A 72,089-nucleotide genomic window follows, 5' to 3' on the forward strand; every position below is an offset into this window, starting at 1 on the left:
GGACCCTTTCGCTGAAATAATGGGTCTAAATGGTGGATTGACCATGTTACTCTGAACCTTGGGGATACCAAAAAATATCGCCATTTTTGGATGATTGACTTGCAAATAATTGTAACATTCATCTATCTCTCCCTGACAATACAAATCAAAAAATAATGTGTCCAGTCTTACAAAAATGTTTTTTTTTTATCTCCCCAAAGTCCACTTTTTTGTAAGTAACTTCTTGTAGAAGGTCATGGATGGAATTAATATAATCTTTGGTGTTCATAGCTATTATCTTATTACACTTATCTGCCTTCATAATTCTTAATTCTCTGTTTTTACTTAGAGAGGTCAAGGCTTCATATTCCCCTTGATTCAAATTGTACATATCAGGTTTCAGTTTTAACTTTCTAAATTCATTTCACACATATCCTGAAAAACCTGTAATGTAGCTTGTAATGGGGGGGTTAAACGTGCTTGCTTTTTTAGGTTTATAATGACAAACATTATTAATACCACCCCTCTCTTGCAAAACATCATGCATAATATATTTCAAATTCAACTTTCTTAAATACAATCTAAAATCAATGATAACATCACCAATATTCATTTTGCAATTGGGTACAAAAGAAAAACCCTTCTTTAGCAGTGAGATAACTTCATCAGACAACATAATGTTAGAGAAGTTTAAAATCTCAAGTCTAAAATATTGGTTTGTATTTTGTACTATCATTTCTTTTTGCCTTTCTCCCTCCCCTTCCCCTTTGTTTGGGTCACATTCGACCATTGTGGTGTCCTTTTGTTCCTCATTTTGTCCATTATAAAAGGACCGTTGTTATTCCCAGAAAAAGAAGTGTCATTAGAAGAAGCTGCTTGTGGATAGCTATTTGCCCCACACTTGTTGGTATTGTTAATATTATTGTTGTCTCTTCCCAGTTCATTGCTCGTTGAACTGGTATTATTACACGCAACACCATTATTATCTTCTCCCATATTTGTTGCACCTTCATTGTTCGAATTACCAATCGTGTCCTTTCCAGTGTTGTGTTGTACTAAACTGGTAACATACTCATTGTTGGAACCATTGCTTGTTATAGGCATTGCCCCGTCTCTCGTGCTATAAGCACTTTGCTTGTTGTATGCTGCTAAGTCCCTCCTGAGTTTTGATTGCTTTCTCAATATAATGGAGGCTCTTAGTCTATCAGCTTTGGCTGCTATGCCATTGTAAAGTTGGTGGAAATTACTGAAACAAGCATGATTCTTTAAACGCTTGCCTAAATCCCCCATAGTTTCCCTTAAATGTCTCAGTTCTTCACTGTAGTGTGTCACCAGAATACGCATCATGTTCAGTCCAGTATCATTATACAATTCCACCAACTTACAATACAAAGTATCCCCCGGTGAAACACAATTAGGAAATTTTGCTGTCCTAAGATCCTGGGGAACGCATTTGCATACTATGCATTCCTCAAGGTACTTTATTTCTATGTCCAACGTAATAAATCTAGTTGTTTGTTTTTCTAAATCAAAAATCCATCTTCTACAGTCTGTCAAATCTGAATTATTGTCTCTGTTTTGATTACTTACTGTCCCGTTGTAAAAGGATCATTGTTCTGTTGAAAAATGTATTCCAAAACATTGTCGTTAATTGCGCTACCATTCTCGATACGCTTCACTCCTTTGGCACCTCCCGTCTGTCTGCTAGACTCTAATCCACTGTCGTGGTGATGTAATCCCCTGTTTGTTTGGTGCAAACCATTCGAATCGCCATCAATGGTGTTACTTGAATTGGAAAACTTGGACAAACTGTCCTTAATGGCTGCTGTGATGATACGGACTAATCTTTCAGAATTGTCCGACTCACTTGCAGGCACTGAATGTGTAGATAAGTTCAGTAGAGTGTCTTGTAAGATGTCTTCTGTAGCCATCCGAAACAAACTACCTCCAACACAAAGATGAAAATCACCAAACCACTTGAAACTGGAAAAACGGAACTACAAACACTGTGTAGGTAGCAAATCCCAGAAAACATAGGTCACAGACACTGAAGTTAGCGCTTTCATCCACTTTTCATATGTGAACTTCCTCAGAAAAATGAACCTAACTACCCACAACTCATTTATATACTAATTAAACAAATCACGACATACTTTTAAAATGACGTCATCATATTTGTCCTACTTAAAAACCAATTAAAATCATAAGTTATAAATAACACATTTCAATAAATAAAAGAAAAGATTTCAAACAATATACAGACACTTATATGTTCCAATCATTCTTTTTTACTTCTGGGATGACAAAAAACATTTTTAATACTGTCCAGTTCTTGGGCAAGACATGCAGAGATTTGTACTAATTACAAAAAATTCCAGTTTTTTGTCATAGACAATGTAAAAAAGTTGGAATTTAATGGTGATAACAACAATTTATTAGAATGCAAGGAAGCCTTTTCGCAATTTTATTTGGGAGCTGACAGAGCACCTGGTCTCAATGAGACTATTAATTTAAAATGTTTTTTGTCATCATTCGTGGCTCATCAGGTTATGATGATGGTATGTAAACCTTAATGAATGGCACTGACATTAGAAATGGTATGTGCTCATGCATGGGAATTGTGATCTGTCAATACCAGGCAACACTTAATGTTCCAACGAGGGAAGAATAAATAATGATGAAGTATGTGTGCCAAGGCTGTATGTAGTTGTATATCATTTATAAGTGTCAGTGTTGCAGTGCAGACCCAACTGTCCAGAAATTCATCTCATTTTGCAATAACACTTGAAATGCCATTTAGCATCACATACTATACTTCCTCGTTACCAAATCTTCCTTATGGTGATGGATGTCTTGCAAATGCTTTTTGCAACATTATTCAAAATCTGTTAATTAAAGGTCTTAACTGGATAAAAATTAAGATATGTGTCATAAAACTTTCATAGAAGTAGAACATCACAGTAAAATAATGTGACATACATCTGGAATCGGAGCATTGATGCTATGGTGAAAAATTAATCTTTAGAGAACTGATGTATGGCAATTCTCCACAAATAAAGTTATACTTGGCTGCATCTAATAGTCAAGGAACAGTTAGAGTAACTTCTGCCAATTATTTCCTTTATTCTGCCTTTACTCTGCATTCCGATGGCACAGCATGTTTAATCACCTTTGCATGAGCATAACTGAACTACTTTGGGAGATGGCAACAACTGACCCAGTTTTAACATAGGTTATAAAGAGCCTTTCAGTGTCTCTCGACATTGGTGCATGATGCCAAAACCATGCAAATGCAAAGTGAAAAAAGAAGATTTTCTTAGGGCCATTTCTAGATACTGTATATGTGTTCTATGTGATTCTGTTTTTTGACCAGATTAAATGTGTGAAAAAGAGTTGACATTAAAGTTGTAAGATGGGGGAGCAAGCAGAGGGTAGAACACAGGGGAGAGACTAGAGGAATGTGTAGGAAGGTAGTAGGAGACAACCATAACTATCCACGTCTTCACAACATAAATATAGAACTGTAGATAGACTTGGACGAATTTGGGCTGTCACCACACCAAGGGTAGGTGACAACAACAGAATAATGTTGTACAGCCAATTGTATCAAATCAAGTGTGTCAAGAAGACCCTCAGGTGATGTGGAGAGCTATGTATGGGTCATTATTTTTTTCTGAGAATGGGCACCCGTTTTTTATTTTTATTTTTTTTTGCTTTCAAAGAGGGAGGAATGTTGGGTAAGGGCCTTAGGAATGTGAGGGTTAGATAGGAAGGTTAGGTGAGGAAGTAGGCACAGACATACAGAACAAACAAAGACAAGGATGGTGATGGACACAAAAGGTTGGGGAACACCACGACTGGGGAAAGGTAGGGGGACATCAGAGGGGCACCCATGTCATGCCTGAGAACATTGCAAATCTAGTCCTTACCCTCAGAACTGTCATCATTGTCTCCTGTCACAGTTTCTTTTGTCAGTGCTCAACATGGCATTGTCTTGGCAATATGATGAAGCATCTTCTCTACATGGCCAATTCAGGCACTGAGGTCCCTTTCCATTATACCCTCCACCAGCCCTGTCAGCTCTTAGCAGGTGACCAAATCACCACCTCCACTTCTACTTCTCCTGGAGTGTAGCATGCACCAGCAGCCAGGGCAGAGTCACCTGGTGCAGATGGAACAAGTAGGTCAGGGGTTGTGAAGGCAGTGCTGACAGCTTGGGTCTCTGAAGAGCTGAATGTCAGTGCTGCAACCTGTGGAGGAATGGTGGGATGATCTGCAGTGGTTAGTCTACCTCTCTGTGCTGCATGCCATTTTTTGTAAGTAGAAATGTATGAAGAAAGAACTTTTTAAACCATAAACATACCCCCCAAAAAAGAAATGAGAGAGAAGGTTGGGGTGAGACAAAAAGTGAGAAATAGATCCATGCCATATCACATGACTATATAATTTCAGAAAAGAAACAATTATGAGTATCCAGACTATACACCTTTGCCACATCTAGGTATGATGGGAAGGTTCCTGTTGTACCATTAATCAATTGCACTGTTATGATATCATAAATACAACTATTTATTTCAGTATTGTCATATTACATATGATTACAATAGTTATTAGGCTTACACAAAAGCCTGATGCATATGCACCCTATGCCACTCTGAGGTGAGTTAACATCTCTTGGCACACCTACCTGCTCACTGCAATTACTTCAGCAGCTGTACAATAGAGAAGAAGAGGAAAGGAGACATGAAAGCATTTTGAAAAGCAGTCTTGGCTGTGTTCTACATTATATAGCATTTTATTCAAATGGGTCAATGTACTTACACACCTGAGGTGTCTCAGCAGTTCTTAACTCATCCTCCCATCAGCTAAGAGGTCCTTTTTGTCCTGTTTCAGGTCACTATAGTGGTGATGACAATTGTCTCCAGTGTGTGGGATGTCAGTTGCACTGGAGATAATCTTGGCTACTCTGTTACAAGCCTCAGTATTATATTGAGACACAGTATAGTCCCCCTGCAGCAGCCTATGGCTGTAGTGTTTCACAAAGAGTGCCAGAGATATCCTGGACTCCACAACACCCCATTTTGTGCTCTAAATTTAGCACCATCATCTTCAGCATCTGGCATGCTTCCAGATGCTAAGCAGCAACTCTATGTCTGATTTGGAGCCAAATTCCAGTCTTGTGTTTAACAGCTGGTGCACAAACATACACAACTATGCCAACTGCATTTGTGCAATGGAAAACACAGAGAGACTTTTGCAAACAAAGAGGAAGGTATTTTACCAAACTGTAATGAAGGTGTAAAACATAGCAGTAGGATTTGCATTGTGTGATGCTCAACCTATTCACACTTTTTCAGATGGTCAACACTGACATGTTGAATGGCTTGGCTTGTTATCCTTGGTGTTTTGGAGGTTAAATAGCATGACTTGGTACATAACTTCTGGAATTGCACACTAATAGAAGTTATTAACCAATGTGGGAATAAAACCTAAGCAAGGAATGATGCATATATTTTATGCAAGGTGATTATTTTTCAGTGCTACAGGAGCGTTTCCTTTCAACTCTCTTCATTACAGATAAACTGCATTCAGTAGAGATGGAGTTATACATCAGATAGGCCTGTATGTGCATGTGACTTTAGGAAGTCCTATGAAATACATTCCCATGAAAGAAGCAGTATTACTATTTGTAAATGTATGTCAGATGGATAAACTTTCATGCGCTAAGTAATTCAAGTTGGGGAATGATATGTCAATACTTTACTAAACATACTATCCTAAACACAGAGTTGGGTTATATGAGGAGTGAAGATTATTTTAACTGAAGTATTCTAGCCATCATAGACATGAAAGTGCATATTTCATTTATTATCATAATTGTCATGTTTAAACAATTACACACTTTCAACTGTTTCATAAGTAAATCACTAATGAGATATGCTAGCTAGAAAAATTATTTAACAAAGCATTAATGAGACATTTCTTGCAATCAATCTAATTATAATTGTAGTCTGCCTTCCTAATCAAAGTGTTATTAGAAATTTGTTAGAAAAATATATATATTCACGTATGTGCTGCCCAAAAAATATATTTACATACATGCTGCTTAGAAATATATATATTTATATATATGCTGCTTAAGAGAATGTGTATTTAAACATTCAAACATATATAAGTTGTGTGGTCAAATATATAGAGAAATGTGTGCTTTAGATAGAAATAAATGTACTTAAATCTATAATAGGGAACAAAGACTGAAAAGTAGTATGATATGTAATGCATTTAATTCTGTTTTACTAAGAATAATAGTAGAAATAAACTTGCATATTATTGCTTGAAGCATAAGCTGCAGTGTAATCAGAAATTTGGCCTTGGCAGCGTTCAAGCACAGCCTGGCTCATGTCTTTCAAGTAAAGATTATTTTGCAAAGTTAGAAAATAATAAATCTGTTCGCATGTGTATCTTCTTCCTGCTTCCACCAGAAGAGTAGCCTTGTGCGCACCATCAGAGATAGTGTCCAGCTGGCAGAGCATGGAACAAAGGAAGGCATTTTAAGAAGAACTGCACCCATTGTATTCGAACTAATCTAAGAGCCTTGAATTGGCTACATCCTCAGGAGGTCATTGTGACTGACCAGGTGCTTGCAAGGCTGTAACATTCTCATGGGAAAAAGACTTTTTAAAAAACACCATCTCAGCACTTTTTCATAAGTTACTATGATGTAAAGACCCTGTCACTGACCACGTCAGTGAGGTGGGCAAAACTGATAGTGACATGTATAAAAGATGGAGTCTTCTGTCAATAAAGCAGACAAAATTCTGTACAAGTTTGTGTATGGTTTTTTGCCTCCTAATGTACATTAGAGTATAAGATACTTGAGTTCTCCTGCATTATTGTTTGTTATTGATTGACTTTGTTTTTGAATAACTCAATGATTTTTACAGTCTGACTCTAACAAATTTATTTAACATTTTGGTCCTAATCGTGCCGGAATTCCCTTGGTAAGCTGCAGGTCAGAATATATAGGTGGCACCGAAATCTGCGCAGAAGAAGGAAAGACCTCCGACTGAATTGTCGTGTCTAAAGAGGCTGTCCACTTGTCTGATCTGTGGCCAAAAAGCGGAAAACTGGATCCTAAAAAGCATATCAAACATAAGCGGGAGGCTCGGGTAAGCAGAATTCCTCTCTTTGTTTTTGTTTTAGATCAGGGACCAGGTTACACTGTGCTATTGCTAAGGTTTGTGATAGCAGGGAGAGAGGTAGTCGAAGTATTGTATCTTAAGTCATAGATCAGGAAGTAAACAAAGCAAAGTAAACAGTCATTCTAGACACTACTGTGAATACGGGGAATAAGATACCACGTGGTACAAAAGAAAGGGTTACGTAACAGTTCTTTTTCTTCTCTCTCTTCTTTTCTTCTCTTTCAGAGACATGGGAAATGAATGCACTAAAGGGTCACGTGACCCACCCCTGACAGAAGATGCAAAGTATATGCAATTGCAAAAAGCAGATAATGTGAGATATTTTTCAAAATGGGTTAATAAGTATGACTTTGATGGTAAATTAGATAAAATATCATTAGTGAAACTTTTGAAACAGTTAAAATCTGACGCAGAGGGTCAGGCAAAAAAACAACAACAGTTGGGCGTTCCTCAAGCACATAGGTGGATTGAGGAAGTGAACCGAAGGGAACAGAAAAACAAAAATGCAAAAGCATTATTTTTAGATAAAGAGGATAATAATATAATAGTAGCATCGGTCCCTCCCCTACCACCTCCTCCGATGCCTTACTTAGAATATGAAGCGGGAGGGCGGGCTGGACCCCCCCCACGTTATCCAGAGACAACAGGGATATTAAGACAACCATTTGTGAGAGAACCTATCGGGACTAGATCCCGAACACGCCAAACGCTTATAAATGTTCAACCAAGCGGAAATTTATTAAATGAGAGTAAGAAAATCTGTCCATTAATAGAAGTACCAAACCCGCAGGCAGGACAGGAGGGCCAGGCCTCAACTCTCTTAGTGTATAGACCATGGACACCGGAAGACATCCGAAAAGCTACAAAAGGAATTCCCCATCCAAAAATTAACTTTGAGAAATTTCTACAGGATTTACAGGGCATGAGATTGAGTTACCACCTAAATGGGGAAGAGGTAGAAAGAGTAGTTAGACAAATTTTAGGTCCGGACTGGCACATGATCTGTGGCGCCTGGAATGCCCGTGACGCGCAACACAGGCCACTCCCACATAGTGACGCAGAACTAGATGCTAGATTGAAGGGTCTTACAGACCGCATTACTGAAAAATGGAAACCTAGGGCAGACTGGACTTGCATTAACCAATGCGTACAACAAGATAATGAAACAGTGAATGCATACTATGGTAGATTATTAGAATGTTTTAATAACCATAGTGGCATGCCTATTCCTGAAAATCAAAAAAATAATAGCTCATATAAACAACAGTTAAAAAATGCATTTTTGAAAGGTTGTATTGCCCCTATCAATAGCTTCATCACGAAGCACATGATAGATCACCGAACAAGTAGGCTTCAAGCCTTGTTAGAGTATGCTAAACATGCCGAAAAACATTTTAACAGTAAAAAGAAAAAAAAAACGCAGGTCTTCACAGCTGAAGACGGTGCGGAAGTCTTTGTAGTACAAACAGCCAAAAAGGGTAAGCGAAATACTCAGGGTAACAAACGCTCTGACAGAAACTCAGAAATTTATGAGGACAGGAAGAAAAGAGGTAAGTGCTTCAATTGCGGTAAGAAGGGACATTTGGCAAGGGACTGCAGGAGCAAGGCACCTGTGAAAAAAAAGGATAAGGATGATGAAGATTGACTAAATGGCAGTTATACTGTTCAGCAGTCACTAGGAGAGACTAATGAGCAGGGAAATAATGTAAATACCTTAGAAAAAACAAATGACATGCAACCGGATGTAAAAGTTGGGAAGAGTAAAGTTTTAAATTTGGCATTACTGAGCTTAAAGCTCTATTTAGCAGACACGAAACCGGAAGTTACACTTCTGGTGGAAGGGAGAGAAGTCAAATTTTTGTGTGATTCAGGAGCATCACGAACTTTGATACATCCTTCAAAGTTACCGGAACATTCTGAGTCACCTGATTACATATTAGTGAAAGCAGCAAACGGACAGCTGTACAGGGAACCACTTTCCCATAATATAGCAATAACTGACCCCGTCTCGGGTATGACCCAGAAAAGTAAAATAGTACTTTCTGCAAAATGCCCCATGAACTTATTAGGAAGAGATCTTATGCAACTTTTTGGCATAGCAGTAGTCCCTACCATGAACGGTATGGAGGCACAAAGACAAACTGATACTTTTGTAGTACAAGCGGAGGGTGAGGCCTATTATTGGTACAGCCAGGATCTGGTTACAACCGGTCCAGGGGCAGTGACCAAGGAACTAATGAATGTAGCCACCAGCAAGGTGCTTCCCCTCGATGTTGATCGGCAACATTTGTTACATTGTACCCTATATTATTGTAGCACATCAGAACCTGATAAGGAATATGAACAAAAATTGTTCAGGAATCCCGCAAATAAACTAATACTACGGACTCTATACTGGAACACTGAGGGCAATAGTGTAGCAAGTTGTTCATTGCCTCAGGAGTTTTTGGAATTGTACAAATCCAATAAACTACCACATGTTAGCCTAACCAAAAACAAGAATGTTAGGTGGGTAGACTTGGGTGACAAAGTGACAAAATGGGAGAGACTAACTGATTTAGAGTTATCGGACTTAAGAGTGCAGAAACAAAAACTAAATTGGTTAACGCAAGCACGCCCAGCTGTACACTTACAACAGAGTGAAGGCAGCTGACTGGCGTTCTTGATAAAAGAAGAAAAAAAAGCTTTGAGCAAAATACCAAATGTTCTTTGGTCAACAGAAAAATCAGATGTAGGACTTATTCGAACAGCAGGGCCAGTAGTTATTACACCAAAATCGGCCTTTAGACCAAGGAAAAGACAATATCCTTTGAGCAAGAATGCGGAACAGGGAATCAAACCTATCATAATGGCATTACTTAAAAAAGGGATACTGGTAGAATCCCTAAATTCACCATGTAATACTCCTCTATTTCCTGTAAAAAAAGCAAACGGGGAATGGCGGATGGTACAAGATTTACAGGCTGTAAATGATGCGGTAATACCAAGGGCACCTACGGTGCCAAATCCACATACCTTGTTAAATGATTTAAAGCCGCAACAAAAATATTTCACCGTGGTAGATATTAGCAATGCGTTTTTTTCAATACCTATCCACCCTGACAGCCAGCATTGGTTTGCATTTACATTTCAGGGCAAAAGGTATACGTACACCCGACTACCACAGGGATATAGTGAAAGTCCAACAATATTCGCACAAAAAATGGCTAGCAACCTGGCGGGGTTTTCTCCACCAGGGGGCAGCCAAGTACTACTTTATGTAGACGACATCCTGCTTGCAGCCCCTACCCAGCAGCAGTGTAGGGAAGATACAATAGCATTGTTGAAATTCTTAGCTGAGCAAGGGCATAAAGTAAATAAACATAAATTGCAACTTTGGAAAGAACAGGTTAAATACCTGGGATATGTGATATCCAAAGAAGGCAGAACATTGGATGAAGATAGAAAAACAGCAATCTTACAAGCACCTAGACCAACTACCAAAAAAAAAATGATGTCCTTCTTGGGAACGACTAATTTTTGTCGAAGTTGGATACCGAATTATGCTTTAGAAACGGCTCCATTGGCTGATTTAATATTTAAAGCACCAATGGCAGCACAAGAGACACTACACTGGACTCCGGAAGCAGAAGCAGCCTTTTGCAAACTAAAGCAACTAATAGTTTCATCATTAGTTCTAGGGCTTCCGAATTACCATAAGAGACTTTTTCAAACCGTAGATTGTAGGCAGGAATATATGACGTCAGTACTGACGCAACAACATGGCGGCAAGCAACGCCCCATAGCTTACTATTCATCACAGTTAGATCCGGTGGCGCAATCATTACCACTCTGCGTACAAGCAGTAGTCGCAGCAGCTATGGCAGTGCAAGCTTCAGCCTCAGTGGTATTGTTTCATCCTCTCACGTTGAGAGTACCTCATGCAGTTGCGATAATTTTACTGCAAGAAAAAATAGCATTTTTATCCCCTGCCAGACATCTTTCTTGCATGACCATACTATTGAGTCAACCCCATATAACAATTGAACGTTGCACAACATTAAATCCATCGACATTACTTCCGATTCCTGTGGATGGCACACCACACAGCTGCCTACAGGAAATGAAACAAATAACCACACCCAGACAAGATCTTACTGATGTACCTTTAGCCGACGCAGAGGTGACATTTTTTGTGGATGGGTCCTGTAGACAAGGTCCTACAGGAAAAAACCTAGTGGGTTATGCAGTAGTGACTGATGACGAAATCATAGAAACACAACCCCTGCAACATAACCTGTCAGCTCAAGCAGCAGAATTAATAGCTTTGACACGTGCTTGCACTCTAGCAAAAGACAAATGTGTTAACATATATACTGACAGTCAGTATGCTTTCTCTACAGTGCATGTCTTTGCACAACAATGGAAAAACAGGGGAATAATAACATCTACTGGCAAGCCGATTAATCATGCACAATTGATTTTGAACCTGTTAGATTCTATTCAGTTACCCACTAGAATAGCTATCTGTAAATGTGCAGCCCATACCAAACAACAAAATAGAATTTCAAAAGGAAATGCTCGGGCTGATGCAGCTGCAAAGCAAGCTGCCTCAGACCCAGAAACTGTGCTCTTAAATGAAAAACTACAACCTTCTGAGACTCTAGATTTAGAAATGTTAAGAACAATGCAGACATTAGCTACAAAAGCAAAAAAGCAAAAGTGAATAAAACGAGGAGCAATCCTTGAAGAGGGACTGTACATCTCCAAAGAGAAAAAGCCCATATTGCCATCTAATTTATTTAGATATGCAGCTTTGTTGAGTCATGGGCAGAGCCATGTCTCAACAGGGGGGATGGTACAGTTAGTTAACAAAACATTCCAAACATATGGATTTACAATTATACACAAATTTTGTGCAACATGTCATATTTGTAGCAAACATCATGCACAGGGAGCATTTAAACCGAAGCGAGGGAGCTTTCCAACACCACCCTATCCGTTCCATACTATTTGTATGGATTTCATAGAACTGAATAAATGTGAAGGGAAAAAATACTGTTTAGTGATCATAGATATGTTTTCAAAATGGGTAGAAGCTTTTCCAACCAGGAATCCGGATGCAGCAACAGTAGCAAAAGCCCTAGTGAAAGAAATCATTCCTAGATTTGGCATACCGGAAAGAATTTATAGTGACAATGGAACACATTTCGTAAACCAGACAATACACCAGCTTGGGAGAATTTTTGGGATTTCTTTAAAAAACCATTGTGCTTATCACCCTCAGTCAGCAGGACTGGTGGAGAGGTACAATGGAATTTTGAAAAACAAGTTGAGAAAATTAATGAGTAAGACTCAAAAGACTTGGATTTGCTGTCTACCTTTAGCACTGCTGAGCATGAGAACTGTTCCAAATGTAAAGGGCTTGACCCCTTTTGAGATAGTGTTTGGAAGGGCATATTGTGTGCCACAATGGAAGACCCTCATGCCTGCAGAGCTAGAGGCCGATGGCTCATTAGCTAGTTATATGAAGAAATTGTTAACAAATAAGACTGTTTTGCAGTTGAACTCTTTTTCAGATAAACAAGAAGCAAAACCGAGGCCGTGCTGACCCGGGGTCCTGGATTTGGCTGAAAGTCATAAAAAGAAAGAACTGGGCGAGTCCAAAGTGGGAAGGTCCGTACCAGGTACTATTGGCAACACCTACTGCAGTAAAATTGCTGAGAGATCATCTTGGGTTCATTTGACACACTGTAAACCTGTCAAGGAATTTAGCTTGGATAAACGCTTTTAACTGACATACCACAGGAACAGGATGGCCAGAGGCAGAGTGAATAAAAATGCGAAACAACCCCAAAGACATTGGTTCACTGGCCTACTGATCATACACTTATTAACTATGTTTGTAGTAACCTTTTTGTTGTTATGGTTTTTCTTGCATATAACTACAGAAGTGAAATTAATAAAACGTGATAAAGGACTGGCTATAGACTGGCACCCAAACTTTAACACATACCTGGCTATGAAACGAGTCTATGTAGAGACTATGAACGTTTCAAATTGCTGGGTTTGTACTGCAATACCCACAGCATATGGAGGACTTTTGATGTCTGCTGTCCCCTTGGGGATAAATGAAACTTGGGAAAACCTATTATTTGATACAGGCACTGTGAGATCACAAGACAAAGTGGCATTATATTTGCCTGTTACTCAAAAAGGAATTGTTTGTTTTGTTAAAAATGATACACTCCAGGTTGGTTGGAGTAATTGTAACATAACTGTGTCTTACAAATGTTATATAAAACCTGTAGACCAAGGTACTAGTTGTAGCACGAACTATGGTTCGTATTTAAGCTTGATGAAAACAACATTGAGAGATGTGCAAAAAACTCCTGAAATATATAGACAATTATCTGTTATAGATAAGAAAATGTTTCATTCAGGGTTAACCCGCATCAGTACAAAAGTAGAAAACTGTTATTTTGTTTGTGGGAAAAAGGCCTATAAATGGTTACCTGAGAATTGGTCCGGCAGTTGTTTTTTGGGTTATCTGGTTCCAGCCATAAGACATACTGCAAAATTGCCCCTGGGTAAAATACGTAATGTGAGAAACGTAGCTCAGCAAGCCAAAAATACAGTCAGAAAACCTGCTAATCCAGTGGGTAAGATTGAGGCAAGCTGGAAGGATCATTCAGCAGTAAAGGACAAAGAAAAGTTGACCCATATGGACTTGGGTGACAGTGTTATATCCTGGGCTGGGATATTCCCAACCTACGGAGCAGTCAAATCGATTTGGGAACTGAGGAAATTGTCAAAACTCCTCAAAGTAATGAGCAATGCGACTTTTTCCGCTCTTGAACTTGTGACTAATAAAATGAATGCAATGAGAACAGTTGTATTACAGAACCAAATGGCTCTCGACTTCACCCTAGCGGCGAGAGGTGGTACATGCGCGCTTATCAAAAAAGAATGCTGTGCGTACATTCCAGACAACCAGCATAAAATCAATGATCACCTGAAGGTAATACAGCAGGTGTCAGCAATGGCAGAACCAGGCCCAAACCCACTGACGAACTTTTTCCAGAATCTGTTTGGGGGGTGGGGGTCGGTCCTTATGAACATTCTGATTGCAATTTGTGTAGTACTGCTCATAATTGGAGCATGTGTCTGCTGCGGGATACCCTGTGTGAAAAAATTAGTTAAAGACTTAGTTGATGTATCAGTGACTGAAACTATGTACCAAGATATGGAATTAAATTTGTTGATACCAAGTGAAAGCCTATCTGAAATATAAAACAAATGACTTACTTAGCTGAAAGTCCTTGAAAGGAAAAGGCTAAGAAACAAAATAATACTGTTTATGTTTCAAATAGAATAAAATGCATTAACAGGAGGGAGAATGTTAGAAAAATATATATATTCACGTATGTGCTGCCCAAAAAATATATTTACATACATGCTGCTTAGAAATATATATATTTATATATATGCTGCTTAAGAGAATGTGTATTGAAACATTCAAACATATATAAGTTGTGTGGTCAAATATATAGAGAAATGTGTGCTTTAGATAGAAATAAATGTACTTAAATCTATAATAGGGAACAAAGACTGAAAAGTAGTATGATATGTAATGCATTTAATTCTGTTTTACTAAGAATAATAGTAGAAATAAACTTGCATATTATTGATTGAAGCATAAGCTGCAGTGTAATCAGAAATTTGGCCTTGGCAGCGTTCAAGCACAGCCTGGCTCATGTCTTTCAAGTAAAGATTATTTTGCAAAGTTAGAAAATAATAAATCTGTTCGCATGTGTATCTTCTTCCTGCTTCCACCAGAAGAGTAGCCTTGTGCGCACCATCAGAGATAGTGTCCAGCTGGCAGAGCATGGAACAAAGGAAGGCATTTTAAGAAGAACTGCACCCATTGTATTGAACTAATCTAAGAGCCTTGAATTGGCTACATCCTCAGGAGGTCATTGTGACTGACCAGGTGCTTGCAAGGCTGTAACATTCTCATGGGAAAAAGACTTTTTAAAAAACACCATCTCAGCACTTTTTCATAAGTTACTATGATGTAAAGACCCTGTCACTGACCACGTCAGTGAGGTGGGCAAAACTGATAGTGACATGTATAAAAGATGGAGTCTTCTGTCAATAAAGCAGACAAAATTCTGTACAAGTTTGTGTATGTTTTTTTGCCTCCTAATGTACATTAGAGTATAAGATACTTGAGTTCTCCTGCATTATTGTTTGTTATTGATTGACTTTGTTTTTGAATAACTCAATGATTTTTACAGTCTGACTCTAACAAATTTATTTAACAAAATTGCATTCCGACACCCTTTGTAAAAATAACTGATACTTGGATTTGTGCCCTGGTTCATCTGTGTTTTGTCTTCAGAGTCAGTGCCCTTACACCTTGTGCCACAGAGGCGGTTACATATGAGGTGGATTTTTCCCACTCAGTACAGTCTAGAATGCTGACATCTGCTCATTGCAGCTAAACCTGTTTTCACTACAGGAGGATGCCCGCATAAAATTTTTTCCTTTTTTCCTTAAGCAGTTAAGCTTGATTGCATGCTGCTCAGCAGTGACCAAGTCCACTAGGCAAAGAATACAAAAAAGCATATAAAGTTTTAATGAAAGTAAGTCATAAATCTGGAGTAATAGTTTCCACATTGCCTTCACACAGTATGAATCTGAACACATGGCAACTGCATTATGGGTCCAAAGTGACGAAGTTTGCAGCTTGTGCCACAGAAAGAGGTATACATCATGTATATATTACTCAGTAGTATTACAGTGCAGCGGTGACAAAACTGTTTGCACTAATATAGATTACAGAAATGAAATTATTCACTCTTTCTGTCACCTGTGAGCCCCGTTTTCACTCTGCAAGCAGTGTGGAAATTCCACTGGAAAAAAAATTTAAATAAATAAATATGCATGTATGTATGTATGTATGTATATATATATATATATATATATATATATATATATATATATATATATATATATATATATTTATTTATTTTACATTTGTTAACTGGGAAAGTCCGACTTGGAATGAGCCAATTTTTAGCAGAGGACTGGGAAGAAATGCTCCAAATGCATGCCTTTGTAACGTTGGAGGAAACTGGAGCACCCGGAGGAAACCCACATGGTTTTATATATATATATATATATATATATATATATATATATATATATATATATATATACAATTTATATTCCACACAACAAAACACAAGGTGCATTTTTATATCTGCTGCCTACATAACAAGCTGCACGATGCTAAAAAGCTTTATTCAAACCCCGCATCCTCTTTCCAATTTCGATAAACTGTGCTACATTGATAATTAAGTGAGATGAGGAATTTCTTCTCTTACTGCTATTCAGAGTGCTGTAGCAAATCACACATGTACCAGTCTAAAATGCGCTACAGATGGCATGCCAAATTACATTTCTCAGTTTGTACTTTGGGCAATGGACTCTCTTGTTCACTGCTTCAAAACACTGCCAAAAATAATGTGCTTTGCTAAAACGTGTACAAATTAGGAACACACAAAAAATGGCAGTAGTAACAAATATCAGGGAATAATAATGAAAAGGCAGGCTTGTGAAGTTTCCTAGGTATATATATGTTACAACTTGATCATATGCTCAAGAAATATACATTAATTGTGTCAGGCAACACTATATCTGGATTTGAACTCTAGATTCAGTGCAATAAAGACACCTAGTTATGTTTCTTATCCCTCTTTGCTACCAGCACAGGATCAGCAAATGATCCTTACTCATTTGGTTGAACATGTCCGCTCAATGTGATATTCACAAATTCTTTAGGCTAATAATAGCCCACATCATATTAATGTAAGGCTGTCAACACTGCCACCTATTTCTTCTCTTTATTTTCTGAGCATCTTGTCCTACTCTTAACGTAACTGAAGAAATGCAATGTCATCGGCATTTATTTGCATTTTTGTTTCAATGTGCAATTTATCTAACATTTCAGGCAGATTTATGTTGTTTTCATAGCTCTTGAGGGAACAAGAATATCAGTGTTGCTTATGTTGTTTTCATAGCTCTTGAAGTGCTTACACATTTTATTTTAAGTGTACTCTGCATGATACACACATTCCAGAGACAAGAGTCTCTTCAGTATTGCTTGCTGTACTATCAAAGCAATCAGTAACACTTGCAAGCCATTAGCAGCTAATAAGTGTCATTGCTCCTCCATGCAAATCTAGGGCATGTGCATGTAATCGTGTAGATACTTACACTATGTTTACATCCCCTACACCAAGTGATTTTTTTTTTTTGCTATTCAGGAATGCTAATGATTTCAGACCTTGTTTGCATATTCACTGTGGTCAGAGGGCTGAATCTATACTTTATAAAGGTAATGGTGTAGCTATGGAAGTGGAAGGAAGGGAGATTGTTTTAACAGAGACAGACCATTACCGCTAGTTACGTTGGAGGGGATTGTTCTACAAATCACTGCATATTTCATAAGGTATGTCTGTCCTCATTATAAACTGCTTACATGTTTATATTTTAATGTATTTCAATATGCAACAGAAAAAAGAATTTTGATATGCATGCAATTTTTTCATTCACTGCTGGTATACTGCACATATGTCAGTTAGTATGGTAACGTCACAATATGTTATTATCATTTGACCTTGAAATTTCACCAGTTACTGCAGACAACTGTAATGTATTTATTATCAACTCCAAGAGGATGTACATGTGTAGTTAATGGAGGTGTTAGGTTTCTCAGATGTCCCATGGTGACTTCCATAACAGTGGAGAGACCAAAGGAAATTGTCTGGGCAGTTGGACTTTGAATTTTATAGGTTCATACATTCATAGGTTGATACTAGGCTATTGGCCCTAGGGCCTATACAAGCCTAGCTATAACAATTCCATGGCTATTTCTTCCTACAATATTTACTTCCCCTGGATCCGTGTCTAGCAGGGTGACTGACATGATCCCCGGTGTGAATTTACTATCTCTCATCCAATCATCAGGGTTCCTTTTGAAGAGGGCCAAAGAGGTGCTCTGCTTGACATGTATGGGCAGCCTTTTCCAGAGTCTGGGGAGTCTCTGGGTCTGGAACCTATCCCTCCAACATGTTTTGTTCATTGTGATGAGAAGGTTTAGATCCCTGGAGCATGTGGCTCTGAGGGATTGGGATTTCTTTAAGTATAGCATGTCCAACAGTTTTGGGTTTGACATGGCCTTGTATGTTAAGCAGAGATCGCCTCTGAGTAGACGATATGCAACAGAGTATAGCTGCAGGTTTTTTTAGATGGTCAGCATATGGCATCTGCTTTTGGCCTGTGGTTCTTTTAGTGAGGTATTTCTGTGGCCTTTCCAGTTGTTGCAGATGTCTTGAGAGGTTCATACCAAACAGGGCATTATATTCTATAATGGGTCTAATGAGGGATGAATGCAGTGAGACAATGACCTCCTTTTTTCTGGATGAAAAGCCCTTAGTGATGAGGTGCACCACATAGAAGGATTTCCTGACTGTTGTGGCGATGTGGTTATTGAAGGTGAGACCACTGTCCACCTGTGTCCCTAAATCACTTATCACACTTTCGGTGTTTAGTGTACTGCCACCTATGTGGTAATTCACGGGTACATTTTTTTTCCCAAAGGGGATAACTATACATTTCTTGGCACTGAGCTTGAGCCCATGGATCTGGTACCAAGCATCTGTTTCTGTAAGGCCCTTTTGTAGAATATCCACATCATTTGGGGATTCAGTAATGGCTCCCAGTTTGCAGTCATCTATGAACTTTTGTTAGCCAGTGTCCCTTAGTATTGGCCTGGTACTTTGGAGAAGTAGATGCCAAACAAGAGCGGTCCCAGGACTGAACCCTGAGGTACTCCACTTGTCACTTGTCTGAAGCTGGATTTGGAGTCGGCTACTTTTACAGTGTGGGTTCTGTCAATAAGCCAGTTGGCAACCCATCGAGTGACATAGGGATTAATGCCCGGCTTAGTAAGTTTATCTATGATTCCAGAGTGGGGGATGGTGTTGAAGGCCTTGGCAATGTCCAGATATGCTTTGTGGAACGCCTTACCCTTGTCCACAGCTCTGGAGGCTGATTTGAAGAAGTCAATCAGGTTTAGGAGACAGGATTGGCACTTCATGAACACAAACTGGGTGGGGTCCAGTGTTTTAAGGTTGCCAATGTCTTTGTTTATAAGTTCCATGATAATATGTTCCATGGCCTTGCAGATCAGGGTCGTCAGACTGATGGGGCGGTAGTACCCAGGATATAAGTTGGATCTCCCCTTGTGGAGTGGGATAACTGTAGCTGTGTGCCAGTCAGTGGGCATGAAGCCTGTGGTGAGGCTATGATTAAACATGACACTTAGGTGAGGTGCCAGTTCATTTTGTAGTTCATGTAGTACACAGGATGTTGTCTGGTCCCATGGATGCTGTATTCTTAGCTTTAAAGAGTGCAGTTTTAACCTGTGTGGCCATTATTACTGAAATTTGGCAATCTTTTGGTATTGAGATGGGTCCTTTAGGGGTTGAGAGGGGGGTGAAGTTGGCACTGAATTGATCTGCCAGGATATTGGCAATATCCTTGGGATCAGTATATTTAATGCCATTCTGTTGTAGCTCAGAGCAGATCTGAGCATTGCCATTTAGATTCTTGACATATCTATACAATGCCTTGTGGTTGTCTTTGGAATCTTTAGCAATTTTATTTTAGTAATTAGCTTTGCAGGATTTTATGAGGGATCTCTGCTTCTTACTGAAGCTGGTAAGGGAATTTTTTTCATCCTGGGATTTTCTTCTTTTCTGCAACAGCTTCTTTCTTTTGTTGTAAAGTTCATTTATGGCAGGGGTCCACCAGATTGGCTTCCTTTTTTTGGAGGAGAACATCTTGGTTCTATTTGGGATGGCATGATTCATGCAAAGTGGATGTGCTCGTACAGTGCCATAGTGATGAATTCAGCAGTCGAACTTTCAGTTCCCATGTTTGCATGGGTGTCATGAAGTTTGTCACTTCTAACTTGAGTAGCATGAAGTCATTAATAATCCTGCCATCCAGGAGTCATTTACACAACTACTGTTCTCATTACAGAAATGTTAATAGAATGGATGCAATGCTAATATATTAATGTTTCTTTTTTTTTTGATGGTGGTGTGGTGGGGTCTCTTAGCTTGTCTATAGTCCAAAATGAGCATTATGTATTCGATTGTTTTGTGTTAAGAATTAGTGTACTGATTTTGTTTGAGGAAAATACTTTCTGCATGTGTTACAAATGAGCTTTTTTTTCTGTTTCATGTCATACAGGATTATGACACCCAGACCATTTGTTTCACAAAAGCAACCATCCAGTGATGTTGAGAACAAGGTCATCATTTGAAGTCTTACACTAGCATTGATCCTTCCTGCTTGACAGATGCAGAAGTCATTTGTCTAACAGAAACAGCGTATGGCTGCACATGCTCACTGACATAAACACAATGGTTGTCCAGGCCAGAAAATACAATCAAGTCCTGCACCACACTACTGATATGATTACAATGGCACACATGAAGGCAGCTGCCATAGCACAAGAACAGATTGCTACTGGGGAGAGGGTCCTGCTATGCTATCACCTCTGACTAAATTTCTTCTCCAATGTCAGAGATGCAGACAGCTCAGCAGAGGAGTCAGAGTCTTCTTGATTTTGGTGCTGATTTTGACTAAAGGTGAAGTGCGTCCCAAAAAGGAATTCCATGAATGAGATATACACACACATATATAAATATATATATATATATATATATATATATATATATATATATATATATATATATATATATATATATATATATATATATAAACACATTTAATGCCATTCTAGACATCTTTTATGTGTTACTAATTCTCCATCTATAACCACTGAGATGTGTGCCATAGAAGAGAGAAGACTCCAACAGACATTGTGTTGTGGGGGGAATGGTCAGTCTGATTATGAGATATTTCTTTTGGGGATGATAAGCAGAGCATTATTCTCTTGTCCTTGTGTCATTTGCATTGTGGTGCTTGTTAGCCTTCTTTCCACTACCTTCCCCTTTTTCCGGGGACATCAGAATTACGATATGAAAGACCACCTGCATATGGTGAGCACAAACTTTGTTTGATTTGTAATAACCACTACTTAGATGTAAGTCTGAAGGGAGAGTAAAATGTATTGCATTCCTTTAAGATATGAAATGTTCAACACGAGTGTGTAGAACCTAGTTTAGATCATTTCTGCCCACTATTTCTCTCCTGCTTGTGTTTATTGATTATTATCACAGGTGATCGTGACAGTGACAGTGTAGAACTCGTACCACTTGATGTCAGAGTATCGGTAGTCTCTGATGATGATGGTGGTGATATAGATGCACAGACTCAGTAATAAAATGGCTTCAGAATTTATATTATTTCTTTTTTCTGCGTTTATTCAATTTATATTTCACCACAGAATTAGGAATATGAGGTGCATTGCTTTACAAATCTGGCAACAAGAGTTTAACTTTTTTCTGCTATAATGAACTAGTGCAACTAAAATATTTTAATTTATTTAAATGCTTGTCTTAAAAACACTCAGCTTCCATTCTTTTGCAACAGACAGAAATAGAAAAGAGAAAAAAATCACAACTGAGCCTGTCTTGTTTATCTTTTATATTGATGCTTCTCTTTAGAAACTAGCACTGTTATCTTTCTGGATCTAGATACAAAGTTGACCCCTCTTTGCTAAGCACAACCTTTTACTCTTTGTTTATTTGAATTTTTAGGGGTAGAGCACTGCTCACAAAAAAAAAAAAAAAAAAAAAAGCAACTGCAGATTCAGCCTGGGTTATGATTAACAGGAGTCAGAGATTTACACAATGTCCTGAAGGAGTGTCTGCTATAATTTAGGGACTAGGACTGAGGAGCTGTAGCTGGAAGAATACAATTTGATAGGTGTTTGTAGAGATGGTCCACCTTTGGCTTGGCTTCTGTGGTTGTAAGCTGACGTTATAGAAAGGAGATACATTGTAGGAGAGAAGGCAGTATTCCAATGGTGTAACTTGTAAATTATGGAGCCAAGGAAGAGATTTGTTATGTCTTGAACTGGGAATAATGTAGCCTTGGTTTGAGATAGGCAACGACGTTCATTCCATCAAGAATTAGAGATGAATCAGCAAATTTAAATAGAGAGGGTACAGAGCTGAGTGACAGAAGAGAAGACACACAAGAAGGGACTGTATTCAAGGTGGGTGAAAAGTATACCCTTGCCTGCAGCAGCTCTGGTGGGAGGAGGGCAGAAGTGAGAAATTTGGTTGACACAGAAAACTAAGAAGTTTAATTTGGCTCATTGATTCATAATGGTTATATGGAAATGAAGTGACTGGTCTAGCCATATTCCTCATGTTCTGAAAGGACTTGTTGATTTCAGAGGAGTCATTGTTCTGATCTGTTGTGACTGGGTACTGGGAAGATTTGGTAAGTCAGTTTCTTTTTTTTTTTAATATTTTTATTAATTTCCAAAAATAAGAAAACATGAATGCAGGTTATTTATGACAATTAAGTATTTACAAATTATTTAAAAAGGTAGGCTAAAACCTCTAAACAGATATTAAACATTAAAACCAAAATAAAGTATTTACAAGGGTGTCTATTGTTGACATATAATTGACTTTCTATACAATTGTTTCCTGATTATAATCTGCTGCAGTCATTATTCTCCAGTATTTCAGTTACTTTTTGCATGCTACGTATAATGATGTAGTTCTTTCAGTTCTTCCTTTAATAGTGTTCATTTCCAATTGCGATACTGCTGACACCATATTCATGAATTGCTTAAAAGTTGGAGAAGCTTTGGATTTCCAGTTTGATGTAATGTTCTTCCTTGCAATAGCTAGGAGAGTCCATAAGATTACATATTTTGTTCTTGGCACACAGTCGGGTACAGGTGCATTAAAAAAATAATAGATTTGGAAATATGGAATTTATCAATGAATACCATTTGCAGAAAATAATTTATTTTATCCCAATATGGTTTAATCAAATGGCATTAAGAGAACACATGTTGCCAGTCTGCTTTTATTGATAAATCACATCGCCAGCAGCCAATATTTATCTTAAACATAAGTTCCATTTTATGAGGGGTTACATAAGATCTGTGTATGAATTGCCATGTAAAAAGTCTCCAATGTAATGAAAGTGATGTCTGCTTTGGAGAGAGAAGAATTAGTTTTTATCTCTGTCATTTGGCACATGTCCATTAACTGATCTATAATAATTCCATATTTTGTCATTATTATGCATTTTTATTTTTTTTTGTTTTATAAATAGATGATAAGTATCCCTTTCCAGTAATGGGTTGATTCTTTAGTAATATTATATGTTCTATAAGGTTAGGAACATTTTGTCTTATTGATGGTTGCATTGTTTCTTGTTTGCTTAATATATACTGTCTTAATTCTTGTACATGTAACCACAAACTATCTTCCATGTTTAATTTCTGTTTAATCTGGTCTATTGTCAGAGGTTTTCCAGAGTTTACCAATTGATGCCAATATATTAATCCCTTTTCTTTAAGCATGTTGACTACTTCCATATTAAATGTTATTATATTACCTTGTGTACGCTACTGGATATAAAAGAAATGACCATGCTTTAATATCAGGATTGCTATTAATAAGATTTTGGAAAATTTTTAATGTATAAGTAATGTATTTGGAACTTATATTTTTATTCTTATGTATCATCATATATTCCTTCATCAGCCATAGAAAATTGTTTGGTATGAAATCTGTATACTTATTTGCTACTACAAATCCTGATTTTAACCAGATTCTCTCATGAACTAGCTTCCATTTTGATGTATATTTTGTATTTAGCCATAATGATATTGTTTTAATAATGGATGAATGCAAATATATTTCTATGTCTGGTAAACCTATGCCACCTATATCCCAATCATCTAGATGATACTTCATAGCTATCCTGGTAAGTCAGTTTCAATGCCAAATAGCACTGATTTTTTCTTTTCTAATTTAGAAGCAGTTTCTGGGATGGATTTTTTCTCTGCATTCTTATTATTACATTTTACTTTTTACTCCTTTGTTTATGTGACCACTTTTTGATATAATGACTCTTACACCTTATTTTATGTAGTATTAATATCTCAGTCAATACATTTGTCCTCTATACCCTCTTGCAGCTTCACTAGAACTTTATACATTCTGTGAATATTAAATATACTAGCTTAACCTCTGCAGTACATTCTAATAATGCAACGTCAGGCTTCAAACTAAGGAAAATGTGTTCTAATACTGAAAATTGGCTTGTACTTGAGCTGAACTACAGCAATGATGCTTCAAGATATTTATTCAGAAGTATAAAAATCATGAAGAAATTAAGGCAGTGTTCCTTCCATACACTCAAAATGTTATGTTACACGAGGTATATTAGTGGAAGTAATATATTTTCCTGTCTTGGTGAAATGTTCATACTCCTGTATATAAGATAGATAGATAGATAGATAGATAGATAGATAGATAGATAGATAGATAGATAGATAGATAGTTGGTATTAACTCTTTAACATCTATCTAGTGTGGAATGTCACACCTCTAGCAGCTACACACAGATTGCATTATATAGCATTTTTTAGAAATAAAATTAAAAAGCATAAGGTAGATAAACAGAAATACTATGTGAACAGGAAAAGCTATTAAAATTGCAAAAATAACAATGTTATCAGTAAGGCGTCCTCTTTATATGATAATAGTGCAACCATACTCTTTCTATAAATACTCTAGTATAATGTTCACAAACTAAAAAATATATTTTATGCTAAACTTTCACAGACAAATTCTCATATCTTGGAAACTGTACAGCCTGGATGCATATTGTTAGAACATTTTTGTTAACCATCATAAGATTTCCCATGACAGTAAGCAATGTACCTATGAATGTATGACTATTGAGATATTTACAGAAATATGAAAATATATGTTTAATTGAATAATTAACAATATAAATAGCATTGGATATCTCTCAAGATGTGTAACTTAACAGTGCAAATATCAAAGATAATTTTTTTTTACTGATATCCAAAGTTTCACCTGATATCATGTAACAGTTTACGAGTCCCTTGGTTTTTGAAGTATTAAGTACAGAGGAAATATTCTTTATTTTTATAACAACTAAAAAACTAGCAATATTTCATGTATAGTGTGATACAAATTGAGAAATGTATCTGTCTCCCACCATGGCATATTACATCATATGCCTCAATAATATGTAAGAGTCCGAGTTAAAAAAATATGAACATAAATATGAAACTATAGATAATAATTGACAAATATAAATTATTCTCTCTACTGCAACACACCCGATATTAACAATCTTAGTGCCATTTTATTTATAATTCATTGTACTTTCTAATCCTGACTATTATTAGCTGATAAGTTGCTTAGTTAAAGAAGTCAGACCCAAAAAAGTCTGGATGCCATAAGGAGCTATGAGTGTGAACTGAAAATGTACAAAAAGGTGCTATAAGCTTAGATTCATAATCCATGGGTGTATACTATGCTAACAAAAAGTGGGGTCTTTTTTATGCCAGCCATGCATCCCGAATCTCTGACAAGTTCCGGTACCCTTGACAAATGTAAGAAGGGGCTTGGGAGATAAACATTTACAAGCAGGGGCCTGAGAGATAAATCATTTATAGGCAGCCTGTGTCCATTAGAGACATGGGTGCCAAACCAGAGATACATTTCCTGTTCAGTTCAAGAAAAACAAATGTATCAGGAGCAGTAAAGCCCCAGCAACCAAAAAGCCAGTAAGTATAAAACAAAAATCACTGGACAAACACAGCAAAAAATCCACAAACGTTTAATAATAACAGACGTTTAGCGCTTTCATGCCCAACAACTAGGCACTTCTTCAGACAAATATATTAGAAACAGCACAAGTATATATAATACAATCAATCATTCAATGAAACAATTTACGTTCCTTAAGTAAAGGTTTTAAATGGACATATCCATTTAAACCAGGGATCTTATGCGCTTGTAGCAGTACTATCCATTTAGTTTCAGCTTTCTCAATAAAACTATCCAAATCACCACCTCTGTCATTTAATTTAAAACACTGTAATACTAAAAACAAAAAGTGTGACCCACATTATCCTGAACATGTTTAAATAGTGCACTAGTGGGATCCCTATGTCTAATGTACCCCAAATGTTCTAATAAATGTTCTCTTAGGGTTCTACTCATTTTTCCCACATAAAAAATACCACACTGATTACACAGGGCAAGATACACTAATCTTCATGTGGAGCAGTCAGCATAAAACCTGGGTTTGAACATATATCCTGTAACCGGGTACTGAAAATCTTTTAATACTGAAATATAATGACATGCTGCACAATTCCTACAAGCAAAAGTGCCTCTCCTATTAGATAAGGATATATCAACTCTCCTATCAACATAACAAAGTTGTCTTGTTAATGACATCCCATTTTTAAAACAAAAGTGGGACGACCCACCAACGATCTCTAATACAGTATCATCCGAAGTCAATATTGGCCAGTTCTTACATATTACATCACAAACCTTTAGTAAATGTAAGGACTGGTCTAACAAAACTCGAGTCCTTCTTCTTTTTCACCTTAGTGTTAGCACCCCTGTGTGAAAAATATGGTTTATCTAAAGAGCATATATTACTGATTACTAATTCCTTGGCCTCTAAAAAAAATCACTAGATGAATAACCATGTTGAAACAAATCATTCTCTAGAGTGCCAAGCTCCTACTGAAACCCATCATCAGTGTGGCAGTTTTTATATGGGAAAGATGAGTAGAACCCTAAGAAAACATTTATTAGAACATTTGGGGTAGATTAGACATAGGGATCCCACTAGTGCACTATTTAAACATGTTCAGGATAATGTGGGTCACACTTTTTGTTTTTAGTATTACAGTGTTTTAAATTAAATGACAGAGGTGGTGATTTGGATAATTTTATTGAGAAAGCAGAAACTAAATTAAATGGGTATGTTCCTTTAAAACCTTTACTTAAGGAATGCAAATTGCTTCATTGAATGAATGCAGAAGGTTCATCAGGGTGGGGCCTGACAATGCCTTTTTGCCAAGCATAGATCCCCTAAAACAGTCTGTAGGAAACAGAATATAGGGATAGGTCCTTGTGGTAGTATGTTTAGGATGTGTTACTTAACCCCTTTAATCTTTTAGTGAGGAAAGTCTGTGGATGTTCCAGTTATTGGATGTGCCTGGTTAAGGTACATACCAAAGGAGTGCATACAATGATAGGTCTGATGAATGCTGAATACAGTAGAACAATGACCTCCTTGGACCTAGATGTCATACCTTTGTTGATAAGTTGCACAGCATAGAATGATTTCCTTACTACTGTAGACACATGATGGTCAAAGGCTAGTTTGCTGTCTATGTCTGACCCCAAGTTCTGACTACTGGGTCATCTCTTCTGGGCTTGAATATTAAGTATCTATTATGTTTAATTGAGCATAAACATGTTCAAAATATACAAATGACAATTAACAAAAGAAACTAAATGAATTTAATTAAGATAAAACATGTCTTATGCAGGGAGGCAAGCCCCTGTACACCCCCAACCCCACTCCTTGCTACACACACACACACACACACACACACACACACACACACACACACACACACACACACACACACATATATATATATATATGTATAGATAGATATAGATATATATACAGTTATATATACAACTCAGAGATTGCACAACACTGGGATGATGGCAAATCTCTATCCCTGCTGTACTTCAATCTCCTGCATACAAATGCTGGCATTATTCTTTCACCAGCATTTGTTTGATATTCTGAACATTCAAACAAAATGTTTAATTTAATAAATTACTTCCAATGCAAACTATGCTAAATATATAACTAAAGTTAATATTGAACAATGCATCACGTTCATCTCCGCACATCGTTAAATACTACTGTCACAGCTTAGTGACAGAGCAAGCCAATATCTGGCTGAAAATCAGGTACCTGTTATCCTTTCTTCTCCTAAACGTATGAGCATGATATTAATTTATGTTTATTTTTATTTTGTTTAACATTGTGTGCCAGTGAGAATGACAGGATGATCAGGCTCCTGGTTATACCACAGGGGAGATTTAGGCATTGATTGTGAAAATATGTGCTGCCAATTCTCTTTTAGGTATCTGTCATCTCTGCAGGTGTACAGGTATTTTAGTAACACTGAATTCTTAGAGTTGAAGACTAGTTAGCTCAAGGGACCTTGGAGGAGTTATCAAGAATTTCTTTGTAAATTCTAGAGCATGTTATCGTCACCAATATCTGGGCATGCAAAGAGTCCTGCCTGCAACATTATTATATATTTACATCTCTACCATATATTATCAATCGGATTTCTGTTGTCAGTCAACATGAGATGGTTCTATGAGGCTGGATAATGAAAGTTCATATAAAGCCTACATCCCTGTTAATGATTAAGTTAACATTAATTATATTAATGAACATGTCTATTGGCAGTGGGAAATCTACTAGATGGACTTATTATTTGGAGTCTGACTTACACCTGTAAGACTTTCCAGCAGGGATCTGTTCAGCTCTATCCCAGCTCCATTCCATTCTAGTGTCACTAGCTCATTCTACCTAATACAGAAAGAACATTTGTGAAGGGCAAGCCACTTAGGGCCTTCATTTTGAATTATCTTCTGTTTTTCCTTTTTCCCTTCCCACTTTCCAAAATATAAATTTTTCTAACCTTGTTTCCTGCCTTTCCTGTAACTAGTTTAGTCCAGATACAGATTTGCTGTAACCAGGACTGTCTGTAAGCTTCAGAGCCCACAAAGCCTTTCTGTGTTGGAGGGAAGCCTTCTAGCTTATCAGTGGGAGTGGTAAGCTCTAGGTAGCCTATCTACCACAAGAGTGGTTTCTGGCCCAGAAATTGTAGTTTATTGGCCATTTGGGCAGTTTTTCCATCTCTTTCAACTTACTGGTTTAAAAGCCTGTGTTTGAGCTTGTATGCCAGCTTTCCTGTAACTAGTCTAGTCAAGATACAGATTTGCTGTATCCAGGACTGTTTGTAGGCTTCTGAGCCCCCCCAAGCCTTTCTGTTTTGGAGGGAAGGCTTCTAGCTAATCAGTGGGAGTGATAAACACTAGGTATCCTATCTACCACAAGAGTAGTTTCTGGCCCAGAAACTGTCGTTTATTGTCCGTTTGGCAGTTTTTCCATCTCTTTCAACTTACCGGTTTAAAAACCCACATTTGCACTTGTTTCCCCTCTTTCCTGTAACTAGTCTAGTCCAGATACAGATTTGCTGTATCCAGGACTGTTTTAAGCTTCTGAGACCCCAAGTCTTTTTGTAATGGAGGAAAGCATTCTAGCTTATCAGTGGGAGTGGTAAGTACTAGGTAGCCTGTCTTCCACAAGATCCGGGTACAGATTCTTAGTTTTAGCACTTGAATGTGCATATTCATGCTCAGCACTTGTTCAGAACTTGTTGTTAGCACTAAATAAGCTACAAATTACTACAGCACTCAACCTTCCTCTTTACCTAGAGGAAAACAGTTTTTCTACTTACTTTCCTCACTTGCCTAGAGAAAAATAGCTCTTATACTCACTTTCCTCACTTGTCTAGAGGAAAGTAGTTTTTTTATTCAGGCATGTCCAAGGGTCAGCTCCCAGTGTTCTCTCCTGTCTATCTGATGAATCTGGGCATCTTGGGGCAATGTAGCAATTGCCTCATTTACACAGACAACCATCTCCTCCTACCACCTAACACCACAACCTGTGAGAGATGCACTTATCTAGCCAAACTGGAGGTAAAGCTCTCTCCAACCAAGACTGAACTTGACAGTCAAGAGAAGAAGGTAAACACTTGCACCACACCACACTCATCACATAGTCCCACTAAACCTACACCACCAAAATCCAAACATAGAAACACAAAAAAATTCCCAGAGGCTCTCAATAATAATCTGCTGAAGCAACAGAGACCTCCAAAGCAGAAACGAATGCAACCTCCACCCCCCAACTCAACCCAAATGACACATAGCCCACAGACCCAGTGTGCCAATAAACCACAGCCCATAAGGCAAAACAATGTACCCAACACACTAGTCATAGGTGACTCTATAGTCAGGCACACTGATGTCCCACTCACCAGGCTAAGCAAGGAGAAGGTTACCATCTGCTGACTGTGTGGTACCAGGATCTGCCACATAACCTACACACTCAGGTCACTCCACAGCAAGTACAAATATGACTCTGTCATTGTTCATGTTAGTGTGAATGACGTACCTCCCTGGACTACATGAAAACAGACATGGAAGAGCTCTCTGATCTTGTAGCCCAGGCAGGTATGACCCTAGCCCTGAGTAGCATCCTGCCATTGCCCAGAATGATACCGCAGTACAAGGACAAAATGATTGACTTCAACAATTGGCTGAGCTTCTGGTGTCATTCTAATGGGATCCAGTATCTGTCTGCCTGGGATGCCATGGTCGACAGACCACGATGCTTTGCCAGAGATGGCCTGCACCTGTCGCCCTGGAATTCTGGATACTGGATAAGGGTCTTGCCACCCTTATAGTGCCTTTTTTAGGCAAGGTTCAAATGACAAATTCACCACTGTAACAGGAACAGGCATGCAAAAACTGAGGGTAATGCTACTCAGTGCTAGAATTCTAAATTTCAAAATGCACTCACTCGAGGCACTCCTTAAAATGGAGAACATTGATATCTGTGCAGTGTATGAGACCTGGTTCAAAGCTCTAGAGAGAACTCCTGCATTACCAGGCTATAACTCATACCACACTTTTTGGCCATCTAACCTGGACCAGAACACCAAAGGTGGAGGTGTGTTCATATTCATTAAAGATATTCACACCTCCAGGCTAGTTGTGCAGCATAATGCAAACAAGATTATCCAAGTGCAACTAACTCTGGGCAAAACTGCAATCCAAATTGTAGTTTGCTAAAGACCCCCCACCATGCCCCGGGATGCCCACTCCTCTTTTCTTGATATACTGGAAAATATTAGGGTTCAACCATCACACTAATAATGGGTGATTTCAACTACCCCACCATTAACTGGGAAAACTACTCATGTACCAACTCCTTCGCTCAAAGTTTTCTGGAATTCATTAGTTCCAATGTCCTGAATCAGCTTATCCACACCCCCACCTGCAGCAACAATATCCTAGACCAAGTCATTACCAACATGAGTGACTGGTGTTCCGCAGCAGAAGTCAACTCCTCGTTGGTCAGATCCGACCATAAGCTAATCACCCTAGCTATCCGCATCCTGCCCCACCCACCATTAAGGAAACCACTGTAAAAAATTTCTCCAAAGCCAACTTCATGCTTCTTAAGACAGAAGTAGTAAACTTCATGACACCCATGCAGATGGACAATACAGTTATGACTGCTGAATCCTACATGAATGCACTGTATAAGCACTTACATGAGTGCATGGATTGTGCTATCCCAAACAGAACCAAGATGCTATCCTCCAAAAAAAGGAAGCCAATCTGATGGTACCCTGCCATAAACAAACTCTACAACAGAAGGAAGAAACTGTTGCAAAAAAGAGTAAAATCCCATGAGTGGAGGAGCTCCCTGGTCAGCCTCAGTAAGAAGCTGAGATTTCCTAAAAGATCCTCCAAAGCTAGCTACGAAAACAAAATTGACACTGATTCTAAGGACAACCAAAAAGTATTCTATGGCTATGTCAGGAATCTCAATGGCAACACCCATATCTGCTCTGAGTTACAGCACAATGGCAAGAAAATTACAAAACCAACTGATATTGCCAACATCCTGGCAGATAGGTTCAGTGCTAACTTTACCCCCCTCTCTCTCCCTAAAGGGCCCATATCTATACAGGAAGAATGCAGAGTTTCTGTAATCACATCTATGCAAGTAAAAGCTGCACTCTCTAAAACCAAAAGCACAGCATCCATATGACTGGACAACATCCCAGGCTGTGTTTTACACGAACTTCAGAACTAACTGGCTCCCCACCTAAGCACCATGCTCAATCATAGTCTCACATCAGGCTTTGTGCCCACTGATTGATGCACAGCAACAGTTATTCCACTCCACAAAGGGGGAGCCACCACTGATCCTGGGAACTATCACCCTATTAGCCCGATGAGCCTGGCCTGCAAGGCCATGGAACATATCATCATGGAACTCATAAACAAAGAAATTAGTAGCCTCCAAACTCTGGACCCCACCTAGTTCGGGTTTGTGAAAGGCAGATCATTCCTTCTGAACCTGATCGACTTCTTTGAGGCAGTCACCAAAGCTGTAGACATGGGTAAGGTGGTTCACACAGCCTATCTTGACCTCAACAAGGCTTTCAACACCATCCCCCATTCTGTAATTATAGCTAAACTCACTAAACTAGGTATAAATTCCTAGGTCACAAGATGAGTTGCCAGCTGGCTCACTGAAAGAACCCACACTGTAAAACTTGCAGACTCCAAATCTGACTTCAAACCAGTGATAAGTGGAGTACCACAGGGTTTAGTCTTGGGACCTCTCCTGTTTGGTATCTACTTCTCTGAAATACAGGCTAACACAGAAGGCCTGTGGCTGGCAAAGTTCACAGATGACTGCAAACTAGGAGCCATAGTCGAGTACCCAAAAGATGTGGACATCCTACAGAAGGGCCTCACTGAGACAGATGCCTGGTGCCAGAGGCATGGCCTCAAGCTCACTGCCAAAAAGTGCATTGTCATCCCCTTTGGTAAAAACTCTGTACCAATAAACTACCACATAAACGGCAGTCTACTTAATGCTGAATGTGTGATAAGAGACCTTGGGACCCAGGCGGACAGTAGTCTCTCCTTTGATAATCATATCCCCACAGTAGTCAGGAAATCCTTCTATGTGCACACCTCATCACAAAAGGGTTCTCATCCAGGAAAAAAGAGGTCATTGCTCCCCTCTCCTCGGCACTCATTAGACCCATTATAGAGTACAATGCCCCTTTTGGAATGTAGCTCATAAGACATCTGCAGCAGCTTGAAAGCCCACAGAAGTACCTGACAAAGAGGATTACTGGCCTCAAACAGATGCCCTGCACTGACCATCTCAAAAAACTCCAGCTTTACTCTGTAGCATATTGCCTACTCCAAGGAGATCTCTGCCTAACATATAAAGCTATGTTAAACCCAGAGCTGTTGGACATGCTACACCTAAAGAAATCCCAATCCCTCCAAGCTACATGCTCTAGGGACCTAAACCTTGTCACCACAATAAACAGGACATACTGGAGGGATAAATTCCTGTCCCAGAGACTTCCCATACTCTGGAACAAGCTACCCATCTATGTCAAGCAAAGTTCCTCATTAGTACTCTTCAAGAAAAATCTTGATGAGTGGATGGGAAATAGGAAATACACCCCGGGGATCACTTCTGTGGCTCTGCTCAACAGTTGCACAGGAAATGAACTTTCTTGGGTGGCGTAAGCCAGGGAACCTTGTTGGCTAGGCTTACTTAGGCCCTTGGGCCGATAACCTAGTACCTACCTATGAACCTATGAACCTACCCTGTTATTGTATCCTCATTCTATGTCATGGTAAACCAACCTTTTTTCTTTGTGCTTATGGTGTCAGTTATAAATTAATATCAGATGAGGATACTTACAGATGTTTTCTAGCTCTTATCATACTTTATTCAAACAGTACCAAAACGTCTACAGTAACATAATCTATGAAGCTTACAACAAGGAGCACAAGATGTATTCTTTATTCAAAATTAAAACTTTTAGAACCGTATGAAAGGTTATTTAAATAAGATTGCCATGAAAAAATCTGGGAAAGACAGAAAGAGGGAGAGTAAGAAAACAAAAGCAAAAACTGCAGTAAACATCTGATATAATTACAGAGCAGTCTGTTCTGACATCGCAATAAAACAGGATGAATACATGCAAGCATACAAACTCAAAAATCGCAGATACTCCCAAAAACAGTGTATTGTGACACTTGTCTCTAGTAAATGAGTGGGATGTACAGACCTTTTACATTTTATAATATATCTTAGTCTTTGCTGAGTAGTGATATTCTAAGTATGCAAAATATTACCAAGGTCATTAAATTAGCTGACGTTTTTTCTAAACATTCTAGGAATTTGCAGGGAACGTCAATCACTGTAGCATGTTTAACTCACAGTAGAGATGCTTTAAGAGTGAACTTCATTATGATAGACCAAATGGCAATTCTAACTTAAGGCTATTTTTTTTCCTTTTTTTCTTTTTTTTTTTCTTTACTAATGGGCTTCAACCTGATCCATGAGGTGTTAGGGCTTTACATCAGATTTACATGAGCCTCACCTGCCTTTCATGCATAATTCTTTGAACAAAGATTTTTTTTTTTACTGAAATTTAGCCTCCCATCATAAAACTTGCTCATTAACTACCAGAACACCACCATATGTATTCTATAAACAGATACATATTCACACCTATGTATGTAAATAAGATACAGATGTGTAGGTGAACACGTATATCTATGTATCTGGCCGTTTATTTGTATTGCTTCACTTCAGCCTGCTCTCAGAATTAATTTTTTGACATCCATGTCTTAAATATAAAACTTGGTTATGATCATAGTGCCCGTCCCAGTCTTTTCATATGTACCTTAAATGATTGATCTGTCAGTCTGTCTGCCTGCCTATATATCTGCCTGTCTGTCTAAACTCGGTCTAATAATAGGACATACCTGGAGCAGTTGCAGTATACCAGTGAATGAATGATAAGATATGTAGAATTCAGAAACAGCATGTGCTGTATTGTATATGTAAGGAATGAATGTTTTTATTATACTACTTTTTCTTTCCTGCTTCTGTTTATTGTTCCTTTCTATTGTTGGTGTGTGTATTTAATTCCAGCATTCTACTAAGCTGGTACTTGTGCTTATCTATTTAGGTGTAAACCACCTTTCGCTGTTTCTGTCAGTATTTCCTTATTGCTCAGCAGATATACTTAAGCAGGAAGAATTAAAAATACTTGACAGTGTGTATTGGTAACATCGCACTATTTCAAGCTGCCAAATGAGTGCTGAGTTCACAAATCGAGAGCTGCTGCCAGCCCTACCTCTCAACTGTCCAGATTTTCACAGAATTTCCAGATTTTTGCTTCATATTTTTGCTCAGTGCCTCATGAAATTTGTGATTTTCCAGCAAATCGAAAATTGAAGTCAGTAAATAATGGCGTACATTTGAGTTTCAGACTTCGTATCCTTCAGAAAAAGTATGCTAACACAAATCCTATTCTAGCAGATTTCTAAGATAATAAGAGCTATATTCAAAATCTGTCCTGATTTTTGCCCCCTCTCCCCATTATTTTAGTTTTTCTCCAGATTTCTTGCTCTAAGAGACTGAGAGGTAAGCTGTCAGCCATGACTTCTACAGTGGATATAAAAAGTTTACACACCCCTGTTAAAATGGCAGTGTTTTGTGATATAAAAAAATGAGACCACAATAAATCATTTCAAAACTTTCCCAACTTTAATGTGACCTATAACCTGTACAATTCAATTGAAAAACAAACAAATCTGTTAGGAAGAAAAGCATAAAACATAAAAAAAAAACGTACAATAAGCTGGTTCCATAAGTGTGTACACCCTTAAACTAATATTTTGTTGAAGCACCTTTTGATTTAATTACAGCATTCAGTGTTCCTGGGTACACACCTGCCATCAATTAAAGAGACTCTGATTAACCCCAAATAAAGTTCAGCTGTCCTAGTAGGGTTTTGCTGGCATGTACTCAGTTGCCCGCTACAGCAAAAGCCATGGTTTGCAGAGAGCTTACACGGCATCAAAGTGATCTCATTGCTGAAAGGTATGAGAAAGGAGAAGGGTACAAAAAAGGCAACAACATCGGATATACCATGGAACACAGTAAGGACAGTCATCAAAAAGTAGAGGCAACAGTGACGTTGCAAAGAACTGGATGTCCCTCCAAAATTGATGAAAAGACAAGGTGAAAACTGGTTAGGGAGGCTGCCAAGACATGGACAGCAACATTGAAGGAGCTGCAGGAATTTATGGCAAGTACTGGTTGTGTACTACATGTGACAACAATCTCCCATATTCTCCTTATGTCTGGGCTGTGGGGTAGGGTTGCAAGATGGGAGGCTAAAATTTTTGGCCACAATTCCAAAAGGTACATTTGGCACAAAAACAACACAACATCACCAAAAGAACACCATTCCCATGGTAAAGCATGACGGTGGCAATATCATGCTTCGGTGTTGCTTTTCTTCAGCTGGAACTGGGACTTTAGTCAAGGTGGCGGGAATTATGAACAGTTCCAAATACCAGTCACTTTTGGCCCAAAATCTTCAGGCATCTGCTAGAAAGCTGAATATGAAGAGGAATTTCACCTTTCAACATGACAATGACCCCAAGCATGCATTCAAATCAACAAAAGAATGGCTTCACCAGAACAAAATTAAAGTTATGGAATGGCCCAGCCAGAGCCCAGACCTAAATCCAATAGAAAATCTGTGGGGGTGACCTGAAGAGGGTTGTGCACAAGAGATACCCTCACAATCTGACAGATTTGGAGCACTTTTTCAAGGAAGAGTAGGCAAATATTTTCAAGTGAAGATGTGCCATGCTGATAGACTCCTACCCAAGAAGACTGAATGCTGTAATTAAATGAAAAAGTGCTTCAACAAAGTATCAGTTTAAGGGTGTGCACACTTGTGCGACCAGTATATTGTACTTTTTTTATTTTTTATATTTTTCCCCTAATAGATTTGTTTGTTTTTCAATTGAATTGTACAGGTTATAAGTTACATTAAAGGTGAGAAAAGTTTTGAAATGATTTATTGTGGTCTTATTTTTTATATCACAAATACCTGGCATTTTAACAGGGGTGTGTAAACTTTTTATATCCACTGTATGTGCAATTCAGACTCGTTTACTGAATTTCTGGTGGTTGACTACCACATTTACACTGTAGGATAGACAATTTAGGCTGTTGAATTACAGGATGACACATTGCTTCAGGATAAGATATGGGTTCTATTTGATTGCCATATATGTTCAGAAAATGTTTTAAGATGGAGATATGGCCATGGAGATGTGCAGTACAATTTTGTACAATCTACTCAGTCAAAGCAGTTTAAAATAAAAAACAATTCAAATATAGTCAAGGATTTTTTTTTTCCTTTGGGATATATGAAACCTTTGCTGTTAGGTGTCTAGAGCTCTTTGTATTTATTTAAAGAAAAATGAAGGCATAAACAGCTTTTGTTTGTGCAAAGATGTATTGACATTGTTTGAATGCATTTGTTATAGCAAGGCTTTGGTATAAACTTACTGAACAAAATAATTTTTTTCAGAACAAATACTGGAAACTTAATCACTGAAAATCAGATGGCGTGACTTTGAGGGTTCAAAAGTGCACCACATGTTTGGCATATGCTGCCTTTGGCCACATCATTTCCAGATCTAAAGATCTTTAAAAACATGTACTTGCTGGATGTTTCCTTATCTATAGAGACAGACAAAAAGTGACTTAGGAAGGTTGTATAAACTTTATCAAGAGTTCAGCCAGATTTTTACAGAATTAATAAAAAACAAAATTTTGATCAGTATATTTGCAATGTGATTTGCTTCAAAAATTAAACGTGACTTATTTTTAAGGTTTTCAAGAAATCTGCCTGCCAAAATATTCATTATGTTAAAACACTGCTTCCTGTGAATTTAACATGTTGTAACAAGATATATATCAAGCATTTCAGTGCATGCATTTAAATATTTAGTTAATCAGTTCTCACAGCATAATGTCTCAACAGCTGATACATACAAAATATGATAACTTATGAGTTATTGTAAAGACAATAATCAAAGCACAGAAGTTAAAATTCCAAGCTACAGAATGTAATGAGCTAAAATGCTGCCACGTCATTTCTGTCAACCAAGGGCAGAATTTAACCTGTTCCTTCGGTGTGCTGCTTGTTCATGTGAAAAGTAAGCCCAGCTGCAGATCCAAAATAAAAATAAATATAAAACCAAAAAAAAAAAAAGTTCAAACTACAGCTCTGAGAAAGGAACTGCTGTATAACACTCTTCTTACACAGCCAAATTCTGAACAGTAATACAGCTACACTTGGGATTGGGAAAGCATTGTGGGAAATTTATGGAGACTCTCCCCCCCATGATGTATTTGAGACAAGTACCATTTTTACAAGTATGGGATGGTGGTTGTCTTTTCCAGTGCAATTTACAAAGGCCAAAATAACTGACAGATAGAGGTATTAGACCCTCTTTAAACATCGTTGGTATATTTCATTAGTGTTGTGATTCTGAAATGAATGTCTTTGCTTTAACATCATGAAAAAGGTGTTTTAAAAGTAACACTCAAAGCAAGTATACAGAGGCCAGCAATAGTGATGCCCTGGGATAAATCCCTGACTTCAACCCAGGTAGCTTCAGTTTAAATTGTGGTTTGGACACCTGTTGGTGCTGGCAAAGGATGATGGGAGGAGTGGCACAGTATCCTTCATTACCACCCTTCTGGGGGAAAGAGGATGAAATACATAATAGGTGCTTGTTTCAATAGGGTAAATCCATAAATATAAGAGAAATTGGGGGGAGGGTTGCAAGCCTCAAGGATGGCAGATTAGCCATGTGAAGTTCCATCATTCATGGAAGAGGGTGTCAAAGCTCCACGACAAACCTAAGACAGATCAGGCAAGTACAGCAGTTGCAAGGTGTATAAAAAAATCATTCATCCCCGTTTGCTGCTTAAATAAAGGCATCTCGCAGCCATCCCTTGTCCTCCAGTGATGAGGGAATGAATCAACTGATTGGTTGAGAGGGGGAATGATGATCAACAGTCAGCAGGGACACAGATGAAAAAAAATCATAGAGTCAAACATGTTTAGTACAAAATGGTGGGTAGACTAAATTCTAAAGAATGATAAAACAGAAAACAAAAAAAACTAAAAAATCCCAACAAGCCAGAAAAAGTCACGAACACTGTAGTTTGAACTGTTTAATTAAGTACTTTTCATTGCTGCTTATACGGCAACTTCTTCAGATTACAAAAAACAAGACAACAAAACGTGTAAATCCAAGAGTAAAATCGTGTGGTTTAAAAACAGTTACACTATTGCATGGCATCTCATTAATATTAAAACATTAAACACATGTGGTCAAGTGCAAGACAAACGTCTGTCTTGTCAAACTTCAACGATCTAATAAGATACTTTTCTCATCACATATTAAAACTTCTGGTTTAGCTTATTCGAGGGTAGTACAACTCAAATCTATATTTAAACCCTGTTGTAACATTACTAAAAGTAATTAGCTAACACACCTCGAAGATATTCAAGTTTGTACTAATAATCAGTTCTACTACAAAGTGCTCTGCTTCACAGTGAACTAATTGACTCAGACAGATGGTGTCTATTTAAAATGATCTTATTTACTGATCTTATGCTTGAACAAGGGTCCCAGTGTAACCATAAGGCAAATGGTAGTCGAGCTGGAAAACCCGTAACTTAATAAATAGAAACGAACCCAATTTTGCAAAGTTACTCCAAAATTAATGGTAAAACCAGGTGGTAGCTTATATATGGGGTTTTTATAAAGGAATAATTTTCGTATACACTAAACTAAAAATTTGTAAAACCCCCACCCGATAATAAAATAAATAGACTCTACCTGGCTAAGCTTTTAAGTTTAAGAAGGCAAGCAATGTTACACAACTCATTCAAGCCTGGTGGTAAAAAGGCGTTAAGTCTAATCTGCCAGGCTAGTTCGCGCTCTTCGAGTAGCCAATTCATAGGTCCACCCCTACTATTAGTGTGGACTTGTTCTATTACTTTAAACTTAAAGATATGACTCTCGTGGGTCATAATGTGCATTGCCAAGGAGCTTTCAAATTTTTGTCTACTTATGGCATAGGTGTGTTCGTAGACTCTTTCACGTAGTCTACGTTCAGTTTTTCCAACATAAAATGCTGGACATAGTTGGCACTTAGCTAGGTAGACTACAAATTTAGAATTGCAATGAAATTTACCTTTCAATTTGTATTTCCTCTTATTGATACAAAAGGTTTCACCTGTCTCCATATATCTGCACATGCTGCAACACCCACACGTAGTCATACCAACAGATTTGCAAAAGGGAATACTCTTATTCTTTTCAACCAAACTTTTAAGGTTGACACCCCTCCTAAACACTACATAGGGAACTTGGTTGTGTTCCGAAAGTAAAGTCCTATCAAATCTAATAAGTTCCCAATTTTTATATAGGATAGACCGGATTAATGTACTACTAATATTAAATGTAGTAATAAAACTTGAAGTAAAGTCTAAAGTGGTGTTGATCGAATATACATGCTCAAAGGGCTGTAGGGGCTTATCAGACAGAGGATCTGCCAAGTTGTTCTCTTGAAGTGTGTCATCTAAAATGGGTCTGTTATTGAGTAGTGGTACTACAAGACCCATATTTCTCTTATGGGTAACTTCTCTAACTAGAGACTCAATCAAATCCTCTAGATAACCTCGTTGTTGGAACATATTACCCAAAAGAATGCATTCAGCCTTAAAATCTATATCCAAAGATACAATTCTAGCTGCCCTAATCAATTGTCCCTTCACAATAGATCGTTTTTGGTGGAAGGGATGGCAGCTTGTGAAATGGAGGAAAGAATTAGAGCATGTCTCCTTCCGGTGTATTTTGGACACTTATCTATGATTACTAGTGTCCTTATATAATTTACAATCAAGGTAGTCAATCTCACTTGTATTAAAATTGAAAGTAAACTTCAAGAATTATGTAGTTGAATTCAAATAATTAACAAACTCCTGTGCTTGCAGTATGTTACCTTTAAAGATGACAAAAATGTCATCCTAAAAGCGGGTGTAAAACAATAGGCTCCCACTGTGGTCGGTATTGTTGAAGACATATGTCTTCTCCCAGAATGCCATGACAAAATTGCCAAACTGGCACCACAGGGTGAGCCCATAGCAACCCCTCACTTTTGTAAATAGTGTATATCATTAAAGAGAAAAAATGTATTAGTTAAAATAATGTCAAGTAACATACTGCATGTATATTCGATCAACACCACTTTATAGTGTTTAGTAGGGGTGCCAACCTTTAAAGTTTGGTTGAAAAGAATAAGAGTATTCCCTTTTGCAAATCTGTTGGTATGACTATGTGTGAGTGTTGCAGTATGTTCAGATATATGGAGATAGGTGAAACCTTTTGTATCAATAAGAGGAAATACAAATTGAAATGTAAATTTCATTGCAATTCTAAATTTGTAGTCTACCTAGCTAAGTGCCAACTATGTCCAGCATTTTATGTTGAAAAAACTGAACGTAGACTACATGAAAGAGTCTACGAACACACCTATGCCATAAGTAGACAAAAATTTGAAAGCTCCTTGGCAATGCACATTATGACCCACGAGAGTCATATCTTTAAGTTTAAAGTAATAGAACAAGTCCACACAAATAGTAGGGGTGGACCTATGAATTGGCTACTCGAAGAGCGTGAACTAGCCTGGCAGATTAGACTTAACGCCTTTTAACCACCAGGCTTGAATGAGTCGTGTAACATTGCTTGCCTTCTTAAACTTAAAAGCTTAGCCAGGTAGAGTCTATTTATTTTATTATCGAGTGGGGGTTTTACAAATTTTTAGTTTAGTGTATATGAAAATTATTCCTTTCTAAAAACCCCATATATAAGCTACCACCTGGTTTTACCATTAATTTTGGAGTAACTTTGCAAAATTGGGTTAATTTCTATTTACAATTAAGTTACAGGTTTTCCAGCTCGACTACCATTTGCCTTATGGTTACACTGGGACCATTGTTCAAGCATAAGATCAGTAAACAAGATCATTTTAAATAGACACCGTCCGTCTGAGTCAATTAGTTCACTGTGAAGCAGAGCACTTTGTAGCAGAACTGATTATTAGTACAAACTTGAATATCTTCGAGGTGTGTTAGCTAAATACTTTTAGTAATGTTACAACAGGGTTTAAATATAAATTCGAGTTGTACTACTCTCAAATAAGCTAAATCAGAAGTTTTAATATGTGATGAGAAAAGTATCTTATTAGATCGTTGAAGTTTGACAAGACAGACATTTGTCTTGCACTTGACCGCATGTGTTTAATGTTTTAATATTAATGAGATGCCATGCAATAGTGTAGCTGTTTTTAAACCACATGATTTTACTCTTGGATTTAAATGTTTTGTTGTCTTGTTTTTTGTAATCTGAAGAAGTTGCCGTATAAGCAGCAACGAAAAGCGCTTAATTAAACAGTTCAAACTACAGTGTTTGTGACTTTTTCGGACTTGATGGGATTTTTTAGTTTTTTAGTTTGTGTCATTTTAAAATAGAAAACAAGACAGTAACAGAAAAGGGAAAAGAGAATGGAACACAAGCAGAACGGGAACATAATTATTTAATTATGGTAGTTTATGTTCCACATCCATAACAGAGGGAGGAAAAAGCTGTAAGAAAAGTCTTAACTTTGGACAGAGGAATTTAGTGATTTATTTTCATAATATAAAAAGAAAATGTAATTCCAGGCCTTCACTGTGGCTAACAGGGGTAACCCCCTAACCATGGCCCAGATGACCTGGGGTGAATTACCTGCTAGGGTGTCTAAGACACTGGCAGGGAGGGATGAATGAGTCCAACTTGGTGGGGAATTGGCCAAAGATGCTTCTTGAGTGGGGAATTGTGGTCCACAGAGGGGGGGGGGGTTAACCCTCCAACATTGCTAATAAATGCAGAGATGGGAGACAGGGAAATTAGGGTAGGTCATAATAAACCCCCCAGCAGTGGAACTGTTTGCTACCACCACCCTTCATGACTTCCTTAAGATCCATTCGTGTTCTGGCTTACTTGCAGAATTCCAAGGAAGAGCAGGAGGATCCAGCAATGGACGGGGGCGCTGGGATAGCTGCAATGAATGAAACATGATGGACAGAGGCAAAAATTGGAATTCCATTAGACAAATAAAAACATTCTAATATTGACACTAAGTCTGTGATGTCATGAGTTTACATAGTATAATGTTGCAAGCTGTAGTATGATGCATTATACTGTGGCAATATCTCAGATTTTCAGATACTTGGCATTTTTCCTCAAATCGTAAACAGGGAACCCTAGTTTTGGAATGCAGTATATGTAACACAGCATCATATCTTATATATGATATTTAGTTTCAAAGTACAGTCATGGGCTTGGTTTCAGGGTGTTACAGATATTCATTTTCTTAATCAGAAAGAATAGAAAATGTATGCTGGTGCAGTTTACTGATGTGTTAACGTATATACACATATAATACTTCTCAATTTCCCTAAGGACTAAACTGCCTGTATGTCAAATGCATGACATTATTAACTAAAATGTTCAAGTGCTTATATCAATATGAATAAAACACAGTCCACATAAATACTACAAGAAAAAGTATTCAGGAAAGCACAGGAAACACTTTTTTTTTCCAAAAACATAAGTCTCATTCACTCTATACAGCCATATATGGTGATGAGATACCTGGGCAAATTAAACACTGTTGAAAGTATAACGTAGGAAATGCATGTAATTTATCATTTTTACTAGTACAATGAAAATACAGTTAAGGACATGCATTTTTAAGCTAGCTGATTTGCTCATTTTCAGCATTTGGTTGGGTCAGGCAGGTTTGCCACCTTTTGTGTGTTGATATTATTGTCTACGATGTTGTCTTTTCATTATTAGCATCCTCAATGTCACTGTGACTTCTGCCGTTTGAAGTGGACATCAACCATTGAAACTTTAGTCCAATGCCTGCTACAGCACATGAATTCACTGTTTTGAAAGTGCTTGTGCACAACTTTAGTGGGCTGAGTTGTACTTCCATCCTGGCCAAGATACTTGAGCCAGCTTTGATCAGTAACCCCAGAAAATTGGTACTCAACTCATCCAGGTCACTTGGACTGCAATCATGGCTTTATTGCGCTATGCTACGAAGAGGATAGTAGGCAGTTTTGACTTTAGCTGCGATATAGATTTAGTCAAATGATGCCTTGACTACCACATTGCAAACAGACAAGATAGTAGTCAGTAACTTTAATTGGAATTCCATTGGACAGATAAAAACATTCTAACATCGACACTAAATCTGTGATGTCATGAGTTTACATAGTATAATGTTGCAAGCTGTAGTGTGACGCATTGTACTGCGGTGATATTTCAGATTTTCAGATACTTGGCACTTTTTTGAAATCTTAAACATGGAACCCTAATTCTGGAATAGAGTATACGTAACACTACAGCATAGCTCACATATGATATTTACTTTCAAAGCACATCACTTTACATGTACTAGTGTATATATAGTGGTCCGAATGGAGCGATGATAAGTCAGCAAGCAAAGGAGAGTAGCATTGCAGAAACTGAATTCATCCTCAAGTCTTGGTGAGTACCTTCACAAGGTGGACCATGTTTTTTTGATGAAATCTCATCAAGACGACGCTGATATATAGACTGTGTTTATATTGCATATATCATGGACAGAAGTAGGTCAAAAATTAAAAAAGATAGTTGGGTGCACAGGACCCAGGATAAAAAACTGCCCAATCCTGGTAGGTGCACTGGTGCCAGGACTGGAGAAAATGACAATGTAGAATCCTCAAAATATGGAAGCATTCCTACAATGGGGCCAGGCCAGGACCAGGGAGAGGATGGCTTGCCTGTTGTAGAAGGAAGTAGTAGTCTGCAAAAATCACAAAAACTGATAAGCCAAAGAAGAGCAAAAAAGATGATAAAGTGGACTACTGAGAATAAGAAAGAAATGAATGTATTGTTACTATTATGCAAATAGCCCAGAATTTCCAGACACAAGATATACAAAACAATTAAGAGAGAAATTAGAGGAAAGAAAAATACTTTCAAAAGAAAAACTCAGAAGCTTCAAATAAAAATTTGTATTCATTAATACAACAGATTTGTGAAAACATTATATAGATCAAGAAACTTTGATTTGTTTGGAAAAAGAAGCATCTAAGGAAGTAGGAAAATACAAACAACAAAACCTAGAGATTTTTGAAAAGTATAAAAAAGAGATATGGACATGGGAAAGAAAGAGAGATTTGATATGGTGAAATATTTATGTAAAGGAGAAAGCCAAATAAGTCAATATAAAGAAGGCAGCCCCAAAGATATTCCAAGAGAAATAAGGCACTTGCATCCGGATATGGAAAATTTCACAATAAAAAAATATATCACAAAGAGGGAATGAAGAAAACAAGATTAGTAAAGTAGAAGTTAAAAAAATAGAAGTTGAAATTATGGAGTGTCTGTGAAGTGAAGGATTTGGTGTAGAAGGTCTAACACAAGTTACATCACAGCATGATGGAGTGAGTCCACAAAGTAAGGAGAAACAGGAAGATCAGGAGACATCTGAAGAAGAAATATGGACATGGGAAAGAAAAAAGATTTAATATGGTGCAATATTTATGCAAAGGAGAAAGCAAAACTAACCAATACAAAAAGTGCAGCACCAAAGATATTTGAAGAGAAATACAGACAAAGGAATCCAGACATGGAAAACTCTACAATACAAACAATAAGAAGAGAAAGAGAAAAAGAAGAAAAGGAGATTAGTAATGGAGAAGTTAAAGAAATCGAAAGTGAGATGATGGAGTACCTGCGAAGTCAAGGATTCAGTGCAGAATATCTAATTCAGAAAGCACCACAGCAGGATAGAACAATGGATATCCAAATTAAGGGGAAACCAGTGGAGCAGGAAGCAATTGGTCAGGTGCCATATGAAGATATTTTGTAGCCTTCCACTGGAAACCAGTATAAACATTCACTAGAAGCTGGGCAGCAAGGGAAAGAATAAGAAACTGTGGGAACTCTGACAGAGTCAATGTTGAGTAATAGGCCAGTGAGTTCCCATATGACAGAGCAATGGATGGCACAGGATGAAACTGAAGAGAATGTGCCACAGAAAGATGCTATGGAACATTCTATAGAATGCCCATAGGAAATGGAAAATAATAAATGTGATTTCAGTTTAGAAAAACTTGAGCTAAGAGAAGAGTTGCTTGATTTAATAAACATAGATAGAAATATTAAGATCAATGAAACAGTAGACTACAGAAGGTCAATAAAACTGAAAAAGTCAGAAATTTGATAAAACAAATGAACACAGTAATTAGGACTGTCCATAGAGACCCATGCAATATAACAGAAGTAAACAGGATATATTACTGTGCAGCTAAATTAATAACTGATAAAGTTCGACCACAAGAAAACAGGGTAGTGAGGGAAAGGAAGGGGAGAAATTGAATACTATCATGGAAATATTGAACAGAGAAAACTATAAAGCAATTAAGACAAGAAGTGTCACTCTTAGAAGATTATAGAAGAGGGAACAGATCAACAAAAATATTAAGAAAGATAGCCGTAATAAAAGCAATGTGCAGTATTAGAACAGACCATAATTGATCATGCAATATCACAAATAACAAACTAAAAATCTCAGCACAGGAAGAAAAACCTAGAAGATCCGTAAATAAATATAAAGGAAAAGTACAAATTAAGCAATTTATTGATGACACAAAAATCTTTTATAGAGAATTGGGAAACAAGGTAAAACAAATTGAAAGACCACCAAAAATAGAAGAAATAAATCCATTTTGGAAAAGTATCTATGAAGATCCTGTGGAACATAACAAAGATGCAAAATGGATAGAAGAAGTAAAAGAAAGAATAAGATGTTTAAAGGTTCAGGATATGAAATGGGATGAAGTAACAGCCAGAGAGATTAAAACAAAGTTAAGAAAAGTCTCTAACTGGAAAACCCCAGGCCCAGATGCAGTACTTAACTTGTGGTTAAAAGTATTAACATCTTTGCACAAAGATTTAGCCATGAGTAAGAACTATTTATATGCACACCCCAAACCGACACCAACCTGGTTAACAACAGGAAAAACAATGCTCCTACTTAAGAGTGAACCTGCAAGCTACTCTAAAAATTATACATCAATAAACTTACCTCCCAACGACATATAAACTGAACACAGGAATTGATGCTGATAGAGTTTATAATCATTTAGAGGAAAACTCAATTATGGCAGTAGAACACAATGGCAATAAAAGAAAGTCATATGGAGCAAAGGATCATTTGTTGTTAAATAAAGTCATAGTGGAGAACTGTAAAAAGGGGAAGAATCTAAGTATGGCATGGACTGACTACAAAAAGGCATTTGATAATATCCAACATTCATGGATAAAAGAGTGCTTAAAAATGTATAAGATACGCCATACACTGATCGATTACATTTAAGTGACCATGAAACAGTAGCAGACCACTTTGCAATTAAGCCATGATAAAGGATAAATTATTATCTCAAGAAAAAAAATCAAAGGAGGCTATTTCAGCATGACTCTCTGTCACTGTTGCTATTCTGTCTTGCCCTTCACCCATTAAGCAGTCTGCTTAACAGCTTAGGTCATGGCTATAATTTGGCTCCTAGAAAACAACAAAGTGTAAAGACTCCTCATCTTCTATTTGTTGATAATTTAAAACTGCATCGCTCATCAGATGAGGAACTGAAAGCACAACTGCAAGTTGTCAAAACTTTTTCAGATGATATAAGAATGTCATTTGGTCTTGATAAATGTGCAAAAGCAACTATTAAAACAGGGAAACTGCAGCACCATGAAAACATCAGTTTGGGACAAGAATGTGATATAAAAGCACTTGAGCAAGAGGGAGTGTATAAATATTTGGGAACTGATAAAGGATCAGCAATAAAACATGAACAAATGCAAATAAAACTTAGTAAGGAATACTTTAGAAGACTTAAATTGACCCTGTAAACAGCGTTGACATCTAGGAACAAAATCCAAGTTATAAACCAGTTTGCTCTTCCCATCCTAGCTTGCAGTTTTGGAGTGATTGACTGGCCCCAAAATATGTTGGATAGATTAGATAGAAAAACAAGAAGGATGTTTCATGCTCACCAAATGATTTATAAAAATCAGTGCATACCAAGATTATATATTCCCCATTCCGAAGGAGAGGTGTGCCTCCATGAAACTGATTACATGTATAGATCTGCAATCATGGGATGCCACAGATATCTGCTGACCTCACAAGTCCCAAACATAGTGAAAGTTTTGAAACATGAGGAGAATAAATCTAAGATGACTTCTCTGCTTAATCTAGCAGAAGCATATCGGTGACAATCAGTAATGGAAATCAAACCAGAAGTAGATAAAAATCAGGCAGCAACTGAATGTGCCAAAATATAAAAAAAAGAATATAAGGTGAAGGACCAGATGAGAAGGCAAGACATGTGGAAAATGCATAAATATAGCTGCAAGTAAAGAAAACTTCTGGAAGAACCTCAAGTGGATCAGGAATGAACGCAGGAATGGTTAAGGAGAGGCGAATTCAAAGCAAGAGATAAAAGGTTAATATTGGCGGCCCAAGATAGTGGGTTGTATACACATTGGTTTACAAAGTCCATTGAACATGTGGGAGAAACAGACAAATGTAAGTTCTGTAAAAATGAATTGGAAACAGTTGCACATCTCGTTGCTGGTTGTGACATACTAATGGCAGAAGGACTGTATACTGAAAGGCATAATAATGTGGCAAGATTGTTGCACTGGGGATTGTGCAAACATTATGGTATTGAAGTGTCTGAAAAACAGCGGAAACATGAGCCGCAAAGCATCATGGAAAATGGTGAAGTTTACATCACATGGGATCATCCACTACCAGCAGTTCAAAAGATAGATACTAGAAAACTGGATATAGTGGTCCATGAAAAGAAGACAAAAGTAGCATTGATCATTGAAATCACCACACCCAGTGACTACAGTGTCTTGCGTACAGAGAGACACAAAGTCATAAAATATCAGGATTTGCAGGCAGAAATGAGAACAATGTGGAAGAAAGATACCCAGTAGTGGTAGGAGCAATAGGTCTTATAAAAAGAATCTACAATCGTATTTAGATATGTTACCAATACATGTAACTCTGTATGAATTGCAGAATGAGTCATTACTGGGCACATTGCAGGTGCTGGGAAGAGCACTTCTGGCTGACATCAAAGATTGAAACAATAATTTCATGAACTTTAATCATACTTTGATTAGGAATGGGGTCCATTCCCATCATGGTATTAGAAATCCAAAAGTTTTGGAGAAATTAAAAAAGTGTGTATAGTTTCAGATATGTCTAATTCACGTTTTCTTTTTCCAGTTTTAAACAACAAAGCAGGAAAGAAGCATCTTATTCTTCTTTTTCTACATCTGAACTTAATCAAGTGTTAATCATTGTTAAGTGGTGACCATACACATAATGAATAAAGTCAGATGGAGTTGGAACTTTACATCAGACATTTAATATTAGTTTGCATCAGTGTTAACCTGGGTGTTTAGAACTGCATAGTGTGTTTTTCAGACACATTTTTTACATTTTATGTGTGGGGATACAGCATATACTTGAAGGATGCATTGACCTGCAGTCATTCATTTTCACACTACTGCTGGTTTGGACTAAGGATCAAAGAAAGACATGAGTTGACTTTAAGTTTCGTTCAAATCTGTCACTTTTGCAAGACTGTAATAAGTAACTTAGAAATGTGTAATACCAGTTCAAGCATTTATAATCATTTCTGTAAGGCTTAATCACAAGTATTTTGAATATTGTCACAGCAATTTATCTACCAGGTGGACCTCAATCAAATCTCAGTCCACTTAATTTTGACCTGCTAAAACATAAATATAGAATACTGCAAAGACCGTGGAATTCAAAATCACTTTTGAAATAACAAACAGATAAGGATGAAACTTTGTTTTGATTAGATGAGTTTTATAGTTCAGATATTTCTACATTTACTGTAATGGTGTTTTATTCACTGTGATTGCTATTTAGTGTGTCACTAGGTTGAGTTTCAGTGAAGTTAAACAGAACACTTTATCTGTGATGCATATAGTTTTATCCATAGCATTTTTCGTCTTTACACAGCACCCTGATTATTTCCACAGAAACAGGAAAATATACATCCTTGTATTAAAATAAGTTATGCCCCATTTTTGTTCAAAATTTATAGAGTACCAGAGGTATAGCTTCTCTTTTTGAGTTTAATTTCTGAACTTGCTAGAGACTTCTCTTTTCAGCACAAATTTTTCAGTCTGTTCAGGCATTGTGAGCCTGGAAAGGCCTTCATAAGCCTTTTACTTACACTCGTTCATGTCTTGGCATAACTAATGAATTTTACTAAACAGCTAAGAGGAAACAATAACTTTGTCATCTCTGAATAATACGCCTTGAATAAAATAAATCTCATTATGATACAATAAGTAAACTTGGATAATTAGAAGTAATGACTCAGCATTATCTTGTGATCCTGTCCTGATTACATCATGCAGTAAATATGGCTTGAATTCCTGTGTATGATTAAACCTTTCTACTGTCGTTGAAGACATATGTTAATGAGAGCCAATCAAAAGAACTTCTAGATCTTCCTCAAATAAATCTTCTTAACACTCATGTAGATATGGTCACTTAGATATAAATATAGGGGGGATTTAATTTGGTTGAAACTCACAAATGTTGATATCTGTTTTGTCGGCACACTTTGGTTAACAACACAAATCACATTTTGGTTAACAAAACAAATGGTTAATAGGTGTACAAGATTCAACAAAAATGGTCCAGGCGACACAGGAAAATGGTAATAAAATGATCTTTTTTAATCAGAATTCACCACAAGTGCTTTCACCCTGACTCAAATGCAGGGCTTTTTCAAGTAGAAAGAAAACACAAACTACCCCTCCTATTTAACTTCCCCTAGATAAAAAGTGCACCTATACATTTAAAGCTATATATACACTATCTACATTTGCATCGTAAAATGTTCACAAAATGCATTGTAAAATCCCTTTTTAACCTTCAATGTAAATTAGATGTTTTGGCACACTTTTTATCTAGGGGAAGTTAAATAGGAGGGGTATTTTGTGTTTTCTTTGTACTTGAAAAAGCCCTGCATTTGAGTCAAGGTGAAAGCACTTGTGGTGAATTCTGATTAAAAAAGTACTGTATACACGGTTATTCCACTGGTTTTAATTCATAGGTGTACAAGATTGACAATCTCTAGTTTGGGAAATGTGCCCATTCAGAGGGGATTGTGCAAACATAGAATTAATACATATAGTTAGCAGGGGGGGTGGGTGTGCATGGGGGCTTGCCCTTGGAAAAAAATATATTTTTAGTATTTTCTTTTTGTAGTTGTATTTCCTTGCAGTGAGGGTATACCTTGTGCATGCATAGTGTGTTGTTGTCCTTTTGCTGTTGTTATCATTGATGTCAACATTCAGGTATTTCAGTCGAGGAAATGTTTCCCAAATATCTATCTATCTATCTATCTATCTATCTATCTATACATCTATACATCTATCTATCTGCCTATCTAAAAGTAAAGCGCAAAAAGGTTACACAGACAAACCATTTGGTAAAAAGCACAAAAAAGACTCAGCCACGCTAGAGCTTTCACTATGTAATACATTAAACCTCCTGTAATGGATATATGAAAATGAGTCGTTAAGAACATATCAGTATTTCAGCTGCATAGCTTATGAATGACCATGTTTTTTTTTTTTTTTTTTTTTTGCTTTTTAAGTCTTTATGGGTACATTCAGGCCAATAAAGTGAAACCCCATTATCTGCAGACATACCATATTATGGAATTTATGATCTCATCTGTACAATATAAGTGGATTGTTTTGCTATACCTTAGAAACAGAGGGATTTAAACCCAGTAGGATGCCTACAAAATTAAGGTATTTACAAAACATCTCAAACAACATCCAAGCAAAGGGTAAGAAGGTTACAAAAATACAACATTCTGAAAAAATTGCAAGAAAGACTCAGCTAGCCTAGAGCCTTCACTGTATAGTATCATAATCCAGGTCTATGTCATTTAATTGACCGTTCACATTTTCGAATACTAGAAGATCGAATGGGGAAGTTTGAAAAATAAAAATGTCGAAGCTGTGGAAATACAAATTCTTTCCCAGAGAAAGAATTCGGATGGCTTTTTTCTGCTGCTTTGACATTTTCTCCACTGTGGTGCGAAAGTTATAGATCGGGTTAAGGTAAGTTTGCAAGTGTGACAGACGTTGGGGTTAGGGTGCGGGTAAGGTAAGTGTGTGAGTGTGATGGATGTTGGGGTTAGGGTGCAGATAAGGTAAGTGTGCGATAGTGATGGACCTTACGGTTAGGGTTTGGGTTCAGGTTAGTGCATAGATAGTTGTGTATGTAAGGTTTAGTGTAGGTTTATTAGGTTTTTGGTGTCCTTGTGTTGTGTTTGTGTTTTTCGGAACAGCGGATTTTTTCCCTGGGAAAAAATTCACTGTTCTGAGGTTTCAATGTTGTCATATTTCGAACTTACGAGTTCAAACATATGGTGTTCGAAATTTTGGAAGTTTGATTATATGACATAGACCCCATAATCCTCCTGTAGTGGAGGCCTATGTGATATATGCAAATGGTTTCTTACTGATATACCACTGTTTCAGCAGTGCAGCTTCTCTAAATGCCCTTAACTTTTTAATCTGAATCATTGTGGATACATTCAGGTCAATAAAGTCAATATACCATGCTTCAGACCTTTTATTATATTGTCAGTATAGCATTAGTGGATTATTAGACTATACTTTAGAAATGCATGGCTTTAAACCCAGTAGGATGCCCATAAAAATGAATGTCCAAAACAACATCCAAGCTAATGGTAAAAAGGTTATGTTGGCAAACCATTCAGTAAAAACTGCAAGAAAGACTCAGCCAGGCTAGAACCTTCATTGTGTAATGCCATACATCTCCTGTAGTGGAGGCCTATGGGATATATGCAAATAAGTCCATAAGGACAAACTAGTGTTTCAGCTATATGGCTTCTGAATGCATATGACTTTTTACTTTTAATTTTTTAAATCCTTATAGATAGATATAGATACAGATACATGAACTTGCCAGGATGTTACTGAACATGCAGGTCATGCTTTCGTAAAGGCACTAACATTATTTAAAGTCTTGTGGGTGCCCTGTGTAAATATTTTTGAATGTTTAGTCATGGAACATTTAACAACAATGAAGTATGGCTGAAATCTCCTTTTCTTTATTTTGAACATAACATGTTTCAATGCTCGTTATACCCATTGATGTTGGTCTGCCTTCCTCCAATAGCACTGGACCAAGAACTTGCTATCTAGCATTTCCTTTTGATGTTGTACCAAATATTTAAGTATTTTAAAAGTTTTCTTTCCCTCTTGCAATGCTATATCATGCTCTTATAGCTTCTCGAGCCACTGCCAGATCTGATAATTTAGTAGTGAGCTAGAAAAATGCTATAAAATACAAAAAAAAAAAAAAAAAAGAAATAGATGATTTATTATGAGTATTCTACATATTTGGAATTGCTTTGGTTTGGTTGAGCAAGGTTAAAGCCCTTCTGACAAGAATATGTCCTATGTACTTGAGAAATGTTACACAGATTTGATTCTTACTTTGGTTCAGCTTCCAGCTTCTTTTGAATCTGTCCAATTTTTGCCTAATGCACAGTTCATCATTTACATTAAATACACAATTTCACCCCTTAATTATTTAATTTATAGCCCCCTTAAAACACTTCTAGAGCAGAAGAGATTCCAAACTGTAACCTTAAAATGTTACCAGCAAATGGATATATTAAATGCGCAGAGTTGTAACATGTTACATTTGACACAATTGTTGGTTATCATCTAGAATAGATAATAAGTTACCTGAAGTAGATGACATACTGTTTTGACTCGTAGGTTTGGATCTTAACAATCTATACATACTTTCAGTCTGACCTTCTTCATGACTATTACAATGTTATTCACCCATTCATTCAGTTTTGTTCTCTTAAGCATGACTCCTACAATTTCCATGCACTTTTTTTGTAAAATATTATCATTACCATGCAGTACATATTCAGCCCACTGGAAATTATGTTTCTGGACTTGTAGCAAAGTACTAATTACAGAAATTTCTTTGTTGCATCTGCTGGTCATATGATCATTATTTCAACACCAAGTATCTTTGTTCTGGCAATATATCTCACAGTATTTAATATGGCTACTACCTTTCAGGTTTATATCAGTCTGTCAAAATGGCTGAATATCGAATACCAGATGTTTGAACTGTAAAGTTGGAACACTGGTAATCGCGAAGCCGTGGCCCACCAAATTCTTTCCCAGGGAAAGAATTCAGTGGGCCGTTTCTGTAGCTTTGCGAGTATCAGTACTGTGGTGGGAAGTTACGGGTTGGGTTCAGGTAAGTGTGCGATTGTGTGGATGCTATGGTTAGGGCATGGGTTAGATGAGTTAGGGTTAGGGCGTGGGTGAGGTTGGTGTGCGATAGTGAAAGACTTTGGGGTTAGGGCGGGATAGGTGAGTTAGGGTTAGGGTACTGGTCAGGTGAGTGTGCGAAAGTGACAGACCTTAGGGTTAGGGTTTGGGTTAAGGTAAACGGATAGGTAGTAGTGTATGTACAGTTTAGTGTAGGGTTAGATGTAGGATTTTGAGTGTATGTGTGTGGATTGATGTTGTTTTGGTGTGTTTGTGTTGCGTGCGTGTTTCTTGGAACAGCAATTTTTTTTGCTGGGAAAAAAAAATCGCTGTTTTAAGACTTCAATGTTTTTGCAGTTCGTGGTTTGAAGTTTGAACATATGGTGTTCGAACTTCAGGCATTTTGATGAACTGATATAGACCCCTAACTTTCATCTTTTAGTGAAGGTGAGTCTGATAAAACATGAAATACCAGCTGTCTCTGCAACTCGTCTTTATCATAGTGCACATCTTCCGACTTGTTCTTTCTTAGGTAAAACTCAAATTACTTATCTCTCCCATCATATTGCTTCTGCTGAAATATGCATTAGCTATTCAGTCATTCTGCAGCAATATGGCACAGACTCACTGCATTAAACATTGATTCAGGCAATATATTGCATGCAGACCCTGTAGCCAGCTTAAATACAATACTTTTGCCTTTAAGCATCAGGTTTTCTAACAAAATGTTGAGAGCACCAACTGCAGCTTTAATACTGTCTACAGTATATAAAGAATTCATTGTCTGCAACTCAAATATGACCAAAATCATTTTCAATTTATTTGTGCTATTGATTCTAATGCATGCAGACCTTACTGCAACACTATTTATCAACATTACAGACTTTTGTGAAGAGGTTAAGTCCTCATAAAGCTGACACACTTTAAACAATCCTATGTAATGTACTTCCATGCTTTTCTGTGCCTGTAGCATTACTTGTACTGATCATGGTTTGTGTCTATTCATCAGTGAACAACTCTGGGGGGAGTTAACATGTCTCATCTTACAAATATGTTTCTGAGGGACCTCAATGAGCTGATTTTCCATAGAGGACTTAAAAGACTGTAGGGTATCCTGAGAGGATACAGCCTTGAGGCTAATAGTAACCAGCTTGACCGTATGAGAAACAGTGTGACACATGTCACTTAAAATGCAATGCAGCTGTCAGCATTTTTATATTTATTTTCATAATCTGTATCTGGCCTTGGATTTTTTGTCTTCCTTCTAAGTCAGAGACATTATTTTATGCCATCCCAACCCATCGGTTATGCGTTTAAAATGTATGTTTAACTTATTAAGTGCTTTATCTTGCATCAAGCCAACTTCTCTTAATAATCTTTCTCTGAACAGATTATTTTTGAATCCACTCATAATTCTGTTATGAATGAATAGCACAAGTCACCAGACTCACAATGTTACATTCTTTGTTTTAAGCCACTTCTAAAAGCATCAACTGACTTCTTCTAAACTCATTTGTTTTAATAGATATTAAGTGCCTTACTTATGGTAGATTAATTTGTTTTTTGGTAACACTAAGCCCTAAACTTGTTTCTTAAGACCTAAATCTTGACTTCCTCCTCTTAATTAAGTTGGCAAGAGTTAAGTACATTAATTGATACTTTAATATGACATGAAAGAGCACTGCACACTGTGATTAAGGTAGAAGCAGACTGAGACCTGGAGGATTGATACAGTGTATCACAGAGCAGAGAGAACAATAAACGAAGAGGACAGATTAAAGAAGAGAAAAAAGGATGGCAGCAGGGGGGACAGGCTACTATTAAATGACAATCTGAATCTGTCAGAAGTAGGCTAGGAGATTCCCAGCTCAGGGACAGACAGCAGGAGCTGATTGAAGTTTTGGACCATGAAGGGTTATCTTCAGTAGTGAGTCAGAAAAGACAGCGTTGTGAGCAGTGTCCTTAGCTAAGTGGGAGGTGGGGTGAATTTAAAGTTAAGGCACTCAGTCAACCGCGATCATATCACCATGTGGATTAGAGTAGGCGGTGAAGGATAAGAACAAAAAGGACACAGCTCTTTCTGTGGGGTTTTAGAAGAATGTATTATGGTTTCCGTAGAGGTGTTGTTGAAGATGATTTAGGAGATTGGAATCAGACTGAGAGAGTAAACAAAATATTGTAAAGGGTCAAGGATGGAGCACACAGAGTTATGGACAAGGATCCAAGGGAAGAAAATAGAAATAAAAGACAAGAAGGGCAATGCAGCTGCATATAAATGTACCTTAAAGAGGCAAAAGGAGGGGATGGGGAGCCAAATGTGGCACAATAAAACTAGGGAAACAAAAAAAATAAGATTGGTAAGATCAAGAAAGGAGCTAGCAGAAGGGATAAAAAAACGAAAGCAAAAGTTTGTTAGGTACAAAGCAGGAAGAAAGTATGGAGAGGTGGGACAGGCCAGTTTGCACAAATATGTGAGGGAGATCACAAAAGAATGGGAAACAATGGGGACATGAATGAATATGCTACTTCTTTCTTTACAAAGAAAAAACAACAAGATAGTGCCATGCCAGGACAGAGGCAAGCTAGAATGAAAAGAACAGCAGGTAGACAGAAGGTAAACCAGGAGAAGGTTCTGAAGAAACTTGCTGGCTGTAGGAAGCATAAAGCACCAGGACCAGATAGGCTGCCTGACAGTGCCCACAGCAATCATACCAGTATATTAGCAGATACCAGATAGACACCTTCAACAGAGCAGTAGCAGACAACATCAGCTGTGGGACTATTGTTCAAGTGTGGAGCAGAAGAAATTGGGAAACTACAGGCCTGCTAGCTGTACGACAGTGGTAGGGAAAAGCATTGAAAAAGTCATTAGGGGAAGACTGTGAACAACCTCCAGGACAACAACCAACATGATATATGGCCAAAATTTTCTGCCAGTCACATGAGTCAGTTTAGTAATTAATTTTACAGGTGAACTTGTCTGGGAAGTACTATTAAATATATTCTACCTGGACTTCAGTAAGGTCCTTTACTCGGTCTTACCCAGGAGTTTAATAGGGATGCCTGCAAGTTTGAAATGTATGACTTAGAAATTTGCATTGAGATGTTCAATGTCAAGAATTAAGAAAGCCATTTGTATGCCTGACTATCTGGTGCAAAGGGATAGAGCCATGAATGCTACTCATTTAGTAGCCCCTGCACTAGAGAAGCAAGACAGGAAAGGAGAAGAGGCAATGGTTACTTCCCAAGAAGGTAAATTTTGAAGATGTGGTGAACACAGAAGGTATCTGCAATTTCCCTGATGGTCACAGGGGAAACCACAATCCATACTAGAGCATGGGGGCAGGGCTTCTCACTAGTAATGTCCCTTGTGGAAGTTTGGGATAATTGTTGTGTTCAGCCCATTTCATGACACCTTCTGTCATCTAAATCAAGCATAGATGAGGGGTATATTGCTTAAAAAAACTCCCTGATAGTTAACTTATTAATGTCCACCGCCCCATCCCTGGCTGACCCTCACCTTGGTGATGGGAGGTGAATGGATTGATTGGCTGATAAGCAACAGGTGATCTGGGTATATATCTCTGGTTAAAGTCCTGCAAGAGTCTATCCTGGTTAAAGTACTCTTTAATGTATGCTGTCTCATCCACATCAAAGGAAATAGATTTTTTGCTAATTCATAAGTTAGATGAACTGAGGGAGGGGGTGAACTGAACAAGTGGGCAGAAACGTGGCATTTAAGTTTTAGAGCAAATAAATACCAACTACTGCACTTAGGCTACAGCTACCATATTGTGAAGTATTTGCTTTGAAAAGTGGAACTGATGTCAAAAACCGGTATTATACCCACCTGCACTGGGCCACAGAGCAGAATGCTAGAGCAGTGTTAGTCTCTAACATAATCCTTGTGGAAGGGAGGTATCATCAGATGGATACATTCCAAATGAAAAGACATAATACTTCCACTCTATAGGGCCTTCATCAGACCACAGCTCTGGAAATCATACAGAAAAAGGGCATAAGGCTGCTATAAGGAATCCAGAAAAAGCTACTAGAAAGATCAATGGACTTTGATAGGAAAGAATATAAGCAGAGAGCAGAGGAGCTAGCGATTTTTTAAAAGAAGCAAAAAAAACAGGCAGGGGAATGATAATCATGTACTAGGTGTACAACGTCATGCCTGGGTGATGTGACGGGATCATTCTTCATTCTGAAAAAGAAAAGACAGGGGGAAGTAGAATAAAAGGACTACTTACCCTCTGGCTCTCCCAAAATATTTGACCTACTGAAATGGAGGGGTGAAAAGGGAATCCAGATGAACATTCAAGAGGGCAGGAAAAGGTAGAAAAGGGGTAAGAAATAAGGTAGGGTTGGAAAGAATGTAGAAAGTAAAAGGATTCAGAAGAACAGACTAGATATGCATTTTATCTCCTTCTGCTATTTCAGCATATTTAATACCATTCCTGGTTGTTAAGGCAACCCATCGTGTAACAGCAACTCGTGTCCGAATCTAAAGCTTCCATTTTGCTAACAAGTTTGCATTCTTCTTAAGAAGAATCGACAAATACAGTAAGGCATTTTGAAAAAAAATACAAAGAAACAGAAATGAAGAATTTGTGGTTCATTGAGGGGATGAAACAAAGAAATGATATTTGTAAGAAAGAGAGTCTAGCCTGCAGTTTTGAAAAGTAAAATTGCTTTAATGGTAAAATTATTAAAGTGAAACACAAGACTGTATTCGGAACTTTTATCAAGAAGCCTTCTATTGCATGCTGATATGGCATACTAGAAACATGTGGTACATTAGATCTGAAGTGAAAAAATAACTAAATGTCATGTATTCACACTGTATTGTATTTTCACTGAATGTTATAAACTACCTCTGAGCACAAATCCCTCCAGATAGTGGAGAAGACAGCTGAGAGGATCATTAAGGCCACCTTACCACCTATCCATGACTTGCACTTATCCAGATGTCTCAGCAGGGCCAGAGGAATAATAAAAGAATGCACTCACCCTGCTTACAGACTGTTCCTGCATCTATCATCCATAAAGTGCTTCCAAAGGATACATTGCAGAACTATGAGATTCAGGAACAGCTTCTTCGCTAATGTCATCAGGCTGCTGAACTCTAGCAACCACTATACCACATGATGTCCAACTGGGTCAGTACAAACCGTCTTAAATTGTGCATTAACCTGGTTACCAGCCTCATCTAATACTTAGTGCAATATCACCAATGTCACCCTTGGGATTCCCGATACTGGCAAAGGCTCTTGCCACCCCTATAGTGCCATTTTTAGGCAAGGTTCAAATGACAAATTCACCACAGTAACAGGTACAAGCAAACAAAATCTGAGGGTAATGCTACTCAATGCTAGAGATCTAAACCTCAAAATGCACTCACTCGAGGCACTCCTTAAAATGGAGAACATTGACATCTGTGTAGTGTCAGAGACCTGGTTCAAAGTGCCAGAGAGCACCCCTGCATTACCAGGCTATAATTCATAACACACCTTTCGGCCACCTAACCCAGACAGAAACACTAAAGACAGAGGCGTGTCCTTATTCATTAAGGATATCCACACCTCCAAGCTAGTTGCTCAGCATAATGCATCCGAGATTATCCAAGTTCAACTAACTCTGGGCAAGACCGCAATCCAGACTGTAGCTTGCTACAGACCCCCCACCATGCCCCAGGATTCCCACTCTTCTTTTTTTAATACACTGGAAAATATAAGGGTACAACCCAACACCCTAATAATGGGTGATTTCAACTACCCCACTATTAACTGGGAAAACTACTCATGTACCAACTGTTTTGCTCAACGTTTTCTGGAATTCATAAATTCCAACGTCTTGGATCAACTTATCCACAACCCCAACAGGGGCAGCAATATCCTAATATCCTAGACCTGGTCATCACCAACATGAGCGACCGGTGTTCCACACCAGAGGTTAATTCCTTGTTGGTCAGATCCAACCACAAGCTAATCACCCTAGACATCCACATCCCACACCCACTCCCTCATTAGGGAAACAACAATAAAAAAATTCTCCAAAGCAAACTTCATGCTTCTTAAGACAGAAATGGCAAACTTCATGACACCCATGCAGATGGACAATAGAGGTACAACTGCTGAATCCTACACAAATGCACTTTATAAGCATTTACACAAGTGCATGAATCGTGCTATCCCTAACAAAACCAAAATGCTATCCTCCAAAAAAAGGAAGCCAATGGGGTGATCTTCTGCCATAAACAAACTCTACAACAGAAGAAAGAAACTGTTGCAAAAAAAGAGTAAAATCCCATGATTGGAGGATCTCCCTGGTCAACCTCAGTAAGAATCTGAGATCCCTCATAAAATCCTCCAAAGCTAGTTATGAAAACAAAATTGCCACTGAATCTGAAGACAAACACAAAGCATTCTATAGCTATGTCAAGAATCTCAATGGCAACACTCATACCTGCTCTGAGTTACAGCACAATGACACTAAATATACAGAACCCACTGATATTGCCAACATCCTGGCAGATAGGTTCAGTGCTAACTTTACCCCCCTCTCACCCCCTAAAGGGCCCATCTCTATACCAGAAGAATGCAAAGTTCCTGTAATCACAGCTGCACAGGTAAAAACCTCATTCTCCAAAGCCAAGAACACAGCATCCATGGGACCTGACAACATCCCAGGCTGCCTTCTTCATAAACTACAGAATGAACTGGCACCCCACCTAAGTACCATGTTCAGTCATAGCTTCACCTCAGGCTTTGTGCCCATTGAATGGCGGAACGTGATGGTTATCCCACTCCACAAAGGGGGAGCCATGACAGACCCCGGGAACTATCGCGCCTTTACCCTGATGAACCTGGTCTGCAAGGCCATGGAACGTATCATCATGGAACTCATAAACAAAGACATTGAAGATCTCCAAACTCTGGACCCCACACAGTTCAGGTTTGTAAAAGGCAGATCATATCTCATAAACCTGATAGACTTCTTTGAAGCAGTCATCAAAGCCATAGATGAGGGTAAGGTGGTTCACACAGCCTATCTAGATCTTGCCAAGGCATTTGACACCATCTGGAATTATAGATAAACTCACTAAACTAGGTATAAATCCCTATGTCACAGGATGTGTTGCCAACTGGCTTACTGACAGAACCCACACTGTGAAAGTAGCAGACTCCAAATCAGACTTCAGACCAGTGACAAGTGGAGTACCACAGGGTTCAGTCCTGGGTCCTCTCCTGTTTGGCATTTACTTCTCTGAAGTACAGGCTAACACAGAAGGTCTTTGGCTAACTAAGTTCGCAGATGACTGCAAACTAGGAGCTATAATCAAAACTCCTAATGATGTGGACATCCTACGAAAGGGCCTCACTGAGACAGATGCCTGGTATCAAAGCCATGGCCTCAAGCTCAATGCCAAAAGTGCATTGTCATCCCCTTTGGTAAAAACTCTGTATCCATGAATTACCACATAGGCGGTAGTCTACTTAACACCAAAAGTGTGATAAGTGACCTTGGGACACAGGTGGACAGTAGTCTCTCCTTTGATAATCTCATCTCCACAGTAGTAAGGAAATCCTTCTACATGGCACACCTCATCACAAAAGGTTTCTCATCCAGAAAAAAAAGAGGTCATTGTTCCCCTCTATTCATCACTCATTAGACCCATTATAGGGTACAACACCCCTTTTGGTATGCACCTCACAAGACATCTACAACAACTGGAAAGGCTGCAGAAATACTCCACAAAGATGATTACTGGCCTCAAACAGATGTTCTACACTGACCATCTCAAAAAACTCCAGCTTTACTCCGTCACATATCGCCTACTCAGAGGCGATCTCTGTCTAACATACAAAGCTATGTCAAACCCAGAGCTGGTGGACATGCTCCACTTAAAGAAATCCCAATACCTCTGAGCTACATGCTCTAGGGACCTAAACCTTGTCGCCACAATAAACAGAACATGCTGGAGGGATAGATACTTGTCCCAGAGACTTCCCATACTCTGGAACAGACTACCTATCTAAATCAAACAAAGCTCCTCATTAGTACTCTTCAAGAAAAATCTTGATGATTGGATGGGAAATAGGAAATTCACGCCAGGGATCACTTCTGTGGCTCTGCTTGACAGGGGCACAGGAAAATATTTTTTTGGGTGGCGAAAGCCAGGATACCTTTTTCACTAGGCTTATATAGGTCCTAGGGCCAATAGCCTAGTACCTACCTATGAACCTATGAACCTATGACTGCAACTTAAAGGTCATCTAGGGCAGTAGCAATGCAGTAAAATATCTCTTTTTTCAGTGCAATACATGTTGTGAATTTGTAAAGTAACCATAGTGCAATACTCTAAGGTCCATAGTGTTTTACTCTAATATTCACAGTGCAATACTCAAATGTCTCTTACTGTGCAAGGATCAGTGGAATGTCTTAACCAAGTACCTGTGGAATGCTAAAGTCTCATGCAAGTAAGTGTTTAGTTCGAAAAGTGGTAAAATGTGTTTCTAATTATGTGCAATATTAGTCTGTCTACCAGCATGCCTGTGATGTAATAGCTAGGTGTTATATGTGTAAATGTCTGTGAAAATGTTTTATATGTTGCCTGCACATTGAGTCCAGAGGCACAGAATTTTGTTCAGTTTTTGCACTTATGTGACTTCTGAATGACAATAAAGTTTACATTGACTTTGACTTTTTGACTTTGAAAATATGGTGGCTGCACATTAATTAGTGATGAGAATTTAATTACAAGAAGCTTCCACTTCCTTAATAATAAAGATGTTTATGATATCAACATAGAAACTACAACATTCTTCAAAAATATTGTAAATAAATCACGAATGAACCACCATGGACATCCAAAAACTCTTGAAATCCTTTATTAAAATGAACCCTTGATAAAAATCCTTTTCCTTGTGGAAAATATATAAAAACACAAAAGGTGTACCATTGCTTTTTCTTTCATGGAACACCTTCAGCTGCTAGCAGGTTTGTTTTGGACTGTTCTTCAAAAATATTAGTCTTTGGCTAGACAAATCTCTTAGCCTTCAACTATACATTGAAAACACATGAACAAAGATCAACACATTACTGTTCTGGGCAAACTATCACCTTTTCTGCTCAGGCCAGACAGAGCTGCCATAGGCAAAGGAATATTCTTATCTCAACCCAAATATGGATGGGTCTATATTAGATCACCGAATGGTTAAAAAAGTGAATGGTGATTAATCAACCTTATGTAAGCGAAAGCTTACAATGTCGAGGTGTCAGAACAGCAATTTCTTTCCAAGGGAAAAAGAATTGATGTTCCAACAAAAAAAAAAAAAAAAAAAAACAATTTAAACATTACATGAAGTGGGGGGCTTTGCCACCCACACCCCCCGATGTGGGGGGCTGCATACCCCGGACCCCCCCCTACTTAAGTATACTAACTCCAAGACTGCACTACCATGCCAAAAATGGCAAAGTACTGAAGTGGCCAAGCAAATTCTTTCCCAGGGAAAGAATTCACTTAACAGCTGCTTCGATATTTTGCGTTTTCAGCCTTTTAAGTTCGAACAAGATACATTCGAAAGAATGCATCTTCGGTCTTCTAATATAGACCCAATATGGACTACTCATAATAATTGAAGCCTGAAAGAAAAATGCCACCACCTTGCAAACCAACTCCACTAATAACTGTTGATTCCTTACTAATTCCTCTATTAAAGAACAACACTGCCTAACTCTTACAAAAGTTAAATTGTCCCAATATATTTGAGATTCAACCTTCTACTAGGATCACTAACTCAAAAAAGCCTTTTCTCCTGAGACATCTTCCCTGTCACTCATACATTCTTCAGCAAAACCCTGGATATAATCTCAGGGGATATCTCTCAATTTCAACCTCCCATACTAACTTCAAAAACAAAAGATAATTGCACTGACCATGCATTCTCCATCCTAGCATCTAAACTATGGGGACAATTCCTTTCTCAATCAGAGAATTCCAAAAGTAGTCAAACTTCAGACAAATTTCAATAAACACTTCTCACCCAAAGTGCATCTACACTCATGGAGGTTAAATTACATAAACCCTACAGATCTCTCACACACATTTATCCCTATTTCATCCTTCTTTATCTCATCTTATCATCACCTCACTTACTGCCTCTTATTCACCCAACTCTCTCTTCTGTTTGCATCTCATGTTTCTTCTTCTTTCTGCTATCCTGCCCTCAGCATGCTTCTCTTAAAACTTTTCTGTCTTTTTCCCATGATATCCTTTCCTGCAACTATCCATGCTTATCTCATCTAATGTCTTCATGCCTCTCTTTACAATGTTATGGTGCTATCTCCGTGACATGAGCCATCTCATTCATCATGTCTACATCTTATCCAAAAAGCTCTGTGTGTGATAACATTCTTCCATCCATGTGTCTACATTGTAAACTGCTTCTTGAACTAAATGTTTTAGCATATTGTTGCATCTGTAAACATGTATATGTTTTTAGCATATCATTGTATCTGTTAATATGTTTTGTTTCTTTTGTGATCTTATTCACCCTGGCTATGCCTTCAAATGGGCCATCAAGATCAGTGCACTTCTCCAATTAACAAATATAAATAAATACATGAAAAATACATAAACATGTGAAGAATTTAGACTGGTGACAGATTTATAACCATCTCATCCATCTTATTGCACACTTCAAAACACTGAAGACAAGTACGCACTTTGCACAATTTTGCTTCCTTCAGGATTGCAATCAGAACTGTTGAATTTTTTATAACTTTTATCACAAAAAAAAAGGTTCTAGTCATAGATAAGCCTCATGCATTGTATCTTTGCTTCTTCTAAATCCAATGGCAGCGTACATTTAAATATTTATCAAAAAAATATAGTAATAATAATAATAACTTTGTTATTATACAATATGGGAAGCCCACTACCTTTGGTTACAATTGTTCTTTCATCAGATAAAAATACTTATCATTCTTTTATAATTGTTTAACTTTTCCACCGCAAACATTTTAACAAATAACACCTCTAATCAATTTAAACCTTTGCTAATAACCTGGAAACAAAACAAAAAGGCAGAACACATTTAATATTTTGGTTTAGTCACCTGCTTACCATTTATTTCACTTTAGCCAGTCTTTATCTTTCTCCATGTGTTTCCTTCGTAGGTTTATGATGAATTTCCTGCACAACCACAGTGAGCATCTCTTTCTGAGCCATCTTTTTTATAAGGCCCTCAACTAATCAGTTGTTTCTGAATTCCCTTCATTATATTTAACACCTCTTGAATTCCCAGAGTTTCTTATTCTTCAACTTCCAAGTGATGTGTTTTGGTGGCTGATGCTATTATACATACAATCTCATCCAATCTGCTTGACAATCCTTCTCTTCCACCTCCAACCTGAGAAAAAAATAGATTTTAAGTGTTTATCCTCATCACCTATTTTCATTTTTAAACTCATCTAACCACTTACAAATCCAAAAATATGTTGCCAATCTCCACCTTGTAGGGCTTTACATCTCTGAGTGCTCCGTATTAGCAATTTTGTGCAATCTGCTTAAGGTAACATCTTTTGCAATCTGCTTGGGGTATAGAAATATTTATGCAAACATTGCCAAGTGAAGATGCTGAATTTCCTAGATATATTAGACTTTCTCTAGTATCAATTACTCCTCTTTCCTCTTTTGGAGACCTATATCACATTGAATTATTCCCTCCCAAGCTTCTCCAAGTCTTCTCAGTCTATTGTCATCTTTTGTAAAATTCTATATATATTGGCTACCTTTTTATCTTTTCCAACAATTCCCCTTTGCTAAAGTTTTATCTACAGGACAAATTGGGGCCACTCATACTCTGGCACTTTTCAACAAAATAAATGATCATAATCTTTTTTTAATTCTGAGCTCAGTTTAAAAGCATCTGTACCTTCATCCCATGTATTTCTCCCTTTTCTATCACCCAATCCCAGTCCTTCAACTTTGTAGCTTTGCCATACCATTTCTATGCTTTATTTTTATACTTTCTTTTTCCTTTTGGGAGGACATCTGCCAGATAGTTATGACATGTACATCTTCTCCAAATCCATCCTGAACAGCTATAGAATTTTGACCAAAATGAACAATTGTGAAATACGTTTGTGAAAAGTTCCTTGTCATCAAGTGACTCCATTACTAAATAATATTTTTAGAGAAGAATTAAATATTTGATGCAGTTAGAGGATTTGTTTGCTGATTGCTAACTTGTAGGAGTGTAACTGCAGGAATTCTGCTGTAAAACAAGGAGAACCAGGGGAAAAACTAGATCTGACTTTTAGGGGAAGCATTTTGTCAGTTAGTCCAGCATGATAATAGAACATTTTAGCAGTATTCATAGCTCAAAATAAGCTTAGTTGTTGAATCTATTATTATTTTCTTTATTTTGTTCTGATAGGGGAAATTAAACTGGTCCATTTTAGAATGTGCACTACATCTGCATTAACTATGGACAGCCCATCAACCTGCATGTTTTGGAAAGTGGGAAACAAACCAAACATGCATTAGAAGAACATACAAACTCTGTATAGATTGTGACCAGAGATCAGTGTTGAACTCCAAGCCATAAAGCTCTGAGGTAGAAATTTTTACACTTCAGACACCTTGCTGCCTACCTTAGTGTCATACTGTGTGGTCCTGCTATTGTGATTTTTTCAGTAGCCCAATGGCAAGAACTATTTATTTGGAGAATAGGCCACATACATCTGGGAGGAGGAAGCTTTCTTTACAGCAGCAGCTTATACCAAAGCATCTGTCTTAGGTGTTTCTGACCAGAAAGTATATTTGCTGAGAAAGTTACAGGACATGGTCTTTCATGTACTAGCACTGCTATATCAGTGTACTTTTGTGATAATCTTTTAAGTGTCTAACAATGTTTGTAACACCCAGGATGATTGCTGGCTAGACCTGAAAGCCATCTGTAGTGTTTGCTGTGAGGAAGACATGGAGTCATTTGGCCAGCCCTCTTTCTGACACATCATCTTCAGGATCCTCCAAATTTGGCTCTATCAGGAAGAGACACAGGGAAGCCAAGTTCCATACTTATCATTCAATTTAGCTGTGGGTGATTCTACAGGATAGAACACATGCTTCCTTTTGCATGTAGCTTTCCTGCTTATCTTTGGAGAAGAAGGTCTAAAGAGTAGGAGTGTTTTCTTTGAGGGGTTGCATTGGCAGGAGTGAGCATTGCAGATGCATTTTGGCATGTGTGCCTTGGATGACAGCCTTCAGGTCTGAAGCTCACAAGCAGATGTATCTGGAACAGTATTTAAGGATGATATCACCACAGGGTGTTATCTTGAAAAAGAAGACAAATAAGAGTTGCTAACTCAGCATCTAGACGAGTTTTGGCAATTGCTTTGGTCATATAGTCAGACATCAAGACCATAGTTTCTGATGTTAATGCTGATAACATGGGCAAAAAGCTAGTGCTGAAGCTTTAAATCCAAGGAGCAACATGACAATCACAGTAATTGTGGAAAGCATTTTTAAACACACCTTTATTGAACTGTCAGTTGTGACATAGGCAAATTTACATTTACACAACAATAATCAAATTGTATTAACAAATTAACATTAGTAAACATTATTTTGTTTTATTTAAGATTTGTTTACTAGGAAAGTCCGACTTGGAACAAAGTAAATTTTCAGCAGAGACCTGGGGAGAAACACAGCAGATGCATGACTTTGTACTTCACATATGCTGCTAAACCTTTATTTATTTATTTTTATTTATTTATTTATTTAAATTTGTTGACCGGGAGTGTCTGACTGGACGTAGGTCCATTTTCAGCAGAGGCCCGGGGAGAAAAGTTCCACAGTTAAAATAAACAGACAGTAGTTACATTGGATTACATAGCGATTAACAATTTAACATAGCAATTACTTACAACATATTTACAGATGAAGAACATATTACATCAGTAGACACCTAGAATCTTTATCTGCGAAGTACATAACAGACATTAACAAATGTTACAATGAGAAGTTCCTGCTGTATAATAAGTACTAGGCTTATGAGCATCTGAGCTTGCTATAATCAAGGTAGTTAGTGGAGTGGAAAGAAAGGTAGTGGTTGGATGGGGTGGATGATATTAGAGTGGGAGTTGCAAGGGCATAGCCAGCATGTTTTTAGGTGAGCTTTTAGTAAAGTTTTGAAATGGGTGCATGATGGTATGGAGGTAATTGTGGGTGGAAGGGAGTTCCATAATTTGGCTATGGTGCAAGAGAATAGTGCTTCACCAGCAGAGTTATTGGCTTTAGTGATCTGCAAGTGATTTTTGTTGCTGGATCTTAGTGGTCTGGTAGTGCGATAGGGTTGGAGTAGATTCTGGAAGGATGGAACATTTAGTGGATGGTTTACTAGTTTGTGGGTGAGTGAGAGTTGATACCACTGAAGGAGGTGAGGGAGTTCAAGGCAGCCCAGTTCAGCAAGTGAGAGACAGTGGTGACTATGGTAGGATGCTCCTGTGGCGAATTTGGCGATTTTGTTGTAGCAGGTCTCTAGCTTGTTTAGATCGCATTGCCTTAGGTTGGTATATATTGGAGAGGCATAAAGTAGGGTGGAGATAAGGTGAGAATTTGCTATTGAAATCTTTGCTGCTTTGGTGAGAAATTGCTTATTTCTGTAAAACGCTCCTAGTTTTTTGTGAACTTTTTTTATGGTCATGGATATGTGAATGTCAAATTTTAGTTTATTGTCTATTTCCACTCCTAGCAATTTGGTGTGTTCAGTTGGGTATATAGTGGTGTTGTCTTTTGCTGTGATGTTAAAGTGATAGTTGTTTTGAGTATGTTTGGTGGGTTGGAAGATGAGTAGTTTAGTTTTGTTTGGGTTGAGTATTAATTGGGCATTGGATAACCAAGTTTCAACAGAGGAAAAGGCTTCCTGTGTGACTTTTTGCAGTTTTGGTAGGGACTGGGCTGAGCAGATGATGGTTGAGTCATCTGCGTATTGTATGAGTTTGCCATGTTTGGTGGCAGAGGCTAGATTATTGGTGTAAACAGAGAAGAGTAGGGGTCCAAGGATGGATCGTTGGGGAACCCCTATGGAGACAGGTAGTTGGGGAGATATGTTATTCTGCCATACAACGGATTGTTGGCGGTCAGACAGGTAACTCTGAAACCAGTTGGTGACTGATTGTGAGAAGGATAGGTTATTGAGGACAGAGATAAGTTGTTTGTGTGGGACTATGTCAAATGCTTTAGATAGGTCTAGGAAAGTAGCAAAGGAGAGATAGCCATTGTTTTTATGCTGAAGGATAGTGTTAGTAAAGGAGAGTAAGGCAGTGGTGGTGCTATGGTTTTGTCGGAAACCATGCTGAGTACCGGAAAGGAGGTTGTTAGTAAGGAGATAGTCTGAGACCTGAGAGTGTATGCATCTCTCTAGTATTTTGGAGAGTGGAGAGAGAATATCTATTGGGCGGTAATTGGTTAGTTCTGTGGAGGGTCCGTCTTTGTGGAGGGGAATTATATGTGATACTTTCCACAGTGTGGGAATGTAACTTTCTGACAGAGATCAGTTAATCAAGATGGATACTGGGTAGGCCAGAGCATCAGCTGCAATTTGTAGGTATTCACTTGGGAGGTTGTCTGCTGCTAATTTGGTGGGTTTAAGTTTAGTTAAGAGTTTTTTTATGTTGGAGGTAGGTACAGGAGAAAAAGAGAAGGCAGTGGGGAGATTACTAGTTGAAGGTGTGGGTTGGAGGGGAGGGGGGTTGTGTTGTTTAGCTAGTGATAGTATGGTTTGAGTGAAGTGTGTGTTGAATGAGGTAGCAATATTTTCTGAGGAGTGAGGGATGTTAGGAGGAGGGGTACTGACTTTACCTGGGTGGAGGATGGAGTTTATGGAGGACCAGAGTTGTTTGGGACTGTGTTGTGAGGAGTCTAGAGCAGACTGGTAGTACTGGAATTTGTCCTGTTTTATTAGATTTTTGACTCTGTTGCGTAGTTCTAGGAATTTCTGTCTAGTGGAGGGGGTTTTGGTTTTGTGCCAGTGCTCCCAGGCTTTATCCCTGTTTTTCATTTCTGACTTAGTGGTTTTCTGTAGCCATGGGGAGGGTTGTGCTTTCATTCTGGAAAATCTTATGGGGGCATGGTAATTAAGGATGCTCAGAAAGGTAGTATTAAAAAATTCAACTGCGTCATCTAGAGTGAGGTACTTTAGAGGATGCCAGTTACATTCTTTGAGGGATGAGATGAATGTGAATGGGTTAAAGTTTAGTTTTTTACGTATTTGACGGTAGATGACAGGTTTAGCTTGGTATAGGTATTTTTTGAGTAGGAATGTTGGGGAGTGATCACTGAGGCTATCTGATAAGCAGCCTGTTATATATGACTGGGGGCTCTTACTGACTTGTATCCAATCCAGGGTAGTGTGCTTGCTGGAGATTTATTTATCCTGGTTGACGACTGGACTAGTTGGGTGAAGCCATGAAGGTTTACATGATGGGTTGGATTGTTGCCAGAACAGGATTGCCAGTCAATATTGAAATTACCTAAAATGATAGTTTCTTGGGGGAGATGGTGGGTAGACCAGCTGAGGAGGTTTTCTAGTGGAGGGATGTTTTGGCCAGGTGGGAAGTAGCATCCAATTATGTTGATGGTTTTGTTTTGGTTTATTTTGAGGTTGGTATATATTATTTCTTCATTGCCTATTTGTGGAGCTGATGATTTTAAGATCTGGATGTTTAGATGCTGTTTAAATATTATAGCTACACCACCTCCTTTTTTGTTTAGCTGGTCTACTCTTAGTATGCCATAACCTGTAGGGAGTATTTGCTCACTGGTAATGTGAGGTTTTAGCCAGGTTTCTGTCAGGATGACTATATCTGGGGAGTACAAGTCTATGGTGGCATGGAGTTCATGGACTTTGTTGGATATACTTCTAATATTTAGGCTTAGTAGAAGGAAGTCACTTGGCTTTCTATTGGCTGTAATATGGGAGACGTTGTGGTTTCTAGTCTGATTATGAGAACTGGGGTTGGAGATGGCAGGGCCAGGGTTGGGGTGGATGTCTCCACTTAGGGCTAGTTTTGATATGCATGAGGTTATTAGTTTTCTCAGTTTTTATATGTGTTTGTTTATAAGGGAAACTTTATGATTGTGCTCTGTGGGTAATAGGTATGGTGGGAGGGTTACTATGTTAAGTTGTAGGGATGCTTTATGTTTGAGTAATATAGTTGGTAGAATATGTGGGGGGTGCATAGGGATGGTTCTTGAGCTGGTGGGAATGGAGCTGAGTGAGGGTGAGACATGAGAGGTGGTGTGAGTAGTAGTACAGTGGTAGTGGTTGAGTGGGGGAATGATGGAGCTTTGGTAGGATGTAAGATATGCAAGGAGAGTGCATGCAGTGAGCATACTTAAGGTATGCTTGTACATGTTAGTTGAGGAGGTGTGATAGTAGTGGGAAGATGGAGGAGGTAGTGTTGGGGTAGCGCTGTAGTTG

This window comes from Protopterus annectens, chromosome 11.part0, assembly GCF_019279795.1.
Source record: "Protopterus annectens isolate FY-2018-M chromosome 11.part0, PAN1.0, whole genome shotgun sequence".
Classification (NCBI taxonomy): Eukaryota; Metazoa; Chordata; order Ceratodontiformes; family Protopteridae; genus Protopterus; species Protopterus annectens.